Source organism: Triticum urartu, chromosome 6A (assembly GCF_056163025.1).
Source record: "Triticum urartu cultivar PI428250 chromosome 6A, HENAU_Tu73, whole genome shotgun sequence".
NCBI classification, from domain to species: domain Eukaryota; kingdom Viridiplantae; phylum Streptophyta; class Magnoliopsida; order Poales; family Poaceae; genus Triticum; species Triticum urartu.
In genome coordinates this window covers 438,530,563-438,602,651 of record NC_141878.1, presented here as the reverse complement: position 1 = coordinate 438,602,651, position 72,089 = coordinate 438,530,563, and the positions used below count along the sequence as shown (strand labels likewise).

The window sequence follows — 72,089 nt, the reverse complement described above, 5'->3', positions numbered from 1 at the left end:
TCATATTGCTAGCATGATCATGTAGTTGACATAGTATTTGTGGCAAAGCCACCGTTCATAATTCTTTCATACTTGTCACTCTTGATTCATTGCATATCCCGATACACCGCCGGAGGCATCCATATAGAGTCATACTTTGTTCTAGTATCGAGTTGTATCATTGAGTTGTAAATAAATAGAAGTGTGATGATCATCATTCAATAGAGCATTGTCCCAAAAAAAGGCCAAAAAAAGAAAGGTCAGATAAAAAAAGAAAGGCCAAAAAAGGGAAAGGCCAAATAAAAAAATAAAAAATAAAAATAAAAGGGACAATTCTACTATCCTTTTACCACACTTGTGCTTCAAAGTAGCACCATGATCTTCATGATAGAGAGTCTCCTATGATTGTCACTTTCATATACTAGTGGGAATCTTTCATTATATAACTTGGCTTGTATATTCCAATGATGGGCTTCCTCAAAATGCCCTAGGTCTTCGTGAGCAAGCGAGTTGGATGCACACCCACTAGTTTCTTTTGTTGAGCTTTCATATACTTATAGCTCTAGCGCATCCGTTGCATGGCAATCCCTACTCACTCACATTGATATCTATTGATGGGCATCTCCATAGCCCGTTGATACGCCTAGTCGATGTGAGACTATCTTCTCCCTTTTTTGTCTTCTCCACAACCACCATTCTATTCCACCTATAGTGCTATATCCATGGCTCACGCTCATATATTGCATGAAGATTGAAAAAGTTTGAGAACATCAAAAGTATGAAACAATTGCTTGGCTTGTCATCGGGGTTGTGCATGATTTAAATACTTTGTGTGGTGAAGATAGAGCATAGCCAGACTATATGATTTTGTAGGGATAGCTCTCTTTGGCCATGTTATTTTGAGAAGACATGATTGCTTAGTTAGTATGCTTGAAGTATTATTATTTTTATGTCAATATTAAACTTTTGTCTTGAATCTTATGGATCTGAATATTCATATCACAAGTAGGAAGAATTACATTGAAATTATGCCAACTAGCATTCCACATCAAAAATTATCTTTTTATCACTTGGTATGTCTTGACTTGTGCGTAGATCTCCCGGCAACATCGCCAGAAATCCTTCTTGCTACCTCTTGAGCACTGCGTTGGTTTTCCCTTGAAGAGGAAAGGGTGATGCAGCAAAGTAGCATAAGTATTTCCCTCAGTTTTTGAGAACCAAGGTATCAATCCAGTAGGAGACTACACGCAAGTCCCTCGTACCTACACAAACAAATAAGAACCTCACAACCAACGCGATAAAGGGGTTGTCAATCCCTTCACGGTCACTTACGAGAGTGAGATCTGATAGAGATAATAATTATAAGATAAATATTTTTGGTATTTTTATGATATAAATTGAAAGTAAAGATTGCAAAATAAACGGTGCCAGAAATAACTTGTTGACGGGAGATTAATATAATGGAGAATAGACCCGGGGGCCATAGGTTTCACTAGTGGCTTCTCTCAAGATAGCATAAGTATTACGGTGGGTGAACAAATTACTGTCGAGCAATTGATAGAAAAGTGAATAATTATGAGAATATCTAGGCATGATCATGTATATAGGGATCACGTCTGTGACAAGTGGACTGACTCATGCCTGCATCTACTACTATTACTCCACACATCGACCGCTATCCAGCATGCATCTAGAGTATTAAGTTCATAAGAACAGAGTAACACAATAGGTAAGATGACATGATGTAGAGGGATAAACTCAAGCAATATGATATAAACCCCATCTTTTTATCCTCGATGGCAACAATACAATACGTGTCGTTTCCCTTTCTGTCACAGGGATCGAGCACCGCAAGATTGAACCCAAAGCTAAGCACTTCTCCCATTGCAAGAAAGATCAATCTAGTAGGCCAAACCAAACTAATAATTCGAAGAGACTTGCAAAGATAACCAATCATACATAAAAGATTTTAGAGAAGAATCAAATATTGTTCATAGATAGACTTGATCATAAACCCACAATTCATCGGATCTCGACAAACACATCGCAAAAAGAGTTACATCGAATAGATCTCCAAAAAGATCGAGGAGAACTTTGTATTGAGATTCAAAGAGAGAGAAGAAGCCATCTAGCTAATAGCTATGGACCCGAAGGTCTGAAGTAAACTACTCACACATCATCGGAGGGGCCATGGAGTTGATGTAGAGGCCCTCCGTGATCGATACCCCCTTCGACGGAGCTCCGGAAAAGGCCCCAAGATGGGATCTCTTGGGTACAGAAGGTTGCGGCGGTGGAAATAGGGTTTCGTGATGCTCCTGGATGTTTTCAGGGTATATGAACATATATAGGAGGAAGAAGTAGGTCGGTGGAGTCACGAGGGGGGAGGGCGCGCCCTCCTGCCTCGTGGCCACCTCGTTGGTTGCTTGACGTCTACTCCAAGTCCTCTAGATCACGTTTGTTCCAAAAATAACTCTCCCGAAGGTTTCATTCCGTTTGGATTCCGTTTGATATTCCTTTTCTGCGAAACACTGAAATAGGCAAAAAACAACAATTTGCACTAGGCCTTGGGTTAGTAGGTTAGTCCCAAAAATAATATAAAAGTGTAAAATAAAGCCCATTAACATCCAAAACAGATAATATAATAGCATGGAACAATAAAAAAATTATAGATACGTTGGAGACATATCAGAGAACAAAGTAGGGACTTTGATTGACTTGCCCGATGATCGATAAGCCATTCAGAATAAATGGATCTTCAAGAGGAAGACGGACGCTGATAGTAGTGTTACTATCTACAAAGCTTGAATTGTCGCAAAAGGTTTTCAACAAGTTCAAGGTGTTGAATACGATGAGATTTTCTCACTCGTATTGTTGCCTAAAAATCTGTCCCAATCATGTTAGCAGTTGCCGCATTTTATGAAATCTAGCAAATGGATATCAAAACTACATTCCTTAATAGATTTATTAAAAAGGAGTTGTATATGATGCAACTAGAAGGTTTTTTTCAATCCTAAAGGTGTAAACAAAGTGTGCAAGCTCCAGCGATCCATCTATGGACTGGTGCAAGCATCTCGGAGTTGGAATATACGCTTTGATGAGTTGATCAAAGCATATAGTTTTATACAGACTTGCGGCGAAGCTTGTATTTACAAGAAAGTGAGTGGGAGCACTATAGTATTTCTGATAAATATATGTGAATGACATATTGCTGACCGGAAATGATGTAGAATTTTCTGGAAAGCATAAAGGAGAATTTGAAAGGAGTTTTTCAAAGAAAGAATTACCTGTAAAGCTACTTACATATTGGGCATCAAGATCTATAAAGATAGATCAAGACGCTTGATAAGACATTCGATGAGTACATACCTTGATAAGATTTTGAAGGAGTTCAAATGGATTAGTCAAAGAAGGAGTTCTTGCCTGAGTTGTAAGGTGTGAAATTGAGTAAAGACTCAAAACCCGTCCACGGCAGAAAATAGAAAGAGAATGAAAAGTCATTCCCTATGCCTCAGTCATAGGTTCTATAAAGTATGCTATGTTGTGTACCAGACCTATTGTATACCCTAGCATGATTCTGGCAAGGGAGTACAATAGTGATCTAGGAGTGGATTACTGGACTACGGTCAAAATTATCCTTAGAGGACTAAGGAAATATTTCTCGGTTATGGAGGTGATAAAAGAGTTCGTCGTAAAGAGTTATGTCGATGCAAGCTTTTTACACCGATCTAGATAACTCTAAGTCTCGATCTAGATACATATTGAAAGTGGGAGAAATTAGCTAGAGTTGCGCCGTGCAAAGTATTGTAGACATAGAAATTTGCAAAATACATACGGATCTGAATTTGCAGACCCGTAGACTAAACTTCTCTCACAAGCAAAACATGATCACTCTTTGGGTGTTAATCACATAGCGATGTGAACTAGATTATTGACTCTAGTAAACCCTTTGGGTATTAGTCACATGAAGATGTAAACTAATGACATAAAGATGTGAACTATTGGTGTGAAATCACATGACGATGTGAACTAGATTATTAACTCTAGTGCAAGTGGGAGAATGAAGGAAATATGCCCTAGAGGAAATAATAAAATTGTTATTTATATTTCCTTATATCATGATGAATGTTTATTATTCATGCTAGAATTGTATTAACCAGAAACTTAGTACATGTGTGAATACATAGACAAACAGAGTGTCACTAGTATGTCTCTACTTGACTAGCTCGTTAATCAAAGATTGTTAAGTTTCCTACCCATAAACATGAGTTGTCATTTGATGAACGGGATCACATAATTAGAGAATGATGTGATGGACAAGACCCCATCCGTTAGCTTAGCATAATGATCGTTTAGTTTTATTGCTATTGCTTTCTTCACGACTTATACATGTTCCTCAGACTATGAGATTATGCAACTCCCGAATACCGGAGGTGTTGGAAATATGCCCTAGAGGCAATAATAAATTAGTTATTATTATATTTCATTGTTCATGATAATCGTTTATTATCCATGCTAGAATTGTATTGATAGGAAACTCAGATACATGTGTGGATACATAGACAACACCATGTCCCTAGTAAGCCTCTAGTTGACTAGCTCGTTGATCAATAGATGGTTACGGTTTCCTGACCATGGACATTGGATGTTGTTGATAATGGGATCACATCTTTAGGAGAATGATGTGATGGACAAGAACCAATCCTAAGCCTAGCACAAGATCGTGTAGTTCATATGCTAAAGCTTTTCTAATGTCAAGTATCATTTCCTTAGACCATGAGATTGTGCAACTCCCGGATACCGTAGGAGTGCTTTGGGTGTGCCAAACGTCACAACGTAACTGGGTGGCTATAAAGGTGCACTACGGGTATCTCCGAAAGTGTCTGTTGGGTTGGCATGAATCGAGACTGGGATTTGTCACTCCGTGTAACAGAGAGGTATCTCTGGGCCCACTCGGTAGTACATCATCATAATGTGCACAATGTGACCAAGGAGTTGATCACGGGATGATGTTTTACGGAATGAGTAAAGAGACTTGCCGGTAACGAGATTGAACAAGGTATCGGGATACCGACGATCGAATCTTGGGCAAGTATCATACCGATAGACAAAGGGAATTGTATACGGGATTGATTGAATCCTTGACATCGTGGTTCATCCGATGAGATCATCATGGAGCATGTGGGAACCAACATGGGTATCCAGATCCCGCTGTTGGTTATTGACCGGAGAGTTGTCTCGGCCATGTCTGCATGACTCCCGAGCCCGTAGGGTCTACACACTTAAGGTTCAATGACGCTAGGGTTATAGGGAAAGTATGTACGCGGTTACCGAATGTTTTTCGGAGTCCCGGATGAGATCCCGGACGTCACGAGGAGTTCCGGAATGGTCCGGAGGTAAAGATTTATATATGGGAAGTCCCGTTTTGGTCACCGGAAAAGTTTCGGGTGCTATCGGTAACGTATTGGGACCACCGGGAGGGTCCCGGGGGTCCACCAGGTGGGGCCACCAGCCCTAGAAGGCTGCGTGGGCCAAGTGTGGGAGGGGACCAGCCCCAGGTGGGCTGGTGCGCCCCCCACCAAGGCCCAAGGCGCAAGGGAGAGAGGGAGGGGGCAAACCCTAGGTCTAGATGGGCCTTAAGGCCCACCCTAGGTGCGCCCCCTCTCTCCCCCTTGGCCGCCACCCTAGATGGGTTTTGGGGCTGCCGCCACCCCTAGGGAGGGAACCCTAGATGGGGGCGCAGCCCCTCCCCTTCCCCTATATATACTTGAGGTATTGGGGGCTGCAAGACACACAAGATCATCTCCCTCTTCGCGCAGCCCTACCTCTCTCCCTCCCCGTCTCTCGTAGTGCTTGGCGAAGCCCTGCTGGAGTTTCGCGCTCCTCCACCACCACCACGCTGTCATGCTGCTGCTGGACGGAGTCTTCCCCAACCTCTCCTTCTCCCCTTGCTGGATCAAGGCGTGGGAGACGTCACCGGGCTGCATGTGTGTTGAACGCGGAGGCGCCGTTGTTCGGCGCTTAGATCGGAATCAACCGCGATCTGAATCGCTGCGAGTACGACTCCTTCATCCGTGTTCTTGCAACGCTTCCGCTTAGCTATCTACTAGGGTATGTAGATGCACTCCCCTTCCCCTTGTTGCTAGATTACTCCATAGATTGATCTTGATGATGCGTAGAAAATTTTAAATTTCTGCTACGATCCCCAACAGTGGCATCATGAGCTAGGTCTATGCGTAGTTTCTATGCACGAGTAGAACACAAGTTGTTGTGGGCGTCGATTTTGTCAATTTACTTGCCGTTACTAGTCTTATCTTGATTCGACAGCATCGTGGGATGAAGCGGCCCGGACCGACCTTACACGTACTCTTACGTGAGACAGGTTCCACCGACTGACATGCACTAGTTGCATAAGGTTGCTAGCGGGTGTCCGTCTCTCCCACTTGATTCGATGAAAAGGGTCCTTATGAAGGGTAAATAGAAATTGGCATATCACGTTGTGGTTTTGGCGTAGGTAAGAAACGTTCTTGCTAGAAACCTATAGCAGCCACGTAAAAACTTGCAACAACAATTAGAGGACGTCTAACTTGTTTTTGCAGCATGTGCTGTGTGATGTGATATGGCCAAAAGGATGTGATGAATGATATATGTGATGTATGAGATTGATCATGTTCTTGTAATAGGAATCAAGACTTGCATGTCGATGAGTATGACAACCGGTAGGAGCCATAGGAGTTGTCTTAATTTATTTATGACCTGCGTGTCAACATAAACATCATGTAATTAATTTACTTTATTGCTATACCGTTAGCCATAGTAGTAGAAGTAATAGTTGACGAGACAACTTCATGAAGACACGATGATGGAGATCATGATGATGGAGATCATGGTGTCATGCCGGTGACGATGATGATCATGGCGCCCCGAAGATGGAGATCAAAAGGAGCAAAATGATATTGGCCATATCATGTCACTATTTGATTGCATGTGATGTTTATCATGTTTTACATCTTATTTGCTTAGAATGACGGTAGCTTAAATAAGATGATCCCTCGCAATAATTTCAAGAAGGTGTTCCCCCTAACTGTGCACCGTTGCGAAGGTTCGTTGTTTCGAAGCACCACATGATGATCGGGTGTGATAGATTCTAACGTTCGAATACAACGGGTGTAAGCCAGATTTACACACGCAATACACTAAGGTTGAATTGACGAGCCTAGCATGTACAGACATGGCCTCGGAACACAGAAGACCGAAAGGTCGAACATGAGTCATATAGAAGATAGGATCAACATGAAGATGTTCACCGATGATGACTAGTCCGTCTCACGTGATGATCGGACACGGCCTAGTTGACTCGGATCATGTATCACTTAGATGACTAGAGGGATGTCTATCTGAGTGGGAGTTCATTAAATAATTTGATTAGATGAACTTAATTATCATGAACATAGTCTAAATTGTCTTTGCAAATATGTTGTAGATAAATAGCTCACGTTGTAGCTCCCTGTTTCAATATGTTCCTAGAGACTAAGTTGAAAGATATTGTAAGCAATGGTGCGGACTGGGTCCGTAGTCCGAGGAGTTGTAGCGACCAGACCTCAAACAGTCTGATCTCTGTGCTCTGGTATCATCCCTGGATCAGTAATGCTGACACCACACAGTACTCGGAGGATTTATAACAGAGTTGCAATCACACACTTATTACATCGAGTGTCTCAAGAGAGAACTTATTACAATAAATATGGCTTAAGGCCATCTAATAATGATAACAGCGGAAGGCTTGGAAGATAAGTGAGTCCATCAACTCCAACGGCATCACTGAGTATAGAACCACGACCTAAAACTCCTTAATCGTCGTCTGAAAAGTCTGCAACATTAACGTTGCAACCCGAAACGGGTCAGCACATGGAATATGCAGGCAAAGTAACACATAGAGAATAATGGAATGAAACAACTATACTATATGCATATTTGGCTGGTGGAAAGCTCTATGGTTACAATTTTGCGTAAAGCCAATTTTTCCCTACTGCAAAGGAATAAATTTATTTAACTATCATGGTAGTTGTTAAACATTGAGAACGGTTGACAGCATCCTCAATCCCAATTAAAGTAATAATCATTAAACAAAACCCAACAAACTTAATTTAGAGTAACATGTTGAGATTCACATGATAATCCAAGTACTAGATACTCAAAATGTCCATAACCGGGGACACGACTAATCATGATTAGTTCATTACACTCTGCAGAGGTTTACGCACTTTTCCCCACAAGACTCGATCGCCTCCGTTTGGTTTCTCGCACTACATGGTGTTTGAGAAGACGGATGACCGAGACATAGTCTTTCAGAAGCGCTAGCACCTTACGATGGATAGACCGTTACACCTACTTTCCCCTACATCTGCTAGTCTACCCTGTAAGAGTTCGCACGACTTATTCAACTACGCCAGAGCCCATAATGGCTTGTGGCTGCACACGGAAGTTTCTAGTATGAATAATCTCATGATCCCTTTGATCCTGGGTGGCGGTCCAAAAAGAAACAGGAAATCCTGGAATACCCAGGTACCTCAATCCACCCAGATGTGTGTTTAAGTTGCCACCTTAGATAAACCATTAATTAACAATACTCACATTTGTCATGGATATCACTCATCCAATCCACGTCTACTAGCATAGCATGGCACAGTAAGCAAACGTAGAAGTAACTCCCAAAGGTTTGATAATAAACAGGTAATAGGTTCTACCTCAAGTACTCCCCATACCCACAATTGAATTAGATCCTAATCATGCAATGTGTGAGGATTGATCTAATGCAATAAAACTGGGTAGTAGAAAACGTATGATCAAAGTGTTACTTGCCTTGCTGATGATCCGCGAAACCTAGCGATTCGAAGTAACAAGCGGCGCACTCCGGGTATTCTATCATAGACAAACAAACAAGCATACAATAAGTACTCATCTAATGCACAGGTAAAAGTCAAATAAGAGAACTAACCAGAAAGTTCAACTTAAGAACTCCGGTTTGCAAAAAGAATCAAATCGAACAAAGCAATGAAAGTCAAACGGCGAAAGAAAACAACTTCGTTCTACTAATCTGGATCTAAGTCAAATTTTACAGTAGCAAAAACTTGTTTAAGTTGGTTAAACGGATAGAGGGTTTCGAGACAAAACTCCAGGCGCTTGAATCGCCTGATTCCGATAAACGAGCGAAAAGTTAAACTAAAACGAAAATCGGATCAGAAATCGCAATCAAAAAAATCGTGGATTTAATCCGGAAAAAAACGACGAACGTTCACTAGAACGAACGAACGGACGAACGCTCGCTAATTAAATAAATCGGAAAAACCGATCTATTTAAAAAAACCGAAACTAAAAAAATCCGACGAAAAACCGAACAGTTTTTCACAAATAAAAAATAAAAAAAACCAGCGCGGATTTCAAGGTGACCTCGGGCGGCGAGTCGGCGAGGCAGCGGCGCGGCGGCGGCTCCGGCGGCGCGGCAGCGCCGGCAGGCGGCGGCGGCTAGGGTTTCGGGGGGGCGCGGGCTGAGGCTTCGGCTGGGCCTCCCCCCGGCTTATAAAGGCGACCGGGCCAGGAGTCCGGGTCGGACACGGCCCGTTAGGTCGATTCATTTTTTTAAATAATTACGCGCAGAAGAAAAATAAAAATAAATACTAAACGGACTCCAAAAATCCCGAAATAAATTTTTCCGGACTTCTAAAATCAGGACGCACAAGGTGAACATTTATTTGGGGCCTAAATGCAATTTTGAAAAACGCACATTTTTCCTAAATGCAAATAAAATAACGAAAAACTCCAAAATAAAATCTTATTTGATTTTATTATTAAATCCTCAATATTTCTTTATTTTGGGAAGTCATTTTATTCCCTCTCTCATATTTTTGTAATAGAAATAATTGATGATAAAATAATAAAAATCAAATGATCCTATTCTCAAAATTTGAGAAAACTCAAATATGAAAATAAAGAATTTCCCAACTCTCTCCGTGGGTCCTTGAGTTGCGTAGAAATTTCTAGGATCAAACCAAAGGCAAAATAAAATATGATATGCAATGATGATCTAATGTATAACATTCCAAATTGAAAATTTGGGATGTTACAAACCTACCCCCCTTAAGATGAATCTCGCCCTCGAGATTCGGGTTGGGCTAGAAAATAGGTGAGGGTGGTCATTGAGCAAATCTTCCTCTCGTTCCCAGGTGGCTTCATCCTCCGTGTGGTTGCTCCACTGAACTTTGCAAAACTTGATAACCTTGCCGCGAGTGACTCGGCTGGCAAACTCGAGAATCTTAATTGGTTTCTCCTCATGGGTCAAATCGTTATCCAACTGAATTGCTTCCAATGGCACTGTGTCTCTCAAGGGTATGTCAGTCATCTCCGCGTGGCACTTCTTCAACTGAGAAACGTGGAACACATCATGAACTCCTGACAATTCTTCGGGCAATTCCAACTTGTAGGCCACCTCTCCCATACGCTCCAAAACTCGATATGGTCCTACAAATCGTGGCGCTAACTTTCCTTTAACTCCAAAATGCTTTGTTCCCCGAAGTGGGGATACTCGAAGATAAGCTCTATCTCCAACTTCGTAAACAATCTCCTTGCGTTTAGAATCTGCATAACTCTTCTGTCTGACTGAGCTACCTTGAGTCTATTGCGAATCAATTTCACCTTTTGTTCAGATTCTTTAATCAAATCAGGTCCAAACAACTGGCGGTCTCCAACTTCGTTCCATGAAAACGGTGTCCTGCACCTCCTTCCGTACAAAGCTTCGAAAGGGGCCATCTTTAAACTGGTTTGGTAGCTGTTGTTGTAAGAGAACTCTGCATATGGCAAATTGTCGTCCCAACTAGATCCATAATCTAGCGCACAAGCTCTCAGCATATCCTCGAAAATTTGATTGACTCTGTCGGTCTGTCCATCTGTCTGTGGATGAAAAGATGTACTGAATTCTAGCCTGGTACCCAAAGTTTCGTGCAACTGCTTCCAGAACTTTGAGGTAAACTGGGTTCCTCTATCTGATACGATACTCCTCAGAACTCCATGCAGACATACGATCCTGGTCATGTATATCTTTGCCAACTTAGCACTGGTGTAAGTGGTCTTTACCGGGATGAAATGAGCTACTTTTGTCAATTGATCGACTACAACCCAAATCGAGTCATAGCCTGAACGAGTCCTGGGTAATCCCGTGATAAAATCCATGCCTAACTTATCCCACTTTCATTCGGGTATCGGCAATGGTTGTAACAATCCTGCTGGCTTCTGATGCTCTGCCTTTACTCACTGACATACATCACAAACTGCTACATACTCCGCAACATCCTTCTTCATTCCGGTCCACCAGAAAATATCCTTCAAATCCAAATACATCCTGGTATTTCCTGGTGAATCGAATATGGTGAATCATGTGCCTCTTGCAGAATTAGCTTCCTGATCTCCGGGTCATTGGGCACATAAACACGGTCTTCAAACCATAGGGTGTCGTGCTCATCCTCACAAAATCCTTTAGCTTTTCCTTTGCTCAGTTTCTCCTTAATAGAGGCAATCTCCTTGTCAGTCTTCTGAGCTTCTCTGATTCTATCCATTAAAGTTGACTGAATCTCCAATGCTGCTACATAGCCTCTCAGAACTATTTCCAAACATAACTCTTGAAGATTTTCAGCTAACTCCCTTGGTATTTCTCCCGTCATTAGTGTATTGACATGGCTCTTACGGCTCAATGCGTCAGCTACTACATTAGCCTTTCCGGGATGGTAATGCAATCTCATATCATAATCCTTGATGAGCTCCAACCATCTCCTTTGTCTGAGGTTTAACTCCTTCTGTGTGAAGATGTATTTCAAACTCTTATGATCCGTGTACACCTCACAATGGTTTCCAATGAGGAAATGTCTCCATGTTTGCAATGCATGCACTACGGCTGCTAACTCCAAATCATGTGTAGCATAATTCAACTCATGAGGCTTAAGTTGTCTTGAGGCATATGAAACAACTCTCTCTTCCTGCATAAGCACTGCTCCAAGTCCTCGACGTGAAGCGTCGCAATACACCTCATAATCCTTGGTCTGATCTGGCAAAATCAACACTGGTGAAGTAACCAAACGTTTCTTCAACTCCTGGAAACTAGCCTCACATTCCTCCGTCCATATGAACTTGGTATCTTTCTTCAACAACTCCGTCATAGGCTTCGCAATCTTTGAGAAATTCTCAATAAATCTCCGGTAGTATCCTGCGAGTCCTAGAAAACTCCGTATCTCTCCAACCGTGGTCGGTGCTTCCCACTTGGTCACGGTATCAACTTTAGTGGGATCTACTGCTATTCCTTCTCCGGATATAACGTGTCTGAGAAATCCTACTTCCTTCAGCCAAAACTCACATTTTCTGAACTTGGCATACAACTGATGTTCTTTGAGCTTCTCAAGAACCAAACGCAAATGTTCCTTATGCTCTTCTTCATTCTTCGAGTAAACCAGTATATCATCAATGAACACTACGACGAACTTATCCAAGAACTCCATAAACACTTTGTTCATCATGTTCATAAAATATGCAGGTGCGTTAGTCAGACCAAATGACATAACGGTATACTCGTACAGCCCATACCTGGTGGTAAAAGCTGTCTTTGGAATATCCTGTTCTCGAATCTTCAACTGGTGGTATCCTGATCGCAGATCGATCTTGGAAAATACCTTAGCTCCTTGCAATCGATCAAACAGATCATTGATCATTGGTAGTGGGTACTTATTCTTGATCGTTACTTCATTCAATCCTCGATAATCAACAACCATCCTTAACGATCCATCCTTCTTCTCCACTAGAAGTACTGGTGATCCCCAAGGCGACGAACTTGGGCGAATGTAACCTTTATCCAGTAACTCCTTAATCTGCTTCTTAATTTCCACCAAATCCTTTGCAGGCATCCTATATGGTCTCTTTGATATTGGCCCTGTGCCTGGCAATAGCTCAATCAAAAACTCAATATCTCTATCCGGTGGCATGCCGGGCAACTCTTCTGGAAATACTTCAGGGAAATCCCTTACCACTGGTACTTCCTCCTACACAACTCCTGTTAAACAATTTACTTGAGTCCCTTTTGGCACATGTCGGGATACATACTTGATCCTTCTCCCTTCTGGGGTGGTAAGCAAAATTGTCTTACTAGGGCAATCGATGTTTCCTCCATACATCGACAGCCAATCCATACCCAGAATTACATCCAATCCTTGTGATTCCAAAATGATCAAATCCGAGGGAAACACATGCCTACCTATACTCAATGGCACTTGAAAACATCCTTGACTGGCCATATACTCCGCTCTCGGTGAGCTTACTAGCATAGGTGTCCTAAGAACCTTAGTGGGCAAGTTATACTTATCCACAAATCCCCTTGATATGTATGAATGCGATGCACCAGTATCAAAAAGAACGAGTGCAGTAAATGACTTAACCAAAAACTTACCGATTACGGCATCCAGCTGCTCTTCAACCTCCTCCACGTTAACGTGGTTCACCTGTCCCCTGTTGAAAGGGTTCGGCTTCTTCCCAGAACTTCCATTGCCATTCTGGCCTTCAGGACATTCATTGGCATAATGGCCGGTCTTCTGACACTTAAAGCAAGTGACTTGGCTCAGGTCCTTCTTGGCTGGGGTTGATGGGTTGGTGCGATTCTGGCCATTGCTTCCTCCATTGCCATTACCATTCTTGGTGCCATTGTGATTGTGCGAGCTACCTCCTCCATGAGTATGCTGAAAATGTCCTCCCGGTCTAGGGGTAAAACGTGGCTTTTGCTGAGCTCCTGAATTGTACTTCCCTTGTCCATACTTCCTCTTGCGATTCTCAATTTGCTGCTGCTTGCCTTCAATCATAAGAGCACGGTCTACCAACTCCTGGTAGTTGTTGAAGGTTGCTACCATCAACTGCATGCTCAACTCATCATTCAGTCCTTCCAGAAACTTCTCCTGCTTGGCTGCATCCGTAGCAACATCATCTGGGGCATAACGTGCTAACTTACTAAAGTCCTCCACATACTGGCCAACTGTCCGTCCTCCCTGGCGCAAGTTGCGAAACTCACGCTTCTTCATGGTCATAGCTCCTGCTGAAACATGGGCAGTACGAAAAGCCTGCTAAAACTGGTCCCATGTGACAGTGTCGACAGGGAAAGTGGCTGTGAAATTCTCCCACCATGATGTTGCGGGTCCTTCAAGCTGATGTGCGGCAAACTTCACCTTCTCCGCATCCGTGCATCCTGCTGTGGTCAACTCTCTAGCTGTCTTGTGGAGCCAATCATCTGCTACTATCGGATCGGTGCTACTGGAAAACACCGGCGGATTCAGCCTAAGAAAACGGGCTAAGTGATCAACAGGTGGTGGTGGTGGTGGGTTGTTGTTGTTCCCCCGATTCTGATTCTGGACTAGCAACTGCATCAATGTGTTCTGCTGCTGGATCAACTGGGTGAGCTCCGGTGGAAAGGTAAATCCGGGGTCATGTCTCGGAGGCATCTAAGGGTTTAGAAAAGATGAGATGTAAGAATAGAGGGGGTCTAAAGAGAAAACACTACCCATATGCACATGAGGCAAAAGCAAACAATTCACTTCATTCAATCAAACAAGGGCATACAATCGATCTAACTATCGCAAAAGTGCTCGGACTACTGTATTTACATGGTGGACTACTACTACTGATGAGGTGGTCTACTAGAAATATTCTTCGGTTGCAGACTCCATGATATCTCCTCCAGCTTCATCAACATAGTCATCATCGCTATCATCTAGGTCCGAGTCGGTGGCGTTGATGATGATGTAGTCTTCCGGGCTAATCTCCTTGGGTTCTTCGTCTTCATCTACTGGTGTAGGGCCTCCCATAAATATTGCTAGCTTCATTGTTAGGTCTGCATTCTTATCCACTAGTACTTCTATTTCCTCTTCATAATCTTCACGTGTAGCCTTGAGTTCTTCCTCCAGTTCCTTGATTCTTGTCTTAGCCTTCTTCAGATCTATCATGTCGGCGCACATTTGATTCTCCCGTCGTTGAATGTGCTGGTTTAATTCCTGGATAAAAGCTGCAATGGATCTATCCCTTCTGGTGCTAATCATCTCCCAGTGCTCATCTCGGCGCCCACAAATCTGGTAGATAGTATCCTTGAGATCATTGCGGTATACTTATCCAATGCGTCCCATGGCGATGTGAGCTGCCATGCTCTTTCCTAGACTTCAAGTTGGTGCATCAAAATAAAACTCTATGGGATCAGTGACTGGCATGAACGTCCTTCCTGGAACTTGAACTTGAATCATCCAGCGCTCTTCTTCAGGTAAAGTGGTGTTGTAGGTTCCGGTGAAGCTTGGTACTCCTATGTTCAGGCATCTAGTGACTTCCTTCAAGTGACGTCCAAAGGGTGTATCGTCATCCGGTTGCGTGAACTTGTTCTTTGCATCCGCCATCCTAAAGAGTAGAAAAGATGAGAGGTCAGAAAAGAAGAGAATGAATAGTGATCTAGGTCTTTTAGCTTAGTGGTCGTGTCCTACAGTCAGCGTGTGCTCTGATACCATCTCTGTAGCGACCAGACCTCAGACAGTCTGATCTCTATGCTCCGGTGTCATCCCTGGATCAGTAATGCTGACACCACACAGTACTCGGAGGATTTATAACAGAGTTACAATCACACACTTATTACATCGAGTGTCTCAAGAGAGAACTTATTACAATAAATATGGCTTAAGGCCATCTAATAACGATAACAGCGGAAGGCTTGGAAGATAAGTGAGTCCATCAACTCCAACGGCATCACTGAGTATAGAACCATGACCTAAAACTCCTTAATCGTCGTCTGAAAAGTCTGCAACATTAATGTTGCAGCCCGAAACGGGTCAGCACATGGAATATGCTGGCAAAGTAACACATAGAGAATAATGGAATGAAACAACTATACTATATGCATATTTGGGTGGTGGAAAGCTCTATGGTTACAGTTTTGCGTAAAGCCAATTTTTCCCTACTGCAAAGGAATAAATTTATTTAACTATCATGGTAGTTGTTAAACATTGAGAATGGTTGACAGCATCCTCAATCCCAATTAAAGTAATCATCATTAAACAAAACCCAACAAACTTAATTTAGAGTAACATGTTGAGATTCACATGATAATCCAAGTACTAGATACTCAAAATGTCCATAACCGGGGACACGACTAATCATGATTAGTTTATTACACTCTGCAGAGGTTTACGCACTTTTCCCCACAAGACTCGATCGCCTCCGTTTGGTTTCTCGCACTACATGGTGTTTGAGAAGACAGATGACCAAGACATAGTCTTTCAGAAGCGCTAGCACCTTACGATGGATAGACCGTTACACCTACTTTCCCCTACATCTACTAGTCTACCCTGTAAGAGTTCGCACAACTTATTCAACTACGCTAGAGCCCATAATGGCTTGTGGCTGCACACGGAAGTTTCTAGTATGAATAATCTCATGATCCCTTTGAGCATGGGTGGCGGTCCAAAAAGAAACAGGCAATCCTGGAATACCCAGGTACCTCAATCCACCCAGACGTGTGTTTAAGTTGCCACCTTAGATAAACCATTAATTAACAATACTCACATCTGTCATGGATATCACTCACCCTATCCACGTCTACTAGCATAGCATGGCACAGTAAGCAAACGTAGAAGTAACTCCCAAAGGTTTGATAATAAACAGGTAATAGGTTCTACCTCAAGTACTCCCCATACCCACAATTTAATTAGATCCTAATCATGCAATGTGTGAGGATTGATCTAGTGCAATAAAACTGGGTAGTAGAAAAGGTATGATCAAAGTGTTACTTGCCTTGCTGATGATCCGCGAAACCTAGTGATTCGAAGTAACAAGCGGCGCACTCCGGGTATTCTATCGCAGACAAACAAATAAGCATACAATAAGTACTTATCAAATGCACAGGTAAAAGTCAAATAAGAGAACTAACCAGAAAGTTCAACTTAAGAACTCCGGTTTGCAAAAAGAATCAAATCGAACGAAGCAACGAAAGTCAAACGGCGAAAGAAAACAACTTCGTTCTACTAATCTGGATCTAAGTCAAATTTTACAGTAGCAAAAACTTGTTTAAGTTGGTTAAACGGATAGAGGGTTTCGAGACGAAACTCCAGGCGCTTGAATCGCCTGATTCCGATAAACGAGCGAAAAGTTAAACTAAAACGAAAATCGGATCAGAAATCGCGATCAGAAAAATCATGGATTTAATCCGAAAAAAACGACGAACGTTCGCTAGAACGAACGAACGGACGAACGCTCGCTAATTAAATAAATCAAAAAAACCGATCTATTTAAAAAAACCAAAACTAAAAAAACCGACGAAAAACCAACGGAAAAACCGAACGGTTTTTCGGGAAAAAAATAAAAAAAACTGGCACGGATTTCGAGGCGACCTCGGGTGGCAAGTCGGCGAGGCGGCGACGCGGCGGCGGCTCCGGCGACGATAGGCGGCGGCGTGGCGGCGGCGGCAGGCGGCGGCGGCTAGGGTTTCGAGGGGGCGCGGGCTGAGGCTTCGGCTGGGCCTCCCCCCCGGCTTATAAAGGCGACCGGGCCAGGAGTCCGTGTCGGACACGGCCCGTTAGGTCGGTTCGTTTTTTTTAAATAATTATGCGCAGAAGAAAAATAAAAAGAAATACTAAGCGAACTCCGAAAATTCCGAAATAAATTTTCCCGGGCTTCTAAAATCAAGCCGCACAAGGTGAACATTTATTTGGGGCCTAAATGCAATTTTGAAAAATGCACATTTTTCCTAAATTCAAATAAAATAACGAAAAACTCCGAAATAAAATCTTATTTGATTTTATTATTAAATCCTCAATATTTCTTTATTTTGGGAAAGTCATTTTATTCCCTCTCTCCTATTTTTGTAATAGAAATAATTGATGATAAAATAATAAAAATCAAATGATCCTATTCTCAAAATTTGAGAAAACTCAAATATGAAAATAAAGAATTTCCCAACTCTCTCCGTGGGTCCTTGAGTTGCGTAGAAATTTCTAGGATCAAACCAAAGGCAAAATAAAATATGATATGCAATGATGATCTAATGTATAACATTCCAAATTGAAAATTTGGGATATTACAGGAGTGTCCTCACTTCTACACAGAAGGCTTACGTCTTCGATGGACCGCTCGATGTGCAAACCCCTAAAACGTCGTCTATGGATGTTGTGAACACCTGACAGGCACATCCTGATGACTATTTGATAGTTTAGTAAACCATACTTTACGTCTTAGAATCGGGATTCCAATGACGTTTTGAACGCCATAAGACATATGAGATGTTCCAAGAGCTGAAATTGGGATTTCAGGCTCATGCCCGCGTTGAGAGGTATGAGACCTCTACAAGTTCTTTTGCCAACAAGATGGAGGAGAATAGCTCAACTAGTGAGCATGTGCTCAGAATGTCTGGGTGCTACAATCACTTAAATCAAGTGGGAGTTAAACTTCCAGATAAGATAGTGATCAATAGAGTTCTCTAGCCACTATCACTAAGCTACTAGATATTCGTCATGAACTATGACATGCAAGGGATGGAGTTGATCCCGGAGCTGTTCGCGGTGCTTAAGACCGCAAAAGATAGAAATCAAGAAGGAGCATCAAGTGTTGATGGTTTAACAAGACCACTGGTTTCAAGAAGGGCAAGGGCTAGAAGGGAAACTTCATGGATGGCAAACCAGTTGCCGCTCCAGTGAAGGAACCCAAGGTTGAACCCAAACCCGAGACTAATGCTTCTATTGTAAGGGGAATGGTCACTGGTAGCGGAATTACCCCAAATGCATGGTAGATAAGAAGGCTGGCAACTTCAACAAAGTATATACGTGTTATTAATGTGTACCTCACTAGTACTCCTGGTAGCACCTGGGTATTGGATACCGGTTCAGTGGCTATTATTGGTGACTTGAAGAAAAAGCTACAGACTAAACGGAGACTGGCTAAGGGCGAGGTGACGATGTGTGTTGGAAGTGTTTCCAAAGTTGATGAGATCACCATCGCACGCTCCATCTGCCTTCGGGATTAGTATTGAACCTAGATAAATGTTATCAGGTGTCTACGTTGAGCATGAATATGATGTAGAGGGATAAATTCATGCAATATGATAAAAACCCCATCTTGTTATCCTCGATGGCAACAATACAATACGTGCCTTCCTACCCCTACTGTCACTGGGAAAGGACACCGCAAGATTGAACCCAAAGCTAAGCACTTCTCCCATTGCAAGAAAGATCAATCTAGTAGGCCAAACCAAACTGATAATTCGAAGAGACTTGCAAAGATAACCAATCATACATAAAAAATTCAGATAAGATTCCAATATTGTTCATAGATAATCTTGATCAGAAACCCACAATTCACCGGTCTCAACAAACACACCGCAAAGAGAAGATTACATCGAATAGATCTCCACAAGAGAGGGGGAGAACATTGTATTGAGATCCAAAAAGAGAGAAGAAGCCATCTAGCTAATAACTATGGACCCGAAGGTCTGAGGTAAACTACTCACACTTCATCGGAGGGGCTATGGTGTTGATGTAGAAGCCCTCCGTGATGGATGCCCCCTCCTGCAGAGCTCCGGAACAGGCCCCAAGATGGGATCTCGTGGATACATAAAGTTACGGCGGCGGAATTAGGGTTTTGGCTCTATATCTGATCGTTTGGCGGTACGTAGGTATATATAGGAGGAAGGAGTACGTTGGTGGAGCAACAGGGGGCACACGAGGGTGGAGGGCGCGCCTGGGGGGGGGGGGGTAGGCGCGCCCCCTACCTCGTGGCCTCCCTGTTGGTTGCTTGACATAGGGTCCAAGTCTCCTGGGTGTTGTTCGGTGAGAAAATCACGTTCCCAAAGGTTTCATTCCGTTTGGACTCCGTTTGATATTCCTTTTCTTTGAAACCCTAAAATAGACAAAAAACAACAATTTTGGGCTGGGCCTCCGGTTAATAGGTTAGTCCCAAAAATAATATAAAAGTGGATAATAAAGCCCAATAATGTCCAAAACAGTAGATAATATAGCATGGAGCAATTAAAAATTATAGATACGTTGGAGACGTATCAATAAACTCATGCAATATGATATAAACCCCATCTTTTTATCCTCGATAGCAACAATACAATACGTGTCGTTTCCCTTTCTGTCAATGGGATCGAGCCCCGCAAGATTGAACCCAAAGCTAAGCACTTCCCCTATTGCAAGAAAGATCAATCTAGTAGGCCAAACCAAACTGATAATTCGAGGAGACTTGCAAAGATAACCAATCATACATAAAAGAATTCAGAGAAGATTCAAATATTGTTCATAGATAATCTTGATCATAAACCCACAATTCATCGGATCTCGACAAACACACCGCAAAAGAAGATTACATCGAATAGATCTCCAAGAGAATCGAGGAGAACATTGTATTGAGATCCAAAGAGAGAGAAGAAGACATCTAGCTAATAACTATGGACCCGAAGGTCTGAGGTAAACTACTCACACATCATCGGAGGGGCCATGGAGTTGATGTAGAGGCCCTCCGTGATCAATGCCCCCTCCGGCGGAGCTCCGGAAAAGGCCCCAAGATGGGATCTCTTGGGTACAGAAGGTTGCGGCAGTGGAAATAGGGTTTCGTGGTGCTCTTGGATGTTTTCGGGGTATGTGAACATACATAGGTGGAAGAAGTAGGTCGGTGGAGCCACGAGGGGGAGGGTGCGCCTAGGGGGGTAGGCGCGCCCCCTGCCTTGTGGTCTCCTCGTTGATTGCTTGACGTCCACTCCAAGTCCTCTGGATCATGTTTGTTCCAAAAATCACGCTCCCAAATGTTTCATTCCGTTTGGACTCCGTTTGTTATTCTTTTTCTGCGAAACACTGAAATAGGCAAAAAAAATAGCAATTTGGGTTGGGCCTCCGGTTAATAGGTTAGTCCCAAAAATAATATATAAGTGTAAAATAAAGTCCATTAACATCCAAAACAGATAATATAATAGCATGTAACAATCAAAAATTATAGATATGTTGCAGACGTATCAGCATCCCCAAGCTTAATTCCTGCTCGTCCTCGAGTAGGTAAATGATAAAAACAGAATTTTTGATGTGGAATGCTTTCTACAATATTCTTCAATGTATTTTTCTCTATTGTGGCATGAATGTTCAGATCCGAAAGATTCAAGATAAAAGTTTATTGTTGACATAAAAATAGTAATACTCCAAGTATACTAATCAAGCAATTATGTCTTATCAAAATACCATAGCCAAAGAAATCTTATCCCTACAAAGTCATATAGTTTGGACATGCTTCATTTTCGTCACACAAAATGCACTCATCATGCACAACCCCGATGAGAAGCCAAGAAATTGTTTCATACTTAGCACTTTCAAACTCGTTCAACTTTTACACAATATATGAGCGCAAGCCATGGCCATAGCACTATGGGTGGAATAGAATATGATGACTGAGGTTGTGTGAGGAGACAAAAAGGGAGAAAGTCTCACATTGACACGGCTAATCATGGGCTATATGGAGATGCCCACTGATTGATGTCAATGCAAGGAGTAGGGATTGCCATGCAACGGATGCACTAGAGCTATAAATATATGAAAGCTCATTAAATAAACTAAGTGGGTGTGCATCTAACTCGCTTGCTCACAAAGACCTAGGGCATTTGAGGAATCCCATCATTGGAATATACAAGCCAAGTTCTATAATGAAAAATCCCCACTAGTATATGAAAGTGACAAAATAAGAGACTCTCTATCATGAAGATCATGGTGCTACTTTGAAGCAGAAGTGTGGAAAAAGGATAGTAACATCGTCCCTTCTCTCCTTTTCTCTCATTCTCTTTTTTTATTTGGGCCTTTTTTCTTTATTTTCTTTTTTGGCCTATTATATATATATATTTCTTTTTTTATTTCGTCCGGAGTCTCATCCCGACTTGTGGGGGAATCATAGTCTCCATCATCCTTTCCTCACATGGGACAATGCTCTAATGATGATCATCACACTTTTATTTTCTTACAACTCAAGAATTACAACTTGATACTTAGAACAAAATATGACTCTATGTGAATGCCTCTGGCGGTGTACCGGGATTGCGATGAATCAAGAGTGACATGTATGAAAAATTAAGCATGGTGGCCTTGCCCCAAATACGATGTCACCTACATGATCATGCAAAGCAATATGACAATGATGATGCATGTCATAATAAATGGAACTGTGGAAATTTGCATGGCAATATATCTCAGAATGGCTATGGAAATGCCATAATAGGTAGGTATGGTGGCTGTTTTGAGGAAGATATAAGGAGGCTTATGTGTGATAGAGCGTATCATATCACAGGGTTTGGATGCACCGGCGAAGTTTGCACCAACTCTCAAGGTGAGAAAGGGCAATGCACGGTACCGGAGAGGCTAGCAATGATGGAAGGGTGAGAGTGCATACAATCCATGGACTCAACATTAGTCATAAAGAACTCACATACTTATTGCAAAAATCTACAAGTCATCAAAACCAAGCACTACGCGCATGCTCCTAGGGGGATAGATTGGTAGGAAAAGACCATCGCTCGTCCCCGACCGCCACTCATAAGGAAAGCAATCAAAGAACAGCCCATGCTTCAAATTTGTCACATAACATTCACCATACGTGCATGCTACGGGACTTTCCAACTTCAACACAAGTATTCATCAATTTCACAATTACTCAACTAGCAATATCTAATATTACCACCTTTATATCTCAAAACAATCTATCAAGCATCCAACTTATCTTAGCATTTAAAATTTATAACCAAAGTGAATTACCAAGCTGTTCTAAAGGACTCTCAAAATGATATAAGTGAAGAATGAGAGATCAATTATTTCTATAAAATAGAACCACCGCTGTGCTCTAAAAGATATAAGCGAAGCACTAGAGCAAAAATTATCCAACTCAAAAGATATAAGTGAAGCACATAGAGTATTCTAATAAATTCCAATCCATGTGTGTCTCTCCCAAAAGGTGTGTACAGAAATGATGATTGTGGTAAACTAAAAAGAAAAGACTCAAATCATACAAGACGCTCCAAGCAAAACACATATCATGTGGCGAATAAAAATATAGCTCCAAGTAAAGTTACCGATGGACGAAGACGAAAGAGGGGATGCATTCCGGGGCATCCCCAAGCTTAGGCTTTTTGGTGTCCTTGGATTTTACCTTGGGGTGCCTTGGGCATCCCCAATCTTAGGCTCTTGCCATTCCTTGTTCCATAATCCATCAAATCTTTACCCAAAACTTGAAAACTTCACAACACAAAACTTAAAAGAAAATCTTCGTGAGCTCCGTTAGTAAAAGAAAACAAACCACCACTTCAAGGTACTCTAATGAACTCATTATTTATTTATATTGGTGTTAAACCTACTGTATTCCAACTTTTCTATGGTTCATAAACTCTATTACTAGCCATAGATTCATTAAATAAGCAAACAACACACGAAAAACAGAATCTGTCAAAAAACAGAACAATCTGTAGTAATCTGTAGGTTTCGAATACTTCTGGAACCCCAAAAATTCTAAAATAAATTTCTGGACGTGAGGAATTTATCTATTAATCATCTGCAAAAATAATTAACTAAATATCACTCTCCAGTAAACAATGGAAGCAATTCTCGTGAGCGCTAAAGTTTCTGTTTTTTACAGTAAGATCAAAAAGACTTTCCCCAAGTCTTCCCAACGGTTCTACTTGGCACAAACACTAATTAAACACAAAAACAGAACCAAAACAGATGCTAGATAAATTATTTATTACTAAACAGGAACAAAAAGCAAGGAATAAAAATAAAATTGGGTTGCCTCCCAACAAGCGCTATCGTTTAACGCCCCTAGCTAGGCATAAAAGCAAGGATAGATCTAGGTATTGCCATGATAATGATAAGGTAAATCGCGAAAGCTCATCTCATAATGCCTACGTTCAGCAGCAAGATTTCTTTGTGGCAAGAAAAAGTAATCAAAAGGGCTAAATTTAATGGGACAAAAGTCCCCAAGATCAAGCTCGGGAGGTGTTGGTTCCTCCTTTGGCCCCTCATATTGCACAATAAATTCATCATTATAAGCATTCTTTTGGCAAAAAGTCATGAGCCTTTGTTCAAGGGAAAAACCTAGCCCATTGTTCTGGATGGCAAAATTATCATTAAGTTCAGAAATCCTATTAACAAGAGCATCGGTAGGAACCTTTTTTCTAAGGTTTTCATTAAAAGGACATGATCTAAAGATCGTAAACGCATAATGTCTTCTTGATAGAAAAGGATTGCTTCTATGGGAGGACGGCCAGCATCCACCCTATAATGCGCAAAAAATTCATTGGCTTCTTTTATTATAAATCTTAACTCATGAGCTAAAAAGATGGTTGCTGCTCGCTTAACAAAAGAATGCTCAATATTAGAAAATTCTAGGAAAATCCTTTGTATGGAAGGATGCATATGTAAAAATCGTCTTTCGAGTTCAACTATGAGCAAAGATATAGCAACTGCGAGACTACTAGTTTTATGAAGGATAGATCCACTCATGGTGGGCAAAGCACCGACATAAGTAAAAAATCTTGAATAACTCCCTTCCCAATAATATTACCGCTACCAATACGAAACTTTTTAGTGTGCAAAATAATAGAATTTTCAAGAGGATCATCAATAGCATCAAAGTTTTCCATATTATTATCCTTATCAATGATAACCTCCCCAGTTTCAGACATGTTGGCAACAAATTGCAAAAAGAACGAGCACAAAGAAGGCAGGAAGGAAAAAGAGGCGAACGGAAAAGAGGGCGAATAAAATGGCAAGGGTGAAGTGGAGGAGAGGAAAACAAGAGGCAAATGGCAAATAATGTAATGCGAAGGATAAGAGTTGTGATGGGTACTTGGTATGTATTGACTTGGCGTAGATCTCCCCGGCAACGTCGCCAGAAATCCTTCCTGCTACCTCTTGAGCATGCGTTGGTTTTCCTTTGAAGAGGAAAGGGTGATGCAGAAAAGCAACGTAAGTATTTCCCTCAGTTTTGAGAACCAAGGTATCAATCCAGTAGGAAACCACACGTGAGTCACCTCGTACCTACACAAACAAATAAGAACCTCGCAACCAACGCGATAAAGGGGTTGTCAATCCCTTCACGGCCACTTGCAAGAGTGAGATCTGATAGAGATAATAATAATAAGATAAATATTTTGGTATTTTTATGATATAGATTGAAAGTAAAGATTGCAAAATAAAATAGATTGGAAACTTGTATGATGGAAAATAGACCCGGGGGCCATAGGTTTCACTAGTGGCTTATCTCAAGATAGCATAAGTATTACGGTGGGTGGACAAATTACTGTCGAGCAATTAATAGAAAAGCGAATAATTATGAGAATATCTAGGTATGATCATGTATATAGGCATCACGCCCGTGACAAGTAGACCGACTTCTGCCTGCATCTACTACTATTACTCCACACATCGACCGCTATCCAGCATGCATCTAGAGTATTAAGTTCATAAGAACAGAGTAACGCTTTAAGCAAGATGACATGATGTAGAGGGATAAACTCATGCAATATGATATAAACCCCATCTTTTTATATATCCTTGATGGCAAAAATACAATACGTGTCGTTTCCCTTTCTGTCACTGGGATCGAGCACCGCAAGATTGAACCCAAAGCTAAGCACTTCTCCCATTGCAAGAAAGATCAATCTAGTAGGCCAAACCAAACTGATAATTCAAAGAGACTTGCAAAGATAACCAATCATACATAAAAGAATTCAGAGAAGATTCAAATATTGTTCATAGATAATCTTGATCATAAACCCACAATTCATCGGATCTCGACAAACACACCGCAAAAGAAGATTATATCAAATAGATCTCCAAGAGAATCGAGGAGTACTTTGTATTGAGGTCCAAAGAGAGAGAAGAAGCCATCTAGCTAATAACTATGGACCCGAAGGTCTGAGGTAAACTACTCACACATTATCGGAGGGGCCATGGAGTTGATGTGTAGGCCCTCCGTGATCGATGCCCCCTCCGGCGGAGCTCCGGAAAAGGCCCCAAGATGGGATCTCTTGGGTACAGAAGGTTGCGGCGGTGGAAATAGGGTTTCGTCGTGCTCCTAGATGTTTTCGGGGTATGTGAACAGATATATAGGAGGAAGAAGTAGGTCGGTTGAGCCACGAGGGGGGAGGGCGCGCCCAGGGGGTAGGCGCGCCCCCTGCCTCGTGGCCGCCTCGTTGATTGCTTGACGTACACTCCAAGTCCTCTGGATCACGTTTTTTTCCAAAAATCACGCTCCTGAAGGTTTCATTCCGTTTGGACTCCATTTGATATTCTTTTTCTGTGAAACACTGAAATAGGCAAAAAAACAGCAATTTGGGCTGGGCCTCCGGTTAATAGGTTAGGCCCAAAAATAATACAAAAGTGTAAAATAAAGCCCATTAACATCCAAAACAGATAATATAATAGCATGGAACAATCAAAAATTATAGATACGTTGGAGACGTATCAATTATAAAGATGCTCTACAGGTGTCTCTGATGGTGTTTGTTGAGTTGGCATAGATCGAGATTAGGATTTGTCACTCCATGTATCGGAGAGGTATCTCTGGGCCGTCTCAGTAATGCACATCACTATAAGCCTTGCAAGCAATGTGACTAATGAGTTAGTTGCGGGATGATGCATTACGGAACGAGTAAAGAGACTTGTCGGTTACGAGATTGAACTAGGTATGATGATACCGATGATCGAATCTCGGGCAAGTAACATACAGATGACAAAGGAAACAATTTATGTTGTTATGTGGTTTGACCGATAAAGATCTTCATAGAATATGTAGGAGCCAATATGAGCATCCAGGTTCCACTATTGGTTATTGACCGGAGATGTGTCTCGGTCATGTATACATAGTTCTCGAACCCATAGGGTCCGCACGCTTAACATTCGATGACGATTTGTATTATGAGTTATGTGATTTGATGTACCAAAGATTGTTCGGAGTCCCAGATGAGATCACAGACATGATAAGGAGTCTCTAAATGGTTGAGACGTAAGGATCGATATATTGGATGGCTATATTCGGACATCGGAAAGGTTCCGAGTGATTCAGGTATTTTTCGGAGTACTCGAGAGTTACGGGAATTCGCCAGGGAGTTAATCGGCCTTGATGGTTGAGGGAGTCCTGGACTAAGGGGTCCTCGGGCGTCCGGCCTGTTAGCCACGGGACGGACTGATGGGCTATGAAGATATGAAGATCGAAGACTGCACCCGTGTCCGGATGGGACTCTCCTTGTCGTGGAAGGCAAGCTTGGTGACTAAATATGTAGATTCCTTTCTTTGTAACTGACCCCGTGTAACCCTAGATCCTCTCGGTGTCTATATAAACCGGATGACTTAGTCCGGAGAGAGAGAGATATTCATTACCATAGCCATACAAGCTAGACCTCTAGGGTTTGGCCATTACGATCTCGTGGTAGATCAACTCTTGTAATACGCATATTCATCAAGATCAATCAAGCAGGACGTAGGGTATTACCTCCATAGAGAGGGCCCGAACCTGGCTAAACATCGTGCCCACTGTCTCATGTTACCATCGACCTTAGACGAACAGTTCGGGACCCCCTACCCGAGATCCGTCGGTTTTGACACCGACATTGGTGCTTTCACTGAGAGTTCCATTGTGCCATCCTCAAAAGGTTCGATGGCCCCTTCAATCGTCAACAATGACACTGTCCAAGGAGAAACCTTCCTCCCCGGACAGATTTTCGTGTTCGGCGGCTTCGCACTACGGGCCAACTCATTTGGCCATCTGGAGCAGATCGATAGCTACGCCCCTGGCCATCAGGTCAGATTTGGGAGCTTGAACTACGCCGCGGACATTCGTGGAGATTTGTTCTTCGCTGGATTCGAGACCGCGGCGATCGCTCCTGGTCACCTCGATGAACATGACCTAAATCTTTCATTAGACCACATTCATGAGATAGCTCCTGTAACTGCTCTGGCCTTAGATCCGGAGCATAAGGCGACATCTAAAGACTGGAGGTTCAACCCCACCATGGAGGCCACAGATTCCCCGGCGTTGGAGCCGCCCATGGACTTAAACTTACACAATATTTGTGTCACCGGAACCCCGGAGTCGTCTCTGGGTGTAAGTTCTGAACCATGTGAGTCCACGGATGCCGAACTTGATCATTTATTGATCTTCGAGTTCAGCGCCGCAGACATCTTCCAGCACGCACCCTTGGGCGATGTGCTAAGCTCATTAAAAACATGTCCTTGGCGGGGGACTCACAGCCGAACTATGTCCGGTTCGAACTAGGGGCTGATGATGGAGAATCTTGCTTCCCACCCGCCACCCACTTCATAGCCACAGTCGAGGATTTAACCGACACGCTCGATTACGACTCTGAATACATCGACGGTATTGACGAAGATGCTGATGAGGAGCAAAATCAAATTCCGCCATTCACTGAACACTGGACGGCCACCTCTTCGTATGATGTGTACATGGTGGACACATCCAAAACAACCAACGATGATGACAAAGAAAATCCAGCTGAGAATAAACCTCCTGAGACACAACAAAAACGCCAGCGGCCTCGGCGCCGCTCTAAGTCACGTCGTTTAAAGGATAGTAACACTGGCACCAGGGAAAATAGTACTCCGGACGAACCCGAAGATAATAAAGACCCCATTGAGGTAACCTCCGAACAGGAGGAACGGGAAAATGGGCAAATTAGCCCTGATGAATAGGCCATACATGATGATTCGGAGGATGATAATTATCTTCCGCTCTCCGAAGATGAGGTAAGCCTCGGCGACAAGGATTTCATCATGCCCGAGGAACCTCTTGAGCAAGAGTGCTTCAAGCGCAGGCTAATAGCCACTACAAGGAGCCTAAAAAATAAACAACAACAGCTTCAAGCTAACCAAGATCTGCTCAACGACAGATGGACTAATGTTCTGGCAGCCGAAGAATATGGCCTCAAGCTCTCAGCCAGGAGTTACCCGAAGCGCAAACTGCTACCCCAGTTTGATGAGGAGGCGCTAGAGCTCATACCTCACTCGCGTAATGCGGCCGACCGAGCACAGCGCGGTCGGGACAATGCGGCAGGTCGACCACAACTTGGCCGGGATAAAGCGGCAATTCAAGCCGAACAACAACCCGCCCCACCGCCATGTAAAAATAGAAACAACATAGCTCGGGGTGATACATACGACCTCCGGCAGGACCTGGACAGTAAAGCAGGATATACCAGATCAATCTTAGATCGCGAGGACGTACCACGACATGCGACGATGGCTATCTATTCGGATGCGACAAACCTACTCACGCCCGGGCCAAAAATTGCAGGCGGACTCCATCGGAGCTGCGTTGCAATGCGGCCCGATATAGAGGCGCCGCACACCCTCTTTGCTTCACTGATGGAGTAATGGGTCACAAGTTCCCAGAAGGGTTTAAACCCGTAAATATTGCATCATATGACGGAACAACAGATCCCACGGTGTGGATCAAGGATTTCCTTCTCCATATCCACATGGCCCACGGAGACGACCTTCATGCCATCAAATACCTCCCGTTAAAACTCAAAGGACCAGCTCGGCACTGGTTAAAAAGTTTGCCTGAAAACTCAATTGGCAGCTGGGTGGAGTTGGAAGATTCCTTCCGCGATAACTTTCAAGGTACATATGTCCGGCCACCGGATGCCGATGACCTAAGTCACATTGTCCAGCATCCCGGAGAGTCCGCCAGAAAGATCTGGACTAGGTTTTTAATTAAAAAGAACTAAATTGTTGACTGTCCGGACGCGGAAGCCCTCGTGGCCTTCAAACACAGCGTCTGGCACGAGTGGCTTTCCCGCCACCTCGGTCAGGAAAAACCAAAGTCTATGTCAGCCCTTATCACTCTGATGGCCCGCTTTTGCGCAGGAGAAGATAGCTGGCTCGCCCATAGAAGCAATAGCGCCAGTGATCCGGGCACCTCCGAAGTGCGGGACGGTAATGGAAAGCCACGACGCAATAAAAACAAACTTCACAATAATAATGAGCGCACACAGGACACAGTGGTCAACACTGGATTCAGCGGCCCCAAACCCGGCCAACGGAAAAGGCTATTTACGGCAAACAAAGATGGACCATCCAATTTAGACAAAATATTGGATAGGCCCTGCCAGATCCATGGCCACCCCAATAAACCAGCTAATCACACCAACAGAAGCTGTTGGGTCTTCAAATAGGCCGGCAAGTTAAATGCTAAACACAAGGGGAAGAGGCCGCCCGGCGATAGCAACGACGAACAGGCTCACCAACCGAACAACGGGGGTCAGAAGTAGTTTCCCCCAGATGCAAAAACAGTAAACATGGAATACGTGACACACACCGCTAGAGGTGAGCACACGGAACACTCCCTCCGTACAGGAGATCATACTACGGCTACTGCTACCTCTTGAGCACTTGCGTTGGTTTTCCCTTGAAGAGGAAAGGGTGATGCAGCAAAGTAGCATAAGTATTTGCCTCAGTTTTTGAGAACCAAGATATCAATCCAGTAGGAGGCCGCGCGCGAGTCCCTCGCACCTACACAAACAAATAAATCCTCGCAGCCAATGCGATAAGGGGTTGTCAATCCCTACACGGTCACTTACGAGAGTGAGATCTGATAGATATGATAAGATAATATTTTTTGGTATTTTTTATGATAAAGATGCAAAGTAAAATAAAGGCAATAAAAATAACTAAGTTTTGTAAGATTAATATAATGGAAGATAGACCCGGGGGCCATAGGTTTCACTAGTGGCTTCTCTCAAGAGCATAAGTATTTACGGTGGGTAAACAAATTACTCTTGAGAAATTGACAGATTTGAGCATAGTTATGAGAATATCTAGGTATGATCATGTATATAGGCATCATGTCCGAGACAAGTAGACCGACTCCTGCCTGCATCTACTACTATTACTCCACACATCGACCGCTATCCAGCATGCATCTAGAGTATTAAGTTCATAAGAACAGAGTAACGCTTTAAGCAAGATGACATGATGTAGAGGGATAAACTCATGCAATATGATATAAACCCCATCTTTTTATATATCCTTGATGGAAAAAATACAATACGTGTCGTTTCCCTTTCTGTCACTGGGATCGAGCACCGCAAGATTGAACCCAAAGCTAAGCACTTCTCCCATTGCAAGAAAGATCAATCTAGTAGGCCAAACCAAACTGATAATTCGAAGAGACTTGCAAAGATAACCAATCATACATAAAAGAATTCAGAGAAGATTCAGATATTGTTCATAGATAAACTTGATCATAAACCCACAATTCATCGGTCTCAACAAACACACCGCAAAAGAAGATTACATCGAATAGATCTCCACAAGAGAGGGGGAGAACTTTGTATTGAGATCCAAAAAGAGAGAAGAAGCCATCTAGCTAATAACTATGGACCCGTAGGTCTGAAGTAAACTACTCACACTTCATCGGAGGGACTGTGGTGTTGATGTAGAAGCCCTCCGTGATCGATGCCCCCTCCGACGGAGCTCCGGAAAAGGCACCAAGATGGGAACTCATGGATACAGAAAGTTACAGCGGTGGAATTACGGTTTTGTCTCCGTGTCCGGTAGTTTGGGGGTACGTAGGTATCTATAGGAGGAAGGAGTACATCGGTGGAGCAACAGGGGGCCCACGAGGGTGGAGGGCGCGCCCCCCTACCTCGTGCCTTCCTCGTTGATTGCTTGACGTAGGGTCCAAGTCTTCTGCATCATGTTCGCTCCGAAAATCCCGTTCCCGAAGGTTTCATTCCGTTTCGACTCCGTTTGATATTCTTTTTCTGCGAAACCCTAAAATAGGCAAAAAAAACAACAATTCTAGGCTGGTCCTCCGGTTAATAGGTTAGTCCCAAAAATAATATAAAAGTGTATAATAAAGCCCAATAATGTTCAAAACAGAATATAATATAGCATGGAACAATAAAAAATTATAGATACGTTGGAGACGTATCAAGCATCCCCAAGCTTAATTCCTGCTCGTCCTCGAGTAGGTAAATGATAAAAACAGAATTTTTGATGTGGAATGCTACTTGGCATAATTTCAATGTAATTCTTCTTAATTGGGGTATGAATATTTAGATCCAAAAGATAGCTCCAAGTAAAGTTACTGATGGAAGTAGACGAAAGAGGGGATGCCTTCCGGGGCATCCCCAAGCTTTGGCTTTTAGGTGTCCTTAGATTATCTTGGGGTGCCATGGGAATCCCCAAGCTTAGGCTCTTGCCACTCCTTGTTCCATAATCCATCAAATCTTTTACCCAAAACTTGAAAATTTCACAACACAAAACTTAAAGTAGAAAATTTCGTGAGCTCCGTTAGCGAAAGAAAAAAAAACACCACTTCAAGGTACTGTAATGAACTCATTATTTATTTATATTGGTGTTAAACCTACTGTATTCCAACTTCTCTATGGTTTATAAACTATTTTACTAGCCATAGATTCATTAAAATAAGCAAACAACACACGAAAAACAGAATCTGTCAAAAACAGAACAGTCTGTAGTAATCTGTAGCTAACGCAAGATCTCGAACCCCAAAAATTCTAAAATAAATTTCTGGACGTGAGGAATTTATCTATTAATCATATTCAAAAATAATTAACTAAATAGAACTTTCCAAATAAAAATGGCAGCAATTCTCGTGAGCGCTAAAGTTTCTGTTTTTTACAGCAAGATTAAAAAGACTTTCACCAAGTCTTCCCAACGGTTCTACTTGGCACAAACACTAATTAAACACAAAAAACACAACAAAAACAGAGGCTAGATAAATTATTTATTTAATAACAGCAAGGATAAATATTGGGTTGTCTCCCAACAAGGGGTTTTCTTTAAAGCCTTGTAGCTAGGCATCGACAATTTTAATGATGCTCACATAAATAGACAAGAATTAAAGCACAAAGAGAGCATCATAAAACATGTGACAAACACGCTTAAGTCTAACATACTTCCTATGCATAGGCATCTTATAGGCAAACAAATTATCAAGGCAAGCAAAAACTAGCATATGCAAAGAAGCGGAAAGAAACAATAGCAATCTCAACATAACGAGAGGTAATTTAGTAACATGAAAATTTATACCACCATATTTTCCTCTCTCATAATAATTACATGTAGGATCATAATCAAATTCAACAAAATAGCTATCACATAAAATATTTTCAACATGATCCACATGCATGCAAAGTTGACACTCTTCCAAAATAGTGGGATTAATATTAACTAAAGTCATGACCTCTCCAAACCCACTTTTATCAAAAACCTCATAAGATTGAACATTCTCCAAATATGTGGGATCTAAAGTTGACACTCTTCCAAACCCACTTTCAATATTATTGCAAACATTATTATCAATCTCATATTCATCATGGGGCTTAAATAAATTTTCAAGATCATAAGAAGAATCACCCCAATCATGATCATTGCAACAAGTAGAGGACATAGAAGAACTAGCATCCCCAAGCTTAGGGCTTTGCATATTATTAGCACAATTTACATAAACATAATTTATAATAAAATCATTGCAATCATGCTTTTTATTCAAAGATCTATCGTGAATCGCTTCATAAAGTAATTCATCACACTTTTCAGATTCACGAATTTTAAGCAAAACCATATAAAGATAATCTAGTGCACAAAAAACACTAGCAATTGGTTCATCATAACTGGATCTCTTAAAGAGATTAGCAAGCGGATGAGGACCCATAGATCTTAGGTTCTCTGTTTAGTAATAAATAAACAACTATTCCAACCAAACGAGCAAACGAGCCAAGTAAGACATAAAAACAAACAAAAAGACGAACAGAAGAATGGCGAATAAAACGGCAAGGGTGAAGTGGGGGAGAGGAAAACGAGAGGCAAATGGCAAATAATGTAATGCGGGAGATAAGGATTTGTGATGGGTACTTGGTGTGTTGACTTTTGCGTAGACCTCCCCGGCAACGGCGCCAGAAATCCTTCTTGCTACCTCTTGAGCACTTGCGTTGGTTTTCCCTTGAAGAGGAAAGGGTGATGCAGCAAAGTAGCATAAGTATTTCCCTCAGTTTTTGAGAACCAAGGTATCAATCCAGTAGGAGGCCGCGCACGAGTCTCTCGCACCTACACAAACAAATAAATTCTCGCAACCAACGTGATAAGGGGTTGTCAATCCCTACACGGTCACTTACGAGAGTGAGATCTGATAGATATGATAAGATAATATTTTTTGGTATTTTTTATGATAAAGATGCAAAGTAAAATAAAAGGCAATAAAAATAACTAAGTGTTGGAAGATTAATATGATGGAAGATAGACCCGGGGGCCATAGGTTTCACTAGTGGCTTCTCTCAAGAGCATAAGTATTTACAGTGGGTAAACAAATTACTGTTGAGCAATTGACAGAATTTAGCATAGTTATGAGAATATCTAGGTATGATCATGTATATAGGCATCACGTCCGAGACAAGTAGACCGACTCCTGCCTGCATCTACTACTATTACTCCACACATCGACCGCTATCCAGCATGCATCTAGAGTATAAGTTCATAAGAACAGAGTAACGCTTTAAGCAAGATGACATGATGTAAAGGTTTAAACTCATGCAATATGATATAAACCCCATCTTGTTATCCTCGATGGCAACAATACAATACATGCGTTGCTGCCCCTACTGTCACTGGGAAAGGACACTGCAAGATTGAACCCAAAGCTAAGCACTTCTCCCATTACAAGAAAGATCAATCTAGTAGGCCAAACCAAACTGATAATTCGAAGAGACTTGCAAAGATAACCAATCATACATAAAAGAATTAAGAGAAGATTCAAATATTGTTCATAGATAGACTTGATCATAAACCCACAATTCATCGGTCTCAACAAACACACCGCAAAAGAAGATTACATCGAATAGATCTCCACAAGAGAGGGGGAGAACTTTGTATTGAGATCCAAAAAGAGAGAAGAAGCCATCTAGCTAATAACTATGGACCCGTAGGTCCGAAGTAAACTACTCACACTTCATCGGAGGGGCTATGGTGTTGATGTAGAAGCCCTCCGTGATCGATGTCCCCTCCGGCGGAGCTCCAGAAAAGGCCCCAAGATGGGATCTCATGGATACAGAAAGTTATGGCAGTGGAATTAGGGTTTTGGCTCCGTATCTGGTAGTTTGGGGGTATGTAGGTATATATAGGAGGAAGGAGTACGTCGGTGGAGCAACAGGGGGCCCACGAGGGTGGAGGGCACGCCCAGGGGTAGGCGCGCCCCCTACCTCATGCCTTCCTCGTTGAATGCTCATAGGGTCACCGAGTAACCAGTTAACTTGCCGATTAATCCCTACTCATAGGGTCACCGAGTAGCCGATAAACCGAAAAATCGTCCGATTAATTGATTAAATGGCCGATTAACTTGCCGATTAGCCGATTAATCCCCTACTCGCTAGCCAACCGAGCAGCTACCAGTTAACGATTTCCTCAACAATGCTTGACGTAGGGTCCAAGTCCTCTAGATCATGTTCGGTCCGAAAATCACGTTCCCGAAGGTTTCATTCCGTTTGGACTCCATTTGATATTCTTTTTCTGCAAAATCCTAAAATAGGCAAAAAACAGCAATTCTGGGCTGGGCCTCCGGTTAATAGGTTAGTCCCAAAAGTAATATAGAAGTGTATAATAAAGCCCAATAATGTCCAAAACAGAATATAACATAGCATGGAACAATCAAAAATTATAGATACGTTGGAGATGTATCAGCTACCTGCGCCGAACTACGCAGCGGCCTTGTCACGCCGCATACCACGCCGGCCATCATGCCACCGGTCTCCATTCAACATGACCGATCAATGTCCATACTGGACTAGCAATTCGGCTTCTGTCGTTCGCCTAATATGCCTTCGAAGTGGGTACCGCGCATACATAAGTATGCACTTGAAATACCCAGGCATCGGCAGAAGCACAATGAGGGTAGGCCTGCAAACCCCTATAACCCTACTTTTCTAACTGCCCTTTTCCTTTTTTCCCTCTACAGGTAGCTCAAGGGCTGGTCACCCTGAGGACTCTACCAGAGTTCGGGTTCGTACAATCACCCAAGGGTTATTCCTGTCAAGGAATCCCTTAACTGAGACAGGCGGCATAGACGTGCGACAGGAGGACCAAAATAACTTTTTGTAGACCGCGCTCTCTATTTCGAGCCTGTAAAGTGCCTTTTTCCTTAGCCTTCGACCCCTGGCATGTCAAATAGCCAGAGTCGCAGCTTTGTTATCTATATAATAATTGGCAATCACTCAGCTCCCAGTAAAAGTAACCAGTGTCTAGTATTGACTTTTTCCTAATCGATCCAAATTTTTGCTCCTGTGGTTGTTTTACACACACACCTCGGCATAACCCGCCAGGGGCTCGGTATGGGAACAAATGAGTTGCCGGCAAGTCCGAACAGCTTTATAGCGTACTTCGGCGTTGCGAGTTTGGCCTTATATGCATCAGCTCCGAATCATGTCTTGGGTCAATAGTTGGGTTGCCCGGCTCCTGTGCTTGCTACCCTACGTTCCGCTCTATCGGCTAGGGTAGTAAAGGGAGAACTACTGCGATTGTGCTTCCGGTTCATCTGGTCAAGCACCTCAGTAGAGAAAGCCGAAAACTGATTGTCATGATGCGGCGAGAACTGGTCAACCACTCGACGACTTATCAGAATCTTTAGCGATTCTCTCCGTGTCATACGAAGGATCTTTTTCAGATCATTTTTTTGCAACGCATCTTATTAAAAATAAGCCGTGTATATACCACGGGCTATATCGTAGAACCACAATAAAACTCCTATGGCTAAGTGAAAGTGTTAACGCCCTATAGTCTGATTGCCTGGTTCGCCGCATTGTCACCTCCTTCATGGACCAAGACGTTGGGTCAAGGGTGATCAAATGCTTTTCCGAACACCCCCGTACTTCCTACCAGGGGGCTGAAGCCGACGACTGGAAAACTTTCAGATTATATAAAAATGGCCACACAGGAGGAACAAAAGCTTTCGAGCAAAACATAAAAATAGATTAAATATAAAATTGTCTTCTACAATTCCCATACACCTCACTCGAATATTATGTCTTTTGAGCATTGACCATCTATCAAGCGGGCGGCCTCTAAGACGTCCTCAAAATAATGCTCCGGTGCGTGATGGTCCTTGCCCTTGGGTGGACTCTTCACTGCAACATCGATGGCCTTCATCTTCCCCCAGTATGTCTTGACATGGGCAAAGGCCATCCGTGCACCCTCAATGCACGCCAACCGCTTAACAGCGTCGATACGTGGCACCGCATCAACAAGCCGCCGCACCAAGCCGAAGTAGCTATTCAGAAATGGCTCAGTCGACCACAGCCGGATTATGGCGTTCTTCATGGCAGCGCCGGATATCCTATGAAGCCCGACCCATTAGGACATCTGTTCATTCAGCAACAGAGGGCGTTTTGATGCACTAAACTTCGACCAGAAAAGCTTCTCCATTGCATACCCCTCTTGCGCCTGGTAAAATTGTGCCGCATCGGAAAAACTCTTTGGCAGGTCCAAAAACGCGTCTGGAGAGCTCCACACTTGGTTAAGCTGAGCATAATTCGGATCGCCAAACTTAGTCTGTAATAAAAAGGGCTTACCAGTCACAATCTCCCCAGCTTGCCGGATCTCCTCATGGGCCGCTCTAGATTCGGACCGTGCTTCTTTCGCCTCTCGCAAGGCCTTGTCAAGATCAGCCGTTTTGGCTTTATTCGCCTTCTGAAGGAATTCACAGCGGCTAGTAGCATTCTTTAGTTTGAGCGCCATCGCGGATATTTTCCCCGCGTCTTGGTGTCGAGCAGCTCGTTCGGCCTTTAACTCGGCCGATGCCTTTTCGGCAGCCGCATTACTAAACCGAGCCCTCTTCTTAGCCTGGGCCATCTCCGCCCGAAGAATCTCAACGGCGGCAGCACCATCTGCAGCCATATATATATCCCAATATGCAATTTTCAGCGTCACGCTTATATTACAGACACGTATGTATAAGGACTGCTCTGAATACATACCTTGCGACTCGTCAAGACGCCTATTGATTAACGCAATGTCATCCCCTGCCACATCAAGCTTCCGCTGCAGCTCGACAATATCCATAGTCCGGGCAGTCGTCAGGGGAGAAACAACCTGTGTTCCAATTAATCAGGTCAGTCCTTGGGCATTTCTTTTGATCCTCTGATTGCCTCCCTCGGGAAGCCAATCAGAGTCTCAGGGGCTACTATCTATACATAGGTGCATTTCATGAATAAAACATAATTGAACATTACAAACCTCGAAACCTCTTAGTAGGCCCACAAAAGCCTCATTCAATCCGCGCTTCGCGGACAGGACCTTTTCAGCCACCGTGCCCATCAAGGTATGATCTTCCTCTGAGACGGACGCCTGCTTCAGCATGTTAGTCAGTATATCCGGCGCCTCTGGATCTCCAGAGGCTGCTGTAGGAGTAGGCCACCCTTTGAAGGGATCTGTTTATTCGTATCCGGCTGTAGACTGGATTGTTCGGGGCCTTCATTACTGGTCCCCAGACCCTGGGCCACGGAAGTATCACCTTCGGGTAATATCTTCATCGTCCCTCGCACCGCCTGTTGGTCGGGGGAGACCCTTCACGACGACACCTCGAAGTCGTCCGCCCTATAGGGCGGAGAGGCCGATGGAGGCGTCTTGCTTTCCATCATCTCTGGGAGAAGGTCCCCCGAGGAAGAGGATTGTTGAAGAAGACTGTGTGCTGAACTGCCAAAAAAAATATTCTAGGAATCACAAGAAAAAGAACGGGACAGGTCTAAAACATCCTTGTTTACTTACGATTTGGCCTGAGGCTTCTCCTCATCATGAGACTGTGCGTCGATGTCCTCCAAGCCTGAGCCACCCGACAGAGGCATCTTGCCTCTCTTAGAAGCCTTTTCCTCCCAATCTTCAAAGGCGGCCCTTTTCTTTCCACGAGGGGGAGAGGCGTTGACCTCCCCCTCATTTTTGTCTTCGGACGATGGGATCTTGATTCCTCCAGACACAATGTCTGATGCACCTTCGGGATGTAGGCCATCTTTGGTCCTCTCCGCCTTGCCCCCCTTCGCAGGCATCTGGTATGGTACCAGGGCCAGCATCCTTGTTAAAACAGGATTCGCTGGGCCTTCGGGCAGGGGGGCCGAACACATGATTAGTTCCGTTTTCTTTATCCAGCCCTGGAAGAAGATAGTTTGCTCAGTACCATATTACGGTATGCGTAACTACAAAGTGTTCGGAAGACAAGTGCTTACCGGGGTATCCGGACAGTGGCAGTCAAAGCCAGCGTCCTCATAGTGTCCGGCCAATGTTTTCGCTTCCCGAAAAATAGCTTCCACATCCCTTCGTGAGTAGTGCCGAAGAAGTGTTGGAGGGTTCGTGGTCCTTCTGGATTAAGCTCCCACATGCGGCGAGATCTGCACTGGCAGGCCAGGATTCGGCAAACTAGCATCACTTGAATCACGTTGACAAGATCGATGTCTCTCTCAAGTAGGGTTCGGATGTGGCTCTGTAGAGTTTGCACTTCGTCAACTGATCCCCAGTCCAGCCCCTTGTTAATCCATGATGCAAGCTATGGCAGAGTGCCGGAACGGAACGTAGGTATAGCTTCCCACTTGGTGCTACGGGGTTCCATGACATAAAACCACTCTCGCTGCCATTGGTTGGAGGTTTCGGTGAAAGAGCCTTTTGTCCAAAGAGTGCTGGTAAGCTTGCTCACTACAGCACCACCGCACTCCGCCTGTTCCCCGTCGACCACCTTCGGCTTCACACTAAAAGTATTGAGCCATAAGCCGAAGTGTGGGGGGATTCGGAGGAAGGCCTCGCATGTAATGATAAACGCAGAGACATGGAGGAAAGAGTTCGGAGATAGATCATGAAAATCTAGTCCGTAATAAAACATTAGCCCCCGGACGAAGGGATGAAGAGCGAACCCTAGCCCTCGAAGGAAGTGGGAGATGAATACGACCCTCTCGCCAGATCTGGGGGTCAGAATAACATGTCCTTGAGCAGGAAGCCTATGGTGGATCTCCGCGTTCAAGTATCTGGTCGCCCGAAGCTTCGCAATATCCTCCTCTGTAACGGAGGAAGCCACCCATCGGCCTTGAGGGCTGGGTCCTGACATGATGGGGAGGCTTGAAGCAATGAAGTTGGACCATGGGTGCTAGAACTCGAGGTTGAGAAGGCTGAGGAGAGGTTTTGCATAAAAAAGACGGCCCTTGGTTCCTTTATAAAGGCACCGGGTATTAAACGCCTCCTCCTAAGCCTGAGAACCTGCATATTCCTAAGGAATCTTTCCCGCAAGACGGTTGGGTTACCCACGCTCGTATTGATGAGAATCCCGCGATAAGGGGACACGATCTTTGCTTCGATAGGACGTGCCAACGAAGACCACGCCCCGAAACATGGAACGGCGGGACGGGAAACGGTTTGAAATAATAACCGGGCAAGCATGACGTCATGTTACTAAAGTGGTCAGCAGATTGGATTCGTGAAATATTATACTCTCTACGGTTGTGTGTTGCAGATCCGGACACGTTGGTTTCGTCCGAAGACTATCTTACCGTTCTGAAGGAGGAACCCGCCTTGTAATGCCGAGGATAGATCTGCGCGTCGGATACCTTGTCATTGAAGCCAGGTTCAGGGGCTACTAAGGGAGTCCTGAACTAAGGGGTCCTCGGGCGTCCGGCCTATTAGCCATGGGCCGGACTGATGGCTGTGAAGATACGAAGACCAAAGACTGCACCTGTGTCCGGATGGGAATCTCCTTGGCATGGAGGGCAAGCTTGGTGACCAAATATGTAGATTCCTTTCTTTGTGACCGACCCTGTGTAACCCTAGATCCTCTCGGTGTCTATATAAACCGGAGGACTTAGTCCGGAGAGAGAGATATTCATTACCATAGCCATACAAGCTAGACCTCTAGGGTTTGGCCATTACGATCTCGTGGTAGATCAATCAAGCAGGACGTAGCGTATTACCTCCATAGAGAGGGCCCAAACATGGGTAAACCTCGTGTCCCCTGTCTCCTGTTACCATCAACCTTAGACGCACAGTTCGGGACCCCCTACCCGAGATCCGCCGGTTTTGACACCGACAATGGGCCATAGTGGAAGAGAGGAGGAGGCGGCCAGGTGTGGCTCGCGCCCCCTAGGCCCAATCTGAATTATGGTAGATTTTGAGGGTGCGGCCCCTGCACAAACAATCAAGAACCTTGCAACCAACGCGATAAAGGGGTTGTCAATCCCTTGACAACCACTTGCAAAAGTGAGATCTGATAAAGATAATAAGATAAATATTTTTGGTATTTTTGTTGTATAGATTGGTAAATAAAGATTGCAAAATAAATAGTAAACTAGATTTATAGATCGGAAACTTATATGATGTAAAGTAGACCCGGGGCCATAGGTTTCACTAGTGGCTTCTCTCATGATAGCAAGTATTATGGTGGGTGAACAAATTACTGTCGAGCAATTGATAGAAAAGCGCATAGTTATGAGAATATCTAGGCATGATCATGAATATAGGCATCACATCCATGTCAAGTAGACCAAAACAATTCTGCATCTACCACTATTACTCCACACATTGACCGCTATCCAGCATGCATCTAGAGTATTAAGTTCATAAGAACAGAGTAACACATTAGGCAAGATGACATGATGTAGAGGGATAAACTCAAGCAATATGATATAAACCCCATCTTTTTATCCTCGATGGCAACAATACAATACGTGCCTTGCTACCCCTGCTGTCACTGGGAAAGGACACCGCAAGATTGAAACCAAAGCTAAGCACTTCTCCCATTGCAAGAAAGATCAAAGAGAGAGAAGAATCCATCTAGCTAATAACTATGGACCCGAAGGTCTATGGTAAGCTACTCACACATCATCGAAGAGCCTATGGTGTTGCTGTAGAAGCCCTCCGTGATCGTATCCCCCTCCGGCAGATCGCCGGAAAAATCCCTAGATGGGATCTCATGGGTACAGAAGGTTGCGGTGGTGGAAAAGTGGTTTTGTGGCTCCCCTGGATGTTTTGAGGGTATAAGAGTATATATAGGCGAAAGAAGTAGGCCGGTGGAGCTCTGTGGGTCCCATGAGGGTGGGGGCATGCCTGCCCCCCTAGGCGCGCCCCCTGCCTCGTGGAAGCTTCGCGGACTTCCAGACTTGTACTCCAAGTCTCCAGGGTTGCGTTTGTTCCAAGAAATATTCTCGCGAAGGTTTCGTTCCGTTTGGATTCCATTTGATATTCCTTTTCCGCGGAACACTGAAATAGGCAAAAAAAACAATTTGCACTGGGCCTTTGGTTAATAGGTTAGTCCCAAAAATAATATAAAAGTGCATATTAAAGCCCATTTGACATCCAAAACAGATAATATAATGGCATGGAACAATCAAAAATTATAGATACGTTGGAGACGTATCAAGCATCCCCAAGCTTAATTCGTCCTCGTCCTCGAGTAGGTAAATGATAAAAACAATTTTTTTGATGTGGAATGCTAACTAACATAATTTTCAATGTAATTTTCTTTATTGTGGCATGAATGTTCAGATCCGAAAGATTCAAGACAAAAGTTTAATATTGACATAAAACAATAATACTTCAAGCATACTAACCAAGCAATTATGTCTTCTCAAAATAACATAGCCAAAGAAAGCTCATCCCTACAAAATCATATAGTTTGGCCATGCTTCATTTTCGTCACACAAAATGCTCCCATCATGCACAACCCTGATGACAAGCCAAGAAATCATTTCATACTTTAGTATTCTCAAACTTTTTCAACTTTCACGCAATATATGAGTGTGAGCCATGGACATAACACTATGGGTGGAATAGAATATGATGATGGAGGTTGTGTGGAGAAGACAAAAAAGGAGAAAGTCTCACATCGACGCGGCTAATCAACGGGCTATGGAGATGCCCATCAATTGATGTCAATGCGAGGAGTAGGGATTGTCATGCAACGGATGCACTAGAGCTATAAATGTATGAAAGCTCAACAAAAGAAACTAAGTGGGTGTGCATCCAACTTGCTTGCTCACGAAGGCCTAGGGAATTTTGAGGAAGCCCATCATTGGAATATACAAGCCAAGTTCTATAATGAAAAATTCCCACTAGTATATGAAAGTGACAAAATATGAGACTCTCTATCATGAAGAACATGGTCCTACTTTTAAGCACACGTGTGGAAAAAAGATAGTAACATTGTCCCTTCTCTCTTTTTATCTCATTTTTTGGTGGGCTTCTTTGGCCTCTTTTATTATTATTATTTTTCGTCTGTAATCTCATCCCGACTTATGGGGGAATCATAGTCACCATCATCCTTTCCTCACATGGGACAATGTTCTAATAATGAAGATCATCACACTTTTATTTACTTACAACTCAAGAATTACAACTCGATACTTAGAACAAAATATGACTCTATGTGAATGCCTCCGGCGGTGTACCGGGATGTGCAATGATTCAAGAGTGACATGTATAAAAATTATGAGCGGTGGATTTGCCACAAATACGATGTCAACTACATGATCATGCAAGGCAATATGACAATGATGAAGCGTGTCATAATAAACGGAACGGTGGAAAGTTGCATGGCAATATATCTCAGAATGGCTATGGAAATGCCATAATAGGTAGGTATGGTGGCTGTTTTGAGGAAGATATAAGGAGGCTTATGTGTGATAGAGCGTATCATATCACGGTGTTTGGATGCACCAGCGAAGTTTGCACCAACTCTCGAGGTGAGAAAGGGCAATGCACGGTACCAAAGAGGCTAGCAATGATGGAAGGGTGAGAGAATGTATAATCCATGGACTCAACATTAGTCATAAATAACTCACATACTTATTGCAAAAATCTACAAGTCATCAAACCCAAAGCACTAGCGCATGCTCCTAGGGGGATAGATTGGTAGGTAAAGACCATCACTCGTCCCCAACCGCCACTCATAAGGAAATCAATCAAAGAACTCCTCATGCTTCAAATTTGTCACACAACGGTTACCATATGTGCATGCTTCGGTAGTTTCCAACCTCAACACAAGTATTTATCAACTTCACAATTACTCAACTAGCATGACTCTAATATTACCATCTTTATATCTCAAAACAATTATCAAGTATTAAACTATTCAATACATTCTATATGAAAGTTTTTATTATACCCATCTTGGATGCCTATCATATTAGGACTAATTTTATAGCCAAAGAAAATTATCATGTTGTTCCAAGAGAATCTCAAAATAATATAAGTGAATCATGAGAGATCAATAATTTCTATAAAATAAAACCACCGCCATGCTCTAAAAAGATATAGGTGAAGCACTAGAGCAAAATTATCTAGCTCAAAAGATATAAGTGAAGCACATAGAGTATTCTAATAAATTCCGATTCATGTGTGTCTCTCCAAAAGGTGTGTACAGCAAGGATGATTGTGGTAAACTAAAAATCAAAGAATCAAATCATACAAGACGCTCCAAGCAAAACACATATCATGTGGTAAATAAAAATATAGCCTCAAGTAAAGTTATCGATAGACGAAGACGAAAGAGGGGATGCCTTCCGAGGCATCCCCAAGCTTAGGATTTTGGTTGTCCTTGAATTTTACCTTAGGGTGCCTTGGGAATCCCAAATATTAGGCTCTTACCACTCTTTGTTCCAAAATCCATCAAATCTTTACCTAAAAACTTGAAAACTTAACAACAGAAAACTCAACAGAAAATCTCATGAGCTCCGTTAGTATAAGAAAACAAACCACCACTTTAATGTATTGTAATGAACTCATTATTTATTTATATTGGTGTTAAACATAATGTATTCCAACTTCTCTATGGTTCATACCCCCCTCCCCAATACTAGCCATAGATTCATCAAAATAAGCAAACAACACACGAAAACAGAATCTGTCAAAAACAGACCCGTCTGTAGCAATCTGGAGGTTTCGAATATTTCTCTAACTTCAAAAATTCTGAAAAATAGGACGACCTAAATAATTTGTATATTGGTCTACTGCAGTTGGAATTGGTATTTTACCGCTCCCTGGTAAAAATGAAAATTATTCTCATGAGCGCATACTTTCTGTTTTTTTCAGCAAGATCAAACAACAATCACCCAAGAAGATCCTAAAGGCTTTACTTGGCACAAACACTAATTAAAACATAGAAGACACAATCATAACAGAGGATAGATGATTTATTTATTACTAAACAGGAACAAAAAGTAAGGAACAAAAATAAAATCGGGTTCCCTCCCAACAAGCGCTATCGTTTAACGCCCCTAGCTAGGCATAAAAACAAGAATAGATCTAGGTATTATCATCTTTGGTATGCAATCCAAAAGTGGCTCTCATAATACATTCATATGGTAATTTAATTTTCTCTCTAGGAAAGTGTTCCATGCCTTTCCTTAACGGAAATTGGAATCTAATATTTCCTTCTTTCATGTCAATAATTGCATCAATCATTCTAAGGAAAGGTCTACCAAGAATAATAGGACATGTAGGATTGCAATCTATATCAAGAACAATGAAATCTATGGGCACATAATTCCTATTTGCAACAAAAAGAACATCATTAATTCTTCCCATAGGTTTCTTAATGGTGGATCCGCAAGGTGCAAATTTAAAGAACAATCATCAAATTCACGGAAGCCTAACACATCACACAAATTTTTTGGAATCATGGAAACACTAACACCCAAATCACATAAAGCATAGAATTCATGATCTTTAATCTTAATTTTAATGGTAGGTTCCCACTCATCATAAAGTTTTCTAGGGATAGAAACTTCTAGTTCAAGCTTTTCTTCATAAGATTGCATTAAAGCATCAACGCTATGTTTAGTAAAAGCCTTATTTTGATCATAAGAATGAGGAGAATTTAACACGGATTGCAACAAGGAAATACAATCTATCAAAGAGCAACTATCATAATTAAATTCCTTGAAATCCAAAATAGTGGGTTCATTGCTATGTAAAGTTTTGACCTCTTCAATCCCACTTTTATTAATTTTAGCATCAAGATCTAAAAACTCCGAATCATTGGGACGCCTTCTAAATAAAGTTGACTCATCTCCAGTCCCATCTTTATCAAGATTCATATTGGCAAATAAAGATTTAATAGGAGACACATCAATCACTTTTCGATCTACGTCATTATTATCATGAAAACTAGAAGAACACGCTTTCACCAAGCAATCTTTTTAGCACGCATCCTAGCGGTTCTTTCTTTGCACTCATAAATGGAAATTCTCATGGCTTTGAGAGAGTCATTGATGTCATGCTAAGGTGGGATAGATCTAAGTTTCAAAGAATCAACATCAAGAGAAATTCTATCCACGTTCCTAGCCAACTCATCAATCTTAAGCAATTTTTCTTCAATCAAAGCATTGAAATTCTTTTGCAAATTCATAAATTCTTTAACACTAGTATAAAAATTAGAGAGCATCTTATTAAAATTTCCATAAGAGTTGTTGTAGGAATTACCATAATTATTAGAGGAATTACTAGGAAACGGCAAAGAATTAAAATTTCCTCTATACGTGTTGTTACCAAAATTGTTCCTACCAACAAAATTCACATCCGTAGATCCATTATTATTCTCAATCAAAGTGTACAAAGGCATATCATCATGATCAGAAGAAACACTCTTATTAGCGAACAATTTCATAAGTTCATCCATCTTTCCACTCAAAACATTAATCTCTTCAATAACATGAACTTTTTTACTAGTGGATCTTTCGGTGTGCCATTGAGAATAATTAACCATAATACTGTCTAGGAGTTTAGTAGCTTCTCCTAAGGTGATTTCCATAAAAGTGCCTCCCGCGGCCGAATCTAAAAGATTTCTAGAAGCAAAATTCAATCCAGCATAAAAATTCTATATAATCATCCATAAATTCAAACCATCTGTAGGGCAATTACGTATCATTAATTTCATCCTCTCCCAAGCTTGTGCAACATGCTCATGATCAAGTTGCTTAAAATTAATAATATCGTTTCTAAGAGAGATGGTCTTAGCGGGAGGAAAATGCTTAGAGATAAAAGCATCTTTGCACTTATTCCAAGAATCAATACTATTTTTAGGCAAAGAAGAAAACCAAGTTTTAGCACGACCTCTGAGTGAAAACGGAAATAGCTTGAATTTAACAATATCATTATCCACATCTTTCTTATTTTGCATATCGCACAAATCAACAAAGTTGTTTAGATGGGTAGCGGCATCTTCACTAGGAAGGCCGGAAAATTGATCTTTCATGAAAAGATTCAACAAAGCAACATTAATTTCACAAGATTCAGCATCGGTAATAGGAGCAATCGGAGTGCTAATAAAATCATTGTTGTTGGTATTGGAAAAGTCACATAATTTAGTATTATCTTGAGCCATCGTAATAAACAATCAATCCAACACACAATCAAACATGATGCAAGCGAAAAGAGGTGAACGAAAAAGGGCGAATAAAATGGCAAAGGTGAAGTGGGGGAGAGGAAAACGAGAGGCGAATGGCAAATAATATAATGTGAGGGATAAGAGGTTGTGATGGGTACTTGGTATGTCTTGACTTGAACGTAGATCTCCCCGGCAACGGCGCCAGAAATCCTTCTTTCTACCTCTTGAGCATGTGTTGGTTTTCCCTTGAAGAGGAAAGGGTGATGCAGCAAAGTAGCGTAAGTATTTCCCTCAGTTTTTGAGAACCAAGGTATCAATCCAGTAGGAGACTACACGCAAGTCGCCTAGTGATGACCCACAAGTATAGGGGATCTATCGTAGTCCTTTCGATAAGTAAGAGTGTAGAACCCAACGAGGAGCAGAAGGAAATGATAAGCGGTTTCCTGCAAGGTATTCTCTGCAAGTACTGAAATAAGTGGTAACAGATAGTTTTGTGATAAGATAATTTGTAACGAGCAACAAGTAACAAAAGTAAATAAGGTGCAGCAAGGTGGCCCAATCCTTTTTGTAGCAAAGGACAAGCCTGGGCAAACTCTTATATGATGTAAAGCGCTCCCGAGGACACATGGGAATATTGTCAAGCTAGTTTTCATCACGTTCATATGATTCGCGTTTGGTACTTTGATAATTTGGTATGTGGGTGGACTGGTGCTTGGGTACTGCCCTTACTTGGACAAGCATCCCACTTATGATTAACCTCTATTGCAAGCATCCGCAACTACAACAAAAGTACTAAGGTAAACCTAACCATAGCATGAAACATATGGATCCAAATCAGCCCCTTACGAAGCAACGCATAAACTAGGGTTTAAGCTTCTATCACTCTAGCAACCCATCATCTACTTATTACTTCCCAATGCCTTCCTCTAGGCCCAAATAATGGTGAAGTGTCATGTAGTCGACGTTCACATAACACCACTAGAGGAGAGACAACATACATCTCATCAAAATATCGAACGTATACCAAATTCACATGACTACTAATAGTAAGACTTCTCCCATGTCCTCAGGAACAAAAGTAAAAACTCACAAAGCATAAACATGTTCAAAATCAGAGGGGTATTAATATGCATATAGGATCGGAACATATGATCTTCCACCAATTGAACCAACTAGCATCAACTACAAGGAGTAATTAACACTACTAGCAACCTACTAGCACCAATCCCGGACTTGGAGACAAGTATTGGATACAAGAGATGAACTAGGGTTTTGAGATGAGATGGTGCTGATGAAGATGTTGATGGAGATTGCCCTCTCCCGATGAGAGGAGCGTTGGTGATGACGATGGCGATGATTTCCCCCTCCGGGAGGGAAGTTTCCCCGGCAGAACAGCTCCGCCAGAGCCCTAGATTGGTTCACCAAGGTTCCGCCTCGTGGCGGCGGAGTTTCGTCCGAGAAGATGGCTTATGATTTTTTTCCCATTGAAAGACTCCATATAGTAGAAGATGGCCACCGGAGGGCCACTAGGGGGCCTGTCGGTGTCAAAACCGGCGGATCTCGGGTAGGGGGTCCCGAACTGTGTGTCTAAGGCGGATGGTAACAGGAGACAGGGAACACGACGTTTTACCCAGGTTCGGGCCCTCTTGATGGAGGTAAAACCCTACGTCCTGCTTGATTTATTCTTGATGATATGAGTATTACAAGAGTTGATCTACCATGAGATCGGAGAGGCTAAACCCTAGAAGCTACCCTATGGTATGATTGTATGTTGTCCTATGGACTAAAACCCTCCAGTTTATATAGACACGGGAGGGGGCTAGGGTTACACAAGGTCGGTTACAAAGGAGGAGATATACATATCCGTATTTCCTAGCTTGCCTTCCACGCCAAGTAGAGTCCCATCCGGACACGAGACGAAGTCTTCAATCTTGTATCTTCATAGTCCAACAGTCCGGCCAAAGGATATAGTCCGGCCGTCCGGAGACCCCCTAATCCAGGACTCCCTCAGTAGCCCCTGAACGAGGCTTCAATGATGATGAGTCCGGCGCGCAGTGTTGTCTTCGGCATTGCAAGGCAGGTTCCTCTTCCGAATACACCATGGAAAAATTTGAATACAATGATAGTGTCCGACCCTGCAAAATAAGTTCCACATACCACCATAGAGAGAATAATATTTCCACAAATCTAATCTGCTGACATGTTTTGGCAACATGACATCATGCCATGGCTCGGTGATTATTCGAACCGTTTTTCCTTAAGCAGCCCCGCACGTAACGCGAGGCAGTTTCTTGACACGTCTTGTCAACGCAGAGATCGTGTCCCCCTTATTACAGGATTCTCATCAATACGGGTGAGGGTAACCCAACCGTGCTTAGGACTCCTAGATTTTAGGAAAGTCCCAAACGGCCACGAGGAGGACGCTTGATATTCACCCTCTTTATAAAGGGACAAGGCTTTTACTTTTTTCCTCCCATGCTCAATCGAATCCTTCCCCCGCCTCGAGTTCTAACACCCAAAGCCTAGGTCAGGTGCTTCGGACCTTCAATCATGTCCGGATCCAGCCTCCAGGGCCGGTGGATGCCCTCCTTCATCATGGAAGAGGATATCAAGAAGTTGAGGGAGGCAAGATACCTGACCACCGAAGTTTCGCATCGGCTGCCTGCCCGAGGGCAGGTCGTCCCTACTCCTGAACCCAATGAAGACATCGTGTTCATCTCCAACTTCCTCCGAGGACTAGGCCTCACTCTGGATCCCTTCGTTAGGGGTTTGATGTTCTATTACGGGCTTGATTTCCACGACCTAGCCCCGGATTCCTTTCTCCACATCTCGGCATTTATTGTCATATGTGAGGCCTTCCTCCGCATTACCCCTCACTTCGGCCTGTGGCTCAAGACCTTTGATGTGAAGCCGAAGACGGACGAGGGGCAGTATGCAGCGTGCGGGGGTGCATTAATAAGCAAGATTGCCGGAGCTCCGTGGCCAAAAGGTTCCTTTCCATAGGTGTCCGGATTATGGCAACGGGAGTGGTTCTACATCACCTCTCCCAGAAGTGCCAAGTGGGTAGCTTTCCCTGCCTTTCGCTCGGGCCCTCCACCACAACTGATGTCATGGATCAGCAGGGGGCTGAGCTGGGGTCCATCCAAGGATGTGCCCATACTGCAGAGCCACATCCGGGATCTCTTCGAGGGAGATTTTAGTTTGGTTATGGTAGTGCAAGTCATGCTGGTTCTTCAAGTCCAGCCTTGCAAACGCCGGCCCCTTCGCTTGTGGGAATTCAACCCAGAAGGACTGCGTGCTATTCAGAATTTCCTCGGCCTGACGCACGAGGATATGTACAAGTCGTTCTTCGGACCCCAAATAGAGTGTCCGGACACCTCCGAGGACGTGGGCCTGAGCAGCAACCGCACCGCGGCCCAAGTAAGTAATCCTCTAGCCGAACACACTGTCTTTCATTTATCATGTCGTCATTCTGAAGAATCACTTTTTTACCAGGACTGGATAACAAAGGCGAAGATGATCCGGTGTTCGGCCCCCCTTCCCGAAGGATTGGACAATCCGGTGTTGGAAAAGATGCTAGAGCCAGCACCTTGCCTGGTGCCCTCAAAGGAAGATGAAGGGGGGAATAAAGAGGGCTAAAGCAGGCCCCCACCGCTACCTATTCCAACCGAGGGAACGAGTGCCTCCGTGAGGGAGGATAACGAAGGGAAGGAATCTGATATTCCGTCGCCCCGGTGGAGGAAGAGGACTACCTCTGATGACCCAGAAACCAGGGTTTCCAAACGGGAGAAGAAAACTCCACCAGAGGGTCCCGCCTCAGAGGGTGCTCTTGCCGCACAGAGTCCGTGCGGGGATCAGCCCTCTAACGAGCTGTAAGTAATCAAAAAGTACTTAATAGTGAAGATATTCTACCTTACTTCTGAGGAAGATAACCGAAGCATCTATGTTGCAGTTCGGATCTGAGCCCTTCTCAGCAGAGCTCGTCTTCGGGGGATCTTCTTCCAGAGATGATGGAGAGCGAAACGCCTCCCCTGGACTCCCCAACTCAAGAAGCGGGCGACCTTGAAGTGTCATCACGAAGAGTTTCTCCGGATCCGGCAAGGCCAGAAGGTAATCCCATGGTCACCCGAAGCCCTCAGTATCTGGCTCTTGAAGAGAGCAACCAAAAGAATCCGGCACCGTCTGGTATGCGGTCGGACGCACTGAGGGATCTGCTAGGGCGAGCCACTATCTCAGAAGAGCACCGTACATTGATGGGTACGGTGATTGAAAGGATTTCGTCCGCCGAAAGCGGGTTGCATGAAGCCTTTATGAGTCTACTGACGGGCTTTGAGGTACATGAAATGATATGCATCCGCACATTTTTAGGTGTGCCCTGTGTAGATAGTAGCCCCTGAGACTCTGGTTGTCGTCGAAAACGGCGGCGAACAGAGGATCATAGTCCCTGGTAATAACCAGACCGCCTTTATGTGCAGGTGTCTGGAGCTCCAGTGGCTAGCCGGACTGATGGGGTTGCCGAACTAAAGCGGCAACTGGATGCGGTGGATGCCGACATCGAGCTTGTTAACAAGCGGCTTGACGAGGCCCAGGGTAGGTGATATTTATAGTGGATGTCACATAGTAAGAGCAGCGTGATGCCAGTATCTTTAATATGTTGTGACTGCAGATGGAGCTGCTACCGTGGAGGCCTTGCGGGCGGAGCTTGCCCGAGCCAAGGAGCAAGCTGGGAGTAGTAATGCGGCCGATTTGAAGGCGGCCAAAGAGTTGAAAGCCGAGAAGGCCGATCATAGCGAGAGCAAAGAGAAAATGGCCAAAATGGCTGTGAAGTTAAAAGCCACTGCCGACCGCTGCTAGTTTCTTGAAGAAGAAAACCGGGCGAAGGCTACGGACCTTGAAAAGGCCACAATGGCGACCAAAGACACCCGCTCTGCAATGAGAGCGAAGAAGGAGGAACTGCGTGAAGTCAGGGACATTGTGGCTGGGAAGCCCTTTATGCTGCGAAGGAAGTTCGGTGATCCGCGGTATGCCCCACTGGATCGGCTGTGGAGTTTGGCCGACGCATATCTGGACTTAGCGTCGAGCGCTATCGATGCGGCCGAATACTTCCGAGATCAGACAGATCGTGAAGTGGACAAGCTGTTCTGGTCGCAATTTAACGTTCCAGAGCATCCGCTTCCATTGATTGATCAGCTTGCCGAATGGGCCGAACTCAATAGATTGTCCGGACTCACCATGAGGTCTGTCATGGATCAGCTGTGGCCGGAAAGGCCAAAGCCGAACAGCTATTTTAGCTTGGTGCAGCAGTTCCTTGGTGCGGTGCCGCGCATTAATGCGATGAAGAGGTCGGCGTGCATAGAAGGCTCGCGGATGGCCCTTACCCGTGTCAAAACATACTGGGCGGAGATGGATGTCACCACTGCCGCTGCGCAGGATTCGGCCATAGGCCGAGTGGCTGCCGAGCACTATTTTAAAGAAGTTCTTGAGGGCGCTCGTACGATAGAGGCCCAGTGCTCGAAGAATGTTATGTTTGAGTGACATGTATTCCCATTGTAAAAACAACATTTTATTGAATTTATCAAGGTTGTATTTATACTTTTGCCCGAAAGTATTGTAATGCCTCCTGTGCGGCCGTTTATGTATACATGTATATAACCTGGAAGATTGAAGTCGTCGGCTTCAGCCCCCACGCATATAATGCGGGGGTGTTTGCAGAAGACGCGTATTCACACTTAATCCAACGTCTTGGTCCTAATAAGGAGGTGATAGCGCAGTGAACTAGGCAACCGGACTATAATGCTTTAACACTTTCACTTAGCCATAGGAGTTTGACAATGGGGCTACTATATAGCCCCTGGTGGCTCCGCACTCATCCAGATTCGGGGTGCGTACATGCCTGGCCGAGAAACGGCCCTTCGTTAATGCAGAGGAATCCCGAAGATTCCAATAGGTCATCGAGTGGTTGACCAGTCTCATGCTATATCATGACAGTTAGTTTTCGGCTTTCTCTACTGAGGTGCTCGTCCGGATGAACCAGGGCACAATCGCAGTAGTTCTCCTGGTGCCGCCTTAGCCGATAGAGCGGAACGTAAGGCAACAAAACACAGGAGCCGGGCAAACCCAACATTTGACCATGATTCGGAGCTGATGCATATAAGGCCAAACTCGCGACGCCGAACACTCCCTAAGGTATTCGGTCTTTATGGTGTGAACCGGGTCTAAACAGTACCCTTTGTAATAAGCCCCTGGTGTCCAGGTACGTGCATTATTCTGGCGTGGCCACATGCCAAGACGTCAGCATCCTTCTCGGTTGTACTGAGAATCCGAGGGATGTAAATCAACAAGAGACAGTAAAAAAAGGTTTACGCAGGGTCTTAATCTACAAAGAATCCTTGGAACAGGTCCTTGCTGCACGTCTGCGCCTGTGTCTCCGTTGTGCCATATCCTGGACGGGTGTAGCACGATGGTCCTCTGAAAAAGAGAGGAACTTAATTGAAAAGTTGCCGTGCAAAAGTTAAGTTATACTAAATAAACAATATATAGTTGAAAATGAGTAAAGGTGAGCCTTATTGCCACTTTTGCGCGTGCGTTAAGCCCCTTGTATTGTAATAGGGGTATAGCTATCAAACCTGTATTAATTACATATAGCTGAGCCGGACTCGTAAAGCCGTGTCCGTGGTCTTACCGACCTGTCAAATGCTTGAGTTGGTGAGGCCGTTTAGTGTGCGGCGGCCAAGGCGGCCGCACCGTCTTCGGCGCGCAAGGAGCGCTCAATATTTCCATTTACTATAATGATGCCACGTGGACCGGGCATCTTGAGCTTGAGGGAAGCGTAATGCGGTATTGCGTTAAAGCGAGCAAAAGCTTCGCGTCCGAGTAGTGCTTGATAGCCACTTTGGAACGGAGCGACGTGGAAAGTTAAATTTTCACTACGGAAGTTATCGGGGAAGCCGAATATAACCTCTAGTAGCAGGGAGCCCCTGCAGTGAGCCTCCGGGCCTGGCGTTACTCCTTTAAAGGTAGCATTGCTGCGGAAAATTTTTGTTGGGTCTATCCCCATTTTGCGGACTGTGTCCTGATATATCAGATTTAAACTGCTGCCGCCGTCCATTAGGACTCGGGTGAAGTGGTATCCATCAATTATTGGATCTAATACCAAGGCAGCCCATCCTGCACGCCGGATACTTGCCGAGTAATCCCGATGGTCAAAGGTGATCGGTTGGGACGACCAGTGGCGGAGCTCCGCGGTGATAGGCCCTGGGGCATGTTCCTCTAAAGGTGCCGCTTTGTTTCTCCCTTTTATCACGTGTAACACATTGACTGTTTTGACTTCTGGTGGGAATTTCTTCTGCTCCCCTGTGCTTTGCTTGCGAGGTTCGTCCTCGTCTTCACTTGGTGTATCCTGCCCCTTGTGTTCGGCGTTGAGCTTGCCGGACTGTTTGAAGACCCAACATTCTCTATGGGTATGATGTGTAGGTTTATTAGGGGTGCTATGTATCTGACATATTTGGTCCAGAATTTTTTTTAGGCTGGACAATTCGTCTCTATTGCCTTTGGAGGGCGGCTTCTGCTGGCCTGGCCGAGAGCTTCTAAATCCGGCGTTTACCGCCGTGCTCTTCGGGCTGTCTTCCTTATTCCGGCACTTATTCTTGCTGCGTCGTGATTTCCCGTTTCCATCCCTGACTTCGGATGTACTTGGGTCACTGGTGCTGCATCTGGCTAACCAGCTGTCCTCGCCCGCGCAAAAATGGGTCATGAGGCTTGTTAATGCTGCCATTGTTCTCGGCTTTTCTTGACCGAGGTGTCTGGCAAGCCATTCGTCTCGGACGCTATGCTTAAAAGCTGCTAAGGCTTCAGCGTCCGGACAGTCGACTATTTGGTTCTTTTTAGTGAGGAACCTGTTCCAAAGTTTCCGGGCTGACTCACTGGGCTGTTGAGTTATATGACTTAAATCGTCTGCATCCGGTGGTCGGACATATGTCCCTTGAAAATTTTCCCGAAAGGCGTCTTAGAGCTCTTCCCAGCTTCCGATGGAGTTTTCGGGGAGGCTTTTAAGACAGTGCCGAGTTGGCCCTTTGAGCTTGAGGGGTAAGTACTTGATGGCGTGGAGATCATCTCCTCGAGCCATATGGATATGGAGGATGTAGTCCTCAATCCAGACCCCTAGGTCTGTAGTTCCGTCGTACGCCTCTATGTTTATGAGTTTGAATCCCTCTGAAAATTCATGATCCAGCACCTCGTTGGTGAAACATAGAGGGTGTGCGGCACCCCTGTATTTGGGTGTACCGTGGTGTCCGGATGTTTGTTGTGTTGCATTGTATGTTGGAGAGCGCATGTGTGGTCCATAGATGGATCTGGTTGCATCGTCCTTTTGATGCGAGCCCTTACGCGGATCGCGTACTGGTTTATGTGCGGCGTCGATCGCCGCTTTATGTTCGCTATGAGGTCGTCTATCCGACCGGATGGCTGTTTTATTTTTTAATTATGGAGGATCTAAGGCCTCCTCATCAAATTCAGGTAGCAACTTTCGCTTCGGGTAGCTCTTGGTGTGGCGATTACTGCTGTATTTCACTGCAGTGTTGAGTACTTCACTCCATTTGATTTTGAGTGTGTCTTGTGCAGCCTTGAGCCTTTGCTTCTGTTTTTTCGGACTCCTCACCGTGGAAACAAGCCTTTGGTGGGCATTATGTTGCTCCTGGTGTCTGTCCGGTATGATGTCGTCCGGACTGTTATCTTCGACGGGGTTGGGTTGTTCGGCGTGATTTTCCGTGTTGCCGTGGTCGGGCAATGGTTCACCCTGCTCTAACGCTGGGTCTATGTGATCGTTATTTCTGCCGAGGCGGGATTTGGAGTGGCGTTTACGCCACCGCTTTGACTGCTTCTTGAGGGAACAAACCTTCGCTGCGTCCTTCCGTTCCTCGTAGTTATTTTCTTTAGGTCTGTCCACCATATATACGTCATGTGATGAAGTGGGCGTCCAGTGCCCTGTGGGTAGTGGTTCCTCTTCGCCTCCCGCATTGTCGTCCATACCGTCGATGCCTTCAGAGTCGAAGTCGAGCATGTCGGTTAAGTCATCGACAGTGGCTACTAAGTGGGTGGTGGGTGGGCGGCGAATTTCTTCGTCATCTGCATCCCAATCCTGCCGGACGTAGTTTGGCCAGGACTCTCCTAACAAGGAGAGAGACCTTAATGAGTTCAGTATGTCGCCAAAGCGCAAGTGCTGAAAAATATCCGCGGAGGTAAACTCCATGATCGGCGCCCAATCGGATTCGATAGGAACGGGCGCAGGCGGTTCAGAGTCCGTGGCCGGAGAAGGATCCGGTAGTTTGGCAACATGGCTCTCGTGAAGGGTAAGGTCGATATTTGGCTCGATCGCCGCAAAGGATATGGCCTCCGCGACGGGGATTTCCACCCGTCCATGGATGGCGCAACCGGCTCCGAATTGAGGGTCGGAGCGGCTGCCGGTGCGATTTCTTGAACACTGTCTGATGGTAGAGCTAGATCGTACTCGTCGTGACCGCGTGGCGCACAAGGCAATGGCTCAAATCCGTCAAAGATCAAGTCTCCGCGGATATCGGCCGTGTAGTTTAAGTTTCCAAACCTGACCTGGTGGCCAGGGGCGTAACTTTCGATCTGCTCCAGATGGCCAAGCGAGTTGGCCCGTAGTGCGAAGCCGCCGAACACAAAGATCTGTCTGGGGAGAAAAGTCTCACCCTGGACTGCATCGCTATCGATGATAGTAGGAGCCATCAAGCCTAACGGCGATGACATAGAGGAACTCTCAATGAAAGCACCAATGTCGGTGTCAAAACCGACGGATCTCGGGTAGGGGGTCCCGAACTGTGCGTCTAAGGCGGATGGTAACAGGAGGTAGGGAACATGATGTTTTACCCAGGTTCGGGCCCTCTTGATGGAGGTAAAACCCTACGTCCTGCTTGATTTATTCTTGATGATATGAGTATTACAAGAGTTGATCTACCACGAGATCGGAGAGGCTAAACCCTAGAAGCTAGCCTATGGTATGATTGTATGTTGTCCTACAGACTAAAACCCTCCGGTTTATATAGACACCGAAGGGGGCTAGGGTTACACAAGGTCGGTTACAAAGGAGGAGATATACATACCCGTATTGCCTAGCTTGCCTTCCACGCCAAGTAGAGTCCCATCTGGACACGAGACGAAGTCTTCAATCTTGTATCTTCATAGTCCAACAGTCCGGCCAAAGGATATAGTCCGGCCGTCCGGAGACCCCCTAATCCAGGACTCCCTCAGGGCCCATGAGGTAAGGGGGCACCCAGGGGGGTAGGGCGCGCCCCCCACCCCCGTGGGCAGGGTGTGCCCCCCTGGTGAAGTTCTTGCTCTCAGTATTTTTTATATATTTGGAAAACATCTTCCGTGAAGTTTTAGGACTTTTAGAGCTGTGCGGAATAGGTCTCTAATATTTGCTCCTTTTCCAGCCCAGTATCCCAGCTGCCGGCATTCTTCCTCTTTATGTAAACCTTGTAAAATAAGAGAGAATAGGCATAACTATTGTGACATAATGTGTAATAACAGCCCATAATGCAATAAATATTGATATAAAAACATGATGCAAAATGGACGTATCAACTCCCCCAAGCTTAGACCTCGCTTGTCCTCAAGCGAAAAGCCGAAATCAAAAAATTTGTCCACATGTTTAGAGATAGAGGTGTCGATAAAAATAAAGTACGGACATGAGGGCATCATGATCATTCTTAGAACAACAACTCATATAATTCTTTGTCATATAATCTCTAATGCTAGAGTAATAATTCAATCACAATATCAAGTATGAATCGTAAACTTCATTGAAAACTAAAAAACTACAATCTCAGTCATTGAAGCAATTGCAATTTATCATAACATAGGAAAGAGTCAATGTATAAGAGCTTTTAAGCAAGTCCACATACTTAACTATCATATAATCTTTCACAATTGCTGACACACACGCAATACTTATGGGTATGGAGTTTTAATCGGACACAGAGAAACATAGGGGCTTATAGTTTTGCCTCCCAACGTTTTATCTCAAGGGTAATGTCAACAATAATAGTTCATGAAAAATCACATCCAATTAGCCATATATACCAGGATCTTTCCAACATACTGTGCTTGCCAAAGGAATAAAGTGTAAAAAGGAAGGGTGAAAATCACCATGACTCTTATGCAATGTAGGAGATAAAAGTAAAAGGTAGGCCCTTCGCAGAGGGAAGCAGAGGTTGTCATGCGCTTTTATGGTTGGATGCACAAAATCTTAATGCGAAAGAACGTCACTTTATATTGCCCCTTGTGATATGGACCTTTATTATGCAGTCTGTCGCTTTTATTACTTCCATATCACACGATCGTATAAAGCTTATTTCCTCCACACCAATCAATCATACATATTTAGAGAGCAATTTTTATTGCTTGCACCGATGACAACTTACTTGATGGATCTTACTCAATCCATAGGTAGATATGGTGGACTCTTATGGAAAGACTGGTTTGAGGGTATTTGGAAGCACAAGTAGTATCTCTACTTGAATGAATTTGGCTAGCATGAGGGGGAAAGGAAATCTCAACATGTTGCATGATCCATGACAATATAATTTATCTCAGATGTAAGAAAACATAACCCATTACGTTGTCTTCCTTGTCCAATGTCAACTCTTTAGCATGTCATATTTAATGAGTGCTCACAATCATAAAAGATGTCCAATATAGTATATTTATATGTGAAGACCTCTCTTTCTTTATTACTTCCTATTAATTGCAACGATGACCAAAACTGTGTTTGTCAACCCTTAACAACTTTTATTCATCATACTTTTCTATGTGAGCTCATTACTCTCCATAAGACTCACATGATCTCTTTGTTTCTTTTTATTTCTTTCTCTTTTCTTTTATTCACTTAGGATCATGGCAAAATAATCAAGCCCTTGACTCAACACTAATCTTTATTATATAGCTCACGGACTCGAATACATAGAAGGATAATAAAGCAAAACTCATGACTAGATCATATTAAGAACTTTTATTCTACTAGATCAAGATATTACCAAAAGGGTCGAACTAAGAAAAACGGTAAAGATAAAGTGATGGTGATACGATACCGGGCCACTCCCCCAAGCTTGGCAGTTGCCAAGTGGAGTGCCCATGCCCAGGTGATTATGTCTCCTTTGTTGGTGACGAAGGTGGAGTTGTTGATGATGGATAGTCGCACATCGAGCGTAGGAGGTCTTCTAACTTGCGGATAATGCCCTTGAGTGCGATGATATGCTCCTTCAACAAAATATTTTCACGTGTGAGATACTTATTTTGTATACGAGCCAACTCAATCATCTTGAAAGCTTCGATTTCTGTTGGGGTAAGAAGATTGTGATCCAGTTGAAGGGTGTCTTCTGTTGCTGGAACTTGGTCCTCCATGGACTTCTTGATCCCTTCACCCTTGTTGATCTCCATAGGTTCTTCTCTCTTCAGCTCTATCTTCATTAGCCAAGCATCGTTGCCCTCATGGTTGGAGGAGGAGGGAGATGACATAGTGCCTGACCTTGACAACCCTGACAGAAAACAGCTCGAAACAAAGACATGAGATTTTTGCACGATACGGGAGTCAAAACCCCAGGGAGGTTATATAATAAATTTTTACCGACCAAAATACGTGCCGTGTACGAAAACGGAGTCTGAAGAGCACAAGAGGTGCCCACGAGGTAGGGGGGCGCGCCCTCCACCCTCGTGGAGCTCTCGTGTCCTTCCCGGACTGCTGCTTATTTTTCTATTTTTTAAATATTCCAAAACGGAGAAATATTGCCTTAAAAACTGTTTTGGAGTCGGTTTACTTACCGTACCACATACCTATTCCTTTTCGGAGTCTGAAACGTTCCGGAAAGTGTCCCTTATGTATTCCTCCGGGGTTACGGTTTCAATAACATTGGTTTCAACATTTATGGGATTACCTGAGATATAGTGTTTGATTCTTTGGCCGTTCACCACCTTCGGATTTGTGCCTTCGAAGTTGTTGATTTTTATGGCACCGGAACGGTAGACCTCCTCGATAACGTAAGTACCTTCCCATTTAGAGAGAAGTTTTCCTGCAAAAAATCTTAAACGAGAGTTGTATAGCAATACATAATCACCTACATTAAACTCATGCTTTTGTATCCTTTTGTCATGCCATCTTTTAACTTTTTCTTTAAACAACTTCGCATTTTCGTAGGCTTGGGTTCTCCATTCATCAAGTGAGCTAATATCAAATAACCTCTTCTCACCGGCAAGTTTAAAATCATAATTAAGTTCTTTAATAGCTCAATAAGCCTTGTGTTCTAGTTCGAGGTAAGTGACATGCTTTTCCATAGACCATTTTATACAGAGACATACCCATAGGATTTTTATGTGCATTTCTATAGGCCCATAATGCATCATCAAGTTTCTTGGACCAATTCTTTCTAGACCTATTAACAGTCTTTTGCAAAATTAATTTGAGTTGTCTATTACTCAATTCTACTTGACCACTAGACTGAGGGTGATAAGGAGATGCAATTCTATGATTAACATCATATTTAGCAAGCATTTTACGGAAAGCACCATGAATAAAATGTGAACCACCATCAGTCATTAAATATCTAGGGACTCCAAATCTTGGAAAAATAACTTCTTTAAGCATTTTAATAGAAGTGTTATGATCAGCACTACTAGTTGGAATAGCTTCTACCCACTTAGTAACGTAATCAACAGCAACTAAAATGTGTGTATAACCATTAGAGGAAGGAAAGGGTCCCATATAGTCAAAGCCCCAAACATCAAATGTCTCAATAACAAGTGAATAATTCATAGGCATTTCTTGATGTCTACTAATATTACCAATTCTTTGACATTCATCACAAGATAATACAAACTTACGAGCATCCTTGAAGAGAGTAGGCCAATAAAAACCAGATTGCAGTACCTTATGTGCAGTTCTATCTCCAGCATGGTGTCCTCCATAAGCTCCGGAGTGACACTTGCGTAGGATCTGTTCCTGTTCATGCTCAGGCACACAATGTATAATAACACCATCTATTCCATCTTTATAAAGATGTGGGTCATCCCAAAAGTAATGCCTCAAATCATAGAAGAACTTTTTCTTTTGCTGGTATGTGAAACTAGGTGGTATAAACTTAGCAACAATGTAATTAGCATAATCAACATACCATGGAGTAGTATGAGAAGCATTTATGACATTTAATTGCTCATCGGGAAAGCTATCATCAATAGGTAGTGGGTCATCAAGCACATTTTCTAACCTAGACAAGTTGTCTGCAACGGGGTTCTCAGCTCCTTTTCTATCAACAATATGCAAATCAAATTCGTGTAGCAAGAGAACCCATCTAATAAGTCTAGGTTTAGCATCTTTCTTTTCCATAAGATATTTAATAGCAGCATGATTAGTGTGAATAGTTACTTTAGAATCAACAATATAAGGTCTAAACTTATCACAAGCAAATACAACTGCTAAGAATTCTTTTTCAGTAGTAGCATAATTTCTTTGAGCATTGTCTAGAGTTTCACTAGCATATTGAATAACATTTAGTTTCTTATCAACTATTTGTCCTAGAACAGCACCTACAGCATAATCACTAGCATCACACATAATTTCAAAGGGTAAATTCCAATCAGGTGGCTGAACAATAGGTGCAGAGATCAATGCTTTCTTAAGTATTTCAAATGCTTCTACACAATCATCATCAAAGACAAATGGTATATCTTTTTGTAATAAATTAGTCAGAGGCCGAGAGATTTCCGAGAAGTCCTTAATGAACCTCCTATAAAAACCGGCATGACCAAGGAAACTTCTTATACCTTTGATGTCCTTGGGACATGGCATCTTTTCAATTGCATCAACCTTGGCTTTATCAACTTCAATACCTCTTTCAGAAACTTTATGCCCCAAGACAATACCTTCATTAACCATAAAGTGGCACTTTTCCCAATTCAAGACAAGATTAGTTTCTTCACATCTCTGCAAAACTCAATCAAGCTTGCTCAAGCAAACATCAAAAGAAGATCCATAGACGGAAAAGTCGTCCATGGAAACCTCACAAATCTTTTCACAAAAGTCAGAGAATATAGCCATCATGCATCTTTGAAAGGTAGCAGGTGCATTATATAAACCAAAAGGCATACGTCTATAAGCAAAAATACCAAAAGGGCATGTAAAAGTAGTCTTTGATTGATCTTTGGCTGACACGGGTATTTGAGAGAAAGCAGAATAACCATCTAGAAAGCAAAAATGTGTATGTTTGGACAATCTTTCTAGCATTTGATCAATAAAAGGTAAGGGGTAATGATCCTTTTAGTAGCCTTATTTAATTTGCGGAAATCAATTACCATCCTATAACCCGTAATAATTCTTTGGGGGATCAATTCATCTTTATCATTAGGAACAACAGTAATACCTCCCTTTTTAGGGACACAATGGACATGGCTTACCCATTGACTGCCAGCAACAGGATAAATTATACCTGCCTCAAGGAGCTTTAGTATCTCCTTTCTTACCACTTCTTTCATTTTAGGATTCAGCCAGCGTTGATGATCACGAACTGGTTTAGCATCTTCTTCCAAATTAATTTTATGTTGACATAGAGTGGGACTAATGCCCTTAAGATCATCAAGAGTATACTCAATAGCAGCGCGGTGCTTCTTCAGAGTTTTCAATAATCTCTCTTCATCATGCTCTGAAAGGTTAGCACTAATAATAACAGGATATATCTTTTTCTCATCAAGATAAGCATAGTTAAGACTATCTGGTAACGGTTTAAGCTCAAACACGGGATCACCCTTGGGTGGAGGAGGATCCCCTAGGATTTCAACAGGTAAATTGTTTTTCAGAATAGGCTCCTGTTTAAAGAATACTTCATCTAATTCCCTTCTTTCATTCATAAATATATCATTTTCATGGTCTAGCAAGTATTGTTCTAAGGATCACTAGGAGGTACGACAATAGAAGCAAGACCAATAATTTCATCCTTACTAGGTAATTCTTCTTCACGGTGTTGTCTACTAAATTTAGAAAAATTAAATTCATGAGTCATATCATCTAAACCGGTAGTAACAACATCTCTTTTGCAATCTATGGTAGCATTAACAGTATTTAAGAAGGGTCTACCAAATATAATGGGACAAAAGCTATCTTGTGGGGAACCAAGAACAAGAAAATCAGCAGGATATTTAGTTTTCCCACACAAGACTTCAACATCTCTAACAATTCCCATTGGTGAAATAGTATCTCTATTGGCAAGTTCAATTGTGACATCAATATCTTCCATCTCAGCAGGTGCAATATCATGCATAACTTCTTTGTATAAGGAATAAGGTATTGCACTAGCACTAGCACCCATATCACATAAGCCATGATAACAATGATCTCCTATTTTACCAGAAATAACAGGCATGCCTACCACAGGTCTAGGTTTATCTTTATCATGGGGTTTAGTAATTCTAGAAGTTTCGTCACGGAAATAAATAACATGCCCATCTATATTATCAGACAAGAGATCTTTAACAATAGCAATATTAGGTTCAACTTTAACTTGCTCAGTAGGTGTATATGTTTTAATATTGCTTTTACGAACTACAGTTGAAGCTTTAGCATGATCCTTTATCCTAACAGGGAAGGTGGTTTCTCAACATAAGAAGTAGGAAAAATAGGATCATTATAAGTGATAGTCTTTTCTTCAACTTTAATAGGTGCAGCTACTTTTACTTCTATGGGAGGAAGATATTTAAACCACTTCTCCTTGGGGAGATCAACATAGGCAGCAAAAGATTCACAGAAAGAAGCTACTATCTCAGAGTCAAGTCCATATTTAGTGCTAAATTTATGAAAAATATCGGTATCCATAAAAGATTTAACACAATCAAAACTAGGTGTCATACCTGACTCCTTACCATTGTCGAGGTCCCAATCTTCAGAGTTGCATTTAATTCTTTCCAATAAATCCCATTTGAATTCAATAGTCTTCATCATAAAAGAGCCAGCACAAGAAGTATCAAGCATGGTGCGATTGTTACCAGAAAGCCGAGCATAAATTTTTTGAATAACCATTTCTCTTGAGAGCTCATGATTGGGGCATGAATATAACATTTATTTAAGCCTCCCCCAAGCTTGAGAGATGCTTTCTCCTTCGCGGGGCCAAAAATTATATATATAATTGCGATCACGATGAACAAGATGCATAGGATAAAACTTCTGATGAAATTCCAATTTCAATCGTTTGTAATTCCAAGACCTCATATCATCACGTAGCCTATGCCATGTCGATGCATCTCCCCTCAAAGATAAAGGGAAGACCTTCTTCTTAACAACATCTCCGGGTACACCTGCAAGCTTAAATAATCCACAAACTTCATCCACATATATTAGATGTTCATGAGGATGTTTTGTTCCATCTCCTAAAAAAGGATTAGCTAGAAGTTTTTCTATCATACCCGAAGGAACTTCAAAGCAAGCATTTTCATTTTAATTTTCATTTTAAGTAGGTTCAGTAGGTTGAGGAGCAACTCTTTGCTCTACTGGTCGGGGTGAAGATACCCCGAACAAGCCCCTCAGAGGATTACTTTCCATGGTAACAAGTGACAGTAAATTTCAGCACACTATATAAATTTTTCCTTACCAAATTCCACCTACCAAAGGCACTTCACTCCCCGGCAACGGCGCCAGAAAAGAATCTTGATGACCCACAAGTATAGGGGATCTATCGTAGTCCTTTCGATAAGTAAGAGTGTCAAACCCAACGAGGAGCAGAAGGAAATGATAAGCGGTGTCGAGCAAGGTATTCTCTGCAAGTACTGAAATCAGTGGTAGCAGATAGTTTTATGATAAGATAATTTGTAACGAGCAACAAGTAACAAAAGTAAATAAGGTGCAGAAAGGTGGCCCAATCCTTTTTGTAGCAAAGGACAAGCCTGGACAAACACTTATATAATGTAAAGCGCTCCCGAGGACACATCGGAATATCATCAAGCTAGTTTTCATCACGTTCATATGATTCGCGTTCGGTACTTTGATAATTTGGTATGTGGGTGGACCGGTGCTTGGGTACTGTCCTTACTTGGACAAGCATCCCACTTATGATTAACCTCTATTGCAAGCATCCGCAACTACAACAAAAGTATTAAGGTGAACCTAACGATAGCATGAAATATATGGATCCAAATCAGCCCCTTACGAAGCAACGCATAAACTAGGGTTTAAGCTTCTGTCACTCTAGCAACCCATCATCTACTTATTACTTCCCAATGCCTTCCTCTAGGCCCAAATAATGGTGAAGTGACATGTAGTCGACGTTCACATAACACCACTAGAGGAGAGACAACATACATCTCATCAAAATATCGAACGAATACCAAATTCACATGACTACTAATAGCAAGACTTCTCCCATGTCCTCAGGAACAAAAGTAACTACTCACAAAGCATAAACATGTTCAAAAATCAGAGGGTATTAATATGCATATAGGATCTGAACATATGATCTTCCACCAAATTGAACCAACTAGCATCAACTACAAGGAGTAATTAAAACTACTAGCAACCTACTAGCACCAATCCCAGACTTGGAGACAAGAATTGGATACAAGAGATGAACTAGGGTTTTGAGATGAGATGGTGCTGATGAAGATGTTGATGGAGATTGCCCTCTCCCGATGAGAGGAGCATTGGTGATGACGATGGCGATGATTTTCCCCTCCGGGAGGGAAGTTTCCCCGGCAGAACAGCTCCGCCAGAGCCCTAGATTGGTTCCGCCAAGGTTTCGCCTCGTGGCAGCGGAGTTTCGTCCGAGAAGATGGCTTATGATTTTTTTCCATCGAAAGACTCCATATAGCAGAAGATGGCCACCGGAGGGCCACCAGGGGGCCCACGAGGTAGGGGCGCGCCCAGGGGGTAGGGCGCGCCCCCCACCCTCGTGGGCAGGGTGTGGCCCCCCTGGTGAAGTTCTTGCTCTCAGTATTTTTTATATATTTGGAAAACATCTTCCGTGAAGTTTCAGGACTTTTGGAGCTGTGCAGAATAGGTCTCTAATATTTGCTCCTTTTCCAGCCCAGAATCCCAGCTGCCGGCATTCTCCATCTTTATGTAAACCTTGTAAAATAAGAGAGAGTAGGCATAAGTATTGTGACATAATGTGTAATAACAGACCATAATGCAATAAATATTGATATAAAAGCATGATGCAAAATGGACGTATCACCTAGTACCTGCACAAACAATCAAGAACCTTGCAACCAACGCGATAAAGGGGTTGGCAATCCCTTCACGGCCACTTGCAAACGTGATATATGATAAAGATAATAAGATAAATATTTTTGGTATTTTTGTTATATAGATTGGAAAATAAAAATTACAAAATAAATAGTAAACTAGATTTATAGATCGGAAACTTATATGATGTAAAGTAGACCTGGGGGCCATAGGTTTCACTAGTGGCTTCTCTCATAATAGCAAGTATTACGGTGGGTGAACAAATTACTACCGAGCAATTGATAGAAAAGAGCATAGTTATGAGAATATCTTGGCATGATCATGAATATAGGCATCACATCTGTGTCAAGTAAACCGAAACGATTCTGCATCTACTACTATTACTCCACACATCGATAGCTATCCAGCATGCATCTAGAGTATTAAGTTCATAAGAATAGAGTAACACATTAGGCAAGACGACATGATGTAGAGGGATAAACTCAAGCAATATGATATAAACCCCATCTTTTTATCCTCGATCACAACTATACAATACGTGCCTTGCTACCCCTGCTGTCACTGGGAAAGGACACCGCAAGATTGAACCCAAAGCTAAGCACTTCTCCCATTGCAAGAAAGATCACTCTAGTAGGCCAAACTAAACCGATAGTTTGAAGAGACTTGCAAAGATATCAAATCATGCATATAAGAATTCAGAGAAGAATCAAATATTGTTCATAGATAATCTTGATCATAAACCCACAATTCGTCGGATCTCGGCAAACACACCGCAAAAAGTATTACATCGAATAGATCTCCAAGAACATCGAGGAGAACTTTGTATTGAAGATCAAAGAGAGAGAAGAAGCCATCTAGCTAATAACTATGGACCTGAAGGTCTATGGTAAACTACTCACACATCATCGGACAGGCTATGGTGGTGATGTAGAAGCCCTCCATGATCGAATCTCCCTCCGACAGATCGCCGGAAAAGGTCCCCAGATGTGATCTCACGGGTACAGAAGGTTACGGCGGTGGAAAAGTGGTTTCGTGGCTCCACCTGATGTTTTCAGGGTATAAAGTATATATAGGCGAAAGAAGTAGGTCGGTGGAGCTCCGTGGGGCCCACGAGGGTGGAGGTGCTCCTACCCCTGGGTGTGCCCCCTGCCTCGTGGAAGCTTCGCGGACTTTCAGACTTGTACTCCAAGTCTCCAGGGTTGCGTTTGTTCCAAGAAAGATCCTCGCGAAGGTTTCGTTCCGTTTGATATTACTTTTCTGTGAAACACTGAAATAGGCAAAAAACAACAATTTGCACCGGGCCTTCGGTTAATAGGTTAGTCCCAAAAATAATATAAAAGTGCATATTAAAACCCATTAAACATCCAAAATAGATTATATAATAGCATGGAACAATCAAAAATTATAGATACGTTGGAGACGTATCAGCCCCGGCCTTTCCTTCTCTCCCTCTTCCCTTCCTTCCCCCTCCTAGTTGGACTAGGAAAGGGGGGAAACCTACTCCTAGTAGGAGTAGGAATCCCCCCTTGGGGCGCGCCCTAGGAGGTCGGCCCTCCCCCTCCTCCACTCCTTTATATACGGGGGAGGGGGGCACCCCATAGACACACAAGTTGATCTTAGCCGTGTGCGGTGCCCCCCTCCACAGATTTCCACCACGATTATATTGTTGTAGTGCTTAGGCGAAGCCCTGCATCGGAAACTTCATCATCACCGTCAACACGCCGTCGTGATGAAGAAACTCTCCCTCGGCCTCAGCTGGATCTAGAGTTCAAGGGACGTCATCAAGCTGAACGTGTGCAGATCGCGGAGGTGTCGTGCGTTTGGTACTTGATCGGTTGGATCGCGAAGACGTTCGACTACATCAACCGCGTTACTTAACGCTTCCGCTTTCGGTCGACGAGGGTACGTGGACACACTCTCCCCTCTCGTTGCTATGCATCTCCTAGATAGATCTTGCGTGATCGTAGGAATTTTTTTGAAATACTGCGTTCCCCAACAAAAACCTTTGTCAACTGTCTATTTCAACTTTGAAATGATTTTGTTGGCTTTGTTCTCAAGTGTCCGTTAGCCAACACTCCGCAAAGAGAGCCCTGCAGTCATAGAGCAGTCAGCCGTGGGGGTGAGGGACACATGCCAACGTCTTTGCTGAGTTCCTTTAGGACATCTTCAACGCTGACCGTCAAATTGCCCACATATGTCTGGACGTGTTGTGTCATCCAACACGGGCCTGTATCGGTCCATCGAGCGGTCTAGACGCACTTTTTGTCGCAAACCGGAAGCAAAGTGGAGGGGGGAGGGGTTGCGAGAGTCCTGACAGTTGCCACGTAGGACTCCAACACCACTAGCTCACTAAATCCCCCTCCAGATCCCATTTTCTTCCATTCTGCCCCTACCCTCTTGCTTTGCATACGCACCCTCCCCCTTCAACGCCGCCACTGTACCTCTTCGGCCGGCACACTGGCATTGTCAGATCTCCGCAACCAGCACCGACGCGCCTGCTCTCCTTTCACGACGACGTCGTCCACCCAGGACCCGTCCGTAGTTAGGTACACCACGCCCATAGGTGTTCACTCAAATGCCATTGAGCTAGTTTTCGAATGCCATGTCGTCCTTTTAGAGTACAAAGGACGGTGGGGTACTCGACCATGGGGGATGAGTTGTTGTGCGATGTGTGGTTGGCCGTATCTATGGATGTCGTAGGCAGGAGCAAAGAGGGACCTTCTAGTAGTGCGTGCATGATTCGTTTCACGTGCGACAGCACATTGCGCCCTACGACATGCACATCATCCAACAACGCAACGTGGGATTGTTATCGTATCGATGGTACGCCATCTAGACCTCCATCACCAAGTTTTGTGACGCGGATGGTCTGCTGGAGACAAGGTGGTCACTCCAAGCGGCAAAGGTGATTGTAAGTTTTGCTTCTTCTTGCTCAACTTGTTGATTGAATCATTCACTCAATGTTGATCTACACATTATGTGGCCCGCACTCCTGCGGTGATATGCCACAAGACAGAGGGACGTCCATTTACACACACACGCGCGCGCGCACACACACACATTGTTGGATGAAACTGGAGGGGCAGTATGTATGAGACGACATGATCCATTTTTGGAAAACTTGTTGAACATCCACTAATCTTGTTGAATTTGAACTATTGTTGTGCTAGACTTATTTCTGTGCTATGTATGGATGATTTGAGCTATTTTCTATCCAAACTTTGATGAAAATCGTCGTGTTTGCATGAATTCTGTCCGGTTAATTGACACGTTGTTTGAAATGTAAGCGGACATATGCGGCTAGCGTTATATGGCCGTCTCTAGAATCAGTGTCCATAAACGGATGCTAAAGCAAATTTGCGGGTCAACGTTGAAAATGCCTTTAGTGACAAAAGCAGTAGGCCCAGTTTTTTTAGCGTGCTCTCAGCAAAATCCATTCATTGCCGAGTTTTGAATTTGCCGAGGGTTATACTCGGCACATATATTCTTTACTGAATGCCCACCGAAAAGGAAACAAGAAAGGTGTCAACACTCGGCATAGACGGATTTTCGAGTGGTGGAATGAATAGTTTTTTTTCTTCATAAGAAAATTTGTGGAGATAAGAGGTGATTTGGTCACCTTTCAACAACCATCATTCAGAGCATCTTCAGCCGTTCGGCCCCCAGAGTGCCGAAAAAGAGCCGCCTGGGAACAAATTGGCGCTAGCTTGGCGCATGGGGCGACTCCGTTCCCAGGTGTCGCCCCCAGGTCGCCGCCAATATCGCGCGAGCTCGGCGATACTTCATACAAATTTGTGCAAACTCGGAGATCTGGCACGAACTTGGCGAAATTTCATTGAAATTTGTAAAAAAAATGATAAAATATGCAAACTACGCCTACTACTATGCCAAACTAGGCCTAGCCACTGCGCCGCGTCCATCGCCCGCCATCTACATGCCGAGAAGCCTGTAGAAACGGATGTAGTCACCGCCGCCATCGTCGTCATTGCGCGCGCCCCGCCGGAGCCGCCGCCGTCCCTGGTGCACCCCTGGCCAGGGTTGCCGACGCGAGGTGGGGCGCTGGACGGCCCGGCCTCGTCCTCGTCGTCGCTGTCGAGGATGATGACGCCTCCCTCCTCGCGCCCACGGCGCCGAGCCTGGAGCTTCGCGTATGCCCGGCGCTGGCGGTGCACCTGCTCGCGGACGTAGTCCTTTGCCCATTTTTGGGCGGCCTCGTTGTCGGGGGACACCATGTCGACGTGCTCCGGCTTGACGGGAAGCAGTCCCGGCTCGGGCTTGGGCCGGACCAAGCGGAGGGAGCGCGGGGAGGGGCGGGCACCCTCGTTGATGACGAGGGCGCCGCTGCGGGTGCGGTGTCGTAGCGGCGTCTCCTCCGGCTTCGGCTTGATGGGGCGGAGCGCTGGCGAGCCGAAGGACAGTGAGCCGGAGCCCGACGACGAGGACGTCCCTGGCTCCATTCGCTGTGGCATCTAGGAGCTGCCACGGCGGCGAGAGAACGACGGCCGCGGAGGGTACTCGAGGCGCGGCGTGTTGCCGGTCTCGATGTGGTTGAGGATGACCTCGAGGGTGCGGCTGGGCACGCCCCACCACTTGCGCCGCCCGTCGGCGTTGAGGCGCCCGCGAGGGATGACGCCGTTGGTGGAGGCGATATGGTCTTTGCGGCGACGCTCGAAGAACATCATCCACAGCGTGCGACTGTCGGCGGCGTACCCCGGCTCGTTCCGCTCCTCCTCCGGCATCGACGAGCGGATGCGGGCGATCTCGGCCCGCCTTGCCGCCCCTTCGGGCACCGGTGGCACCGGGACGCCGCCGGCGCTCAACTTCCAGCTCCCCGGCACACGCATGCCCGGGGCGCTGGGTATTCGGCCTCATAGAGGAGGCGCGCCTCCGGCTCTTGGAGATGGCGGCAGCCGAAGCCATTCGCCGCCGCGCCTTCACCTGGAAACCTCTCGGTCATTTTGCTCGTCAGCGGGAAGGAGGGAGAGTGCTGCTTTGTGTGGCGGACGCGAGGGGGGATATGAGCTGTGGCGTTCACCGGCGGGGAGGTCGTCTTTTATAGCGGCAGCGGGGGCGGGGAGAGGCTGCATGTCACGCGACGTGTGGCGGGAGCGGGCGGGACTCACGTCGGTGGCGCCTTCACTGCGCCGCCCGTGGGGCATCAATGGAGGCCGACCGGCGCGGCAGCCTTGGCCAGCCTTTGCATTGATTCCTGCGAGAATTGAGGCGATGAGGACGACGAAGCGGCGTCTTGCTGACTCGACGGACCCATCCCTGTTCGCGTCAAATCGCTTTCCAAGCACCCCCGGCGCCCCAGCGCGTCGGATTCGGCCTGGGTCCGCCGGCGCTAGTTTCGGCCTAAACCGACCAAAAACGGGCTCCTGGGACGTGACTGGACCGATTTTTAAATGTTGGCGTAAAA

At 43.9% G+C, this 72,089-nt stretch overlaps 1 pseudogene; it reads right to left on the bottom strand.

The window, feature by feature from the left end:
- Window positions 1-38,842: 38,842 nt before the first annotated feature.
- Window positions 38,843-71,514, bottom strand: LOC147965589 (uncharacterized; annotated as a pseudogene).
- Between the last annotated feature and the right edge of the window lie 575 nt (window positions 71,515-72,089).